Here is a 72,089-nt window from a genome sequence, read left to right as displayed (position 1 = left end):
TTGTTTTCCAGCAATCTGCTGTTCTATAGAAAATTTAGTTTTTATTTTTATTTAAATGAACTTCTATGTGCACTGGGGGCGGAGCTATGACTGCTGCTGCACTTGTTTTCTTCCTTTTGCTATGCTCATCCCTGAAATGCAGAACATTTGAAACTAAAAAAAGAGAAAGAATAAGCAGTTAATACATTTTCTTACAGGCTCACCTTAGATGGCGCCATCATATCCCACAGCACTTGACACCTCTCCTTTAGACTTTGGGTCAGCATGATCATAGGGATACTAAATTTATATAGTTTGTGTCATTAAAACCTAAAAAATAAAAAATAAAAAAAGAATTGCTGTATTACCATATTCTGACTCCCATAACTTTTTTTTCTTGTACAGAGCTGGGTAAGGTTTTTTGTGCGATGAGCTGAAGTTTTCTCTGATGTTATTTTGGGAACTCTATGACGTATTGATCACTTTTTATTCAAATTCTGACATCAGGACTCCTGTGATGTTCCATGTCCTGTTGGCTTCTGGTGGATGGAGGAGGCAATGCAGTCATTACTGTCTGCTTTCCCTATTCCCTATTTTACGTGAAAACTTACCTATAAAAAAAATTCCTCCAAAGTCAGGCAAATATGACTCATCTCATCCCATTTTCACATGAGACGAGTCATTTTAGCAGTTGCAGGAGTAACTTCTGTTCTATAGCACCAAGGAAAAAGCTTTTTGTGTCATATTAAAGATTAGGGTCTTATTTTTCAGATCTCATCAGGATTATGGCTTTGTGAGCTACAGAACCAAAGATACAGGCAGCTAAAGTCCAGTTTTCTGTCGGACTTTTCACATTCTTTATATGTATTTAAGAAGTGTCCGCACCACATTTGTGTCTCACGCAACTCTTTTGTGGTGCGACGGCCCTATTCTTCACGCGACATAAATTTCATCATCGAAATGGAAAATCCAACTTGGCGGAACTTCTTTAAGACCAACATATACAACACCCACTGATTTTGGAAGATGCTTGAAGGAAATCTACCATCAAAATAAACCAGGGCCACTTACTCTCAACTCCAGGCACAGTGACTGTGGTAATCTTCTCAGATATGTTATCCAAAACCTGCTTTTATCAACTTTTATAATTATGCTGATTAGCCAGAAAGGCTCTTAGGGGTGTTACCAGAGCCCCTACATGCTGTAGTTTCGAAGGCTGTTACACTGACTCACCCTACCTCTGCCTGATGTAACCTCACGCAGTGGAGAGGGGGAGACAGTGTAACAGCCTGTGAAGCTACAACATGGGGGAATTGGCAACATCCCTAAGAGCCCTTCTAGTTCATTAGCATATTTTTAAAAGGTCATTTTGAAGAAAGGAGGTCTTTGATAACAAATGATTTGGTGCACAGTGGGCCACATTTATTATGCAAAGTCCAACAGAAATGTGTTGCATGCCCCGTGTTAAAGGGAACCTGTCATCAGGAGCCCTTTTTTGGCTCCCCCATGTTCACATAGAGAATAGTGTGCACATTGCCAAAGAGTTTGTATAGTAAAACTGTGTTTTTCAAAAAAAAAAGTTAGATGAAAGTTTACGGGGGAGGAGATATGGGGGACATGGGAGTGGCCAGTGAGGAGCGGAGCAGACATGTATGACGTCCTGATGGGGGAAGCGACGGGGAGGAGGAGATATGGGGGACATGGGAGTGGCCAGTGAGGAGCGGGGCAGACATGTCTGACGTCCTACTGGGGGAAGCGACGGGGAGGAGATATAGGGGACATGGGAGTGGCCAGTGAGGAGCGGGGCAGACATGTATGAAGTCCTGGGGAGGGGGCGGGGGGAGATATGGGGGACATGGGAGTGGCCAGTGAGGAGCGGGGCAGACATGTATGACGTCCTGATGGGGGAAGCGACGGGGAGGAGGAGATATGGGGGACATGGGAGTGGCCAGTGAGGAGCGGGGCAGACATGTCTGACGTCCTACTGGGGGAAGCGACGGGGGAGGAGATATAGGGGACATGGGAGTGGCCAGTGAGGAGCGGGGCAGACATGTATGAAGTCCTGGGGAGGGGGTGGGGGGAGATATGGGGGACATGGGAGTTTTTCAAATTTGAAATCGATGCATGATGGTGCTGTTTCCCAAGGGTAAGGAGGTGGACCACTCCTCACTGGCCACTCCCATGTGACAATGGCCACAGCTCTGTATACAGAAAGGTAAACTTTCATCTAACATAGTTTGCACTGTTTTTAGTAAATGTGCCCCATAGTCAGAAATGCAAACAGCATGTTTGTAGTGAATCTGCAACTACTAAACTTGACTCATCTGAAAACTACTAAATCTGACTCATCTGAAAATGGGATGAAAAGAGTCATTTTTTACCTGACTTTGGAGACATTTTTTTTTATAGGTAAACGAGTGAGATTTCACATAAAAGAGGGAGTTTTATCCCCCGAGGAGGCTGGTAGTTTAGTGGGGTAAAACCTGGTGACAAATTCACTTTGGTGGACATTTTAGATGACGGTAAGTAGAGTTGATGGTTCTTGGCATTCTCCCACTTCCCGTTCTGTTACATTGTGTCAGCGCCCCTGATAATGTCACACATCTGAGAGGGAGGCGTTTTTTTTTTTATTCCAACGCCGACAGGGTTAGAGAGATATTGCGAGCAGCTGTCCCCGCGAGCGGCAATGTTATCAGCGCGCAGCAGCGTCTCGCCTCTGCTTGACTTGCATTAGCGTTTTCTAGGAGGGTGGCGCCATGAAGACTATTGCAATTTAATGAATAATCCTACGTGTATTTTCCCAGCGTTGAAAATGGAATTCCACTCCCGGCACACAATCATCCGGCAGCACGGCGAGAGCAAGAACGTGACAGCTGTCAGTGACCACTGCACTTGACGCAGCCAATGATTTACTGTAAGAAGCTTATTTCAAGAATTGTCTTTTTTTCCCCAAATACCCGGCTTGTGTCCTGGTCTTACAGCGCGGAGCGAGCCATTTCCCCTCCTTCATGTGATTGTCAATGCTGCCATACAGTTAACAAATCCAATCTATGCTTCACTCCGATCTGCCAAGTGCAGATGCTACAGAGCAGAGAACCTGTCACCAGCATTGTCAGATCATGAAATATTCCTTTTAGTTCTCCTTTTATTATTTTCAAAATCCCCAATTTACCTTAAAAAAAAAAACACTCACTATCATAAGCATATCAACTTAGAAGACGACAGACGTCGCTAACGTATGCTCCATACTATGGTTCTGGTGTCATCTTAAAGAAAATCTACCCTTAAAATCCAACATGACAAGTCAGAGACACTAACTCATAGATCCAGGCGCTGCGATGGTAGTAATCTTCTTATATGTATTATGCATGGCTTCCTTCCTTGTAGAATCAACTTTTAAATTTATGCTAATGAGTCAGAAGCACTCTGGGGCCCCTCCGTGCTGCAGTTTCACAGGTTGTTACACTGCACAGGAGCACTTCCCCCTCCCATTGTGTGAGATTACAGCAGACATAGGAAGGGAAAAACTGCTGAGGGAGTGGGTTGGGGAGACAGTGTCACAGCCTGTGAAGCTACAGCACAGAACTGATGTGTTTACACCCCCCCCCAGAAGAACTTCACAGGCTGTTACACTGTACAGGAGCACTTCCCACTCCCATTGTGTGAGATTACAGCAGGCATAGGGAGGGAGATGTGCTGAGGGAATGGGGGGGGGGGGAGACAGTGTCACAGCTTGTGAAGCTACAGCACAGAGAGGATCTGTTAACATTCCCAGAATCCCTTCACAGGCTGTTACACTGTGCAGGAGCTGGCTTCACTCCCCCCTAACCCTGCCTCCTTGGAGTAGTATTTTACAAGATTTATTCTGTAAGAAATACCGTAATTTAGATTCGATTTGGTGCCTGAAGAATGGAAGATTTGTATAGAATCTACAAAGCGGAAGGAGCAGATACTGAGCCTCAGAATGTACAATCTCTGGTAAAGGAGTCCAGGAACAAGGAGGCTTTATAGCAGGATGATGAGGAAAACAGATACATGGTGAGAATCACTAAAACCTTAAAGGGGTTGGCCACTTTTTTAAATGTTTTTTTTGTAATGTGTGTAAGTGTGTGGGGGGCAGGATATTAGGTAATGTACCAATATACATCTATTAATAGTTCTTCTCCGCTTTCTTGATATGTAAAGTGAAGCCTCCTGTCTTTTACCTCATCAGCCGGACATTCCTGACCATAAAATGGCCGCAGATGGAAGGTCAGGTGATCTCTAACTGTCCATGAACAATCGCCCTTCCAGGACCTTATGATAACATTCATCAATATAAGATCAAGGTTATAACAGCGCCATTGTACCAGATAGAGATCACATGACCCTCCATCGGCGGCCATTTTATGTTCAGGAATATCTGGCTGATGAGGTAAAAGAAAGTTTTTTACTTCCTGCCTTCCAAAAGCTATAACTTAGAATTCTAGCAGTATCCAGTGGTGTCATGGAAACAGGAGGGGGGGGGGGGGGGAATAAAGATTTGGTGGTAATAATGCACCAACAACTGACTTACAGACGACCCCTAGTTACAAACGAACCTCTCTGCCCACTGTGACCCCTGATCAAGCTTTCTGGAAGCTGGTAATTTGCTAAACATTGGCCCCAGACTACAGTGGACAATATAAGAGTTCTGAAAGGTGTCTGCAATGATCTCAAGAATGGTGGGGTCCAATGGGGTCTGAGGTTAATCCGTCGGACCCCAAGGTGAGCAGAGCAGACGGCTGTTCATGACCCTTCCGCTCCATTCCTCTCTATGAAGCTGACAGCGGTGTGGGGAGTAACGAGGGACACCTCGGACCCCATCAGACCACCGATTCTCGTGATCATCACTGAGACGCCCACCAAACAGCAAGTTAGGCCCTCTCAATGATATGATATGATATTTTCACCAATTATGATCCACACCGGCTTTTAGATTCAAAAACTGCATCTGAAAAACTGAACATGTGAACACACGCTCAGAACGAAGCTACAGGGCCTATCTTGTACGTAACCCAGGGACTGTCTGTAGTTCCCTTGGTTGTCGGATACAACCGCAGCTACTAACGTTTAACACCGGTAATCATTGCCAGCAACTATTACCCCTGTTATCGCTGTGAATAAAAAGGGTCAGTTATTGGCCTTAACATAATAGTAAATCTCACGTGGTGTAAGGAAATCTACCATCAAAGACAAACATGACAAACCAGGGACACTTACTCATAGATCCAGGCACTGTGACTGTGGTAATCTTCTTATATTTGTTATCCATGGCCTCCTTCCTTCTAAAATCAACTTTTAAAGTTATGCTAATGAGTCAGGAGTGCTTGCGGGGCGTTACCAGAGCCCATCCCTGTTGTAGCTTCACACGCTGTTACACAGTGCAAGGAGCACTTCCCACTCCCATTGGGTGGGAGCAAACAAAGGGAGGGGGAAGCTGCAGAGAAGCAGGCGGGGGAGACAGTAACATCCTGTGCAGCTACAGCACAGAGGAGCTTTGGTAACGGCTCCCCGAGCCCTTCTGGATTATTAGCATTATTTTAGAAGCATGGAAGCCATTGGATGGTAGATTTTCTTAAAAGCACATCTACCACCAGAATGAAGGAATGTATTCAAATGAGCCTGCGGGGCTCCACGCTCCATAGGTGTTAATGGAGCCTGGAGCCCCTCAGGCTCATTTGCATACAGTCTTTCATCCAGTTGGTAGATGCCCTTTAAGTCTATAGAGCGGCACAGTGTAGAGAGATTAGAGCACAGCAGTGTTATGACCCCTCTAAGTGCATGTAGTCCAGTTACAATTCAATATTTCACAGTTCTGCTGCCACTAACAACTCGTACATATTTACAAAAAAACTCCCCTTAAATGATTCTCTCAGCTCAGCTTTACCTCCTATCCAAACCATTATCAACATTAGCTCTATTTTAGTTCCAGCTTCTCAGACCCATCCGACAACGTAGGAATAAAATTCCCTAGGAACGTAAAGCTAGATGAAACGGAGAGAATGGGTAACAGGATTCTAATTATCCTAAATGAATCGTCAAACCTCTAAATTGGATAAAGTGAATTCCCATTGTCCTCCGTGACAGCGAGACTTCCGCACGCGGTTTTCAATGACTGGATAGCATTTAGCATGTTATCGTATTTCGGTATTCTCCCCCACCCCGCACCCCCCCTCTATCTCAGGAGAAACAAATCAGAATTGGCAGCGCGCGGATGAATGTGAAGGTAATTCTAACGCCGCCGTAATAGTTTCTCCAGTGAATGACAGAGAAATGGAAATAATTTTTCCTTGTACTTAATAGAAAAAAAATGCATTTTCCCTGCGCCATTCACCGGACGGAAATAATGAAGTTGAGGCGTGTTTTTTCGGCATATCTATCTTTTGCACTATGTTCCCGCCGATGCAGGACATGAATAATTCATCATCCGTCAATGTAATTTGGAAGATGTTTCTCTATGAACGCGGAGTGTAAATTTGTGGATGGAGTAAAAAAAAATTCACAATTTTTGCATAATCCGTATTATTGGATTAATTCACGTTAACCGCGTCGAGATTGGCTGAACCATTGCTAATACTCTATATTAGGGAATTAGGATAGGTCGTTATTGGTATTGCACCCAACCCCCTTGTCCGATTAGCTACTTTGCTGCTTAACAAGCACAGTGCCATTTATTGTATAGTGGCTGTACTTGGTATTGCAGCTCAGCCAATTCACTTGAGTGGGACTGAGATGCAAACAAGCCACGTGACTAGTGTTAAACGCACCTGAAACAAAAATTTAATTAGAAGTTTTCCGGTGGTGTGTAAAGAGTTAACGCCAGCACGTTAGGTAGGGGGTGGGGGTTGAGCTGAATCCAGATACGGATCCCAACCCGGGGCACCTGAACTTTAAATACGGTTCTATCCTGAACTTTGTGGATTCGGGTCCTCTTAACACAAGTGGCTGTCACTTTGGGTAGGATTGGCGCTCTCCAACCCACTCGTGGCCACTACCATTTTAATGCCACTGTTGACTTTGGCAGCAGCATTTAAACAGTTAATATCCGCAATCAGTGCTCACAGGGGTGTTACTGGTAGGGGTTCGGGTCTGGGTTTGGTAATCAGAACAGATTTTAAAAATTTGGCTTTAGGAAGAAGGGTTGACCTCATTGTGGAGCTGGAGCTGCTTTAAAGAGTTGATGAGTAAGGGCACTGGTCCTTAAAGGGGTTGTACCAAATTTTATAGTAATTGCCTATTCACAGGATGGCGGATAACAATCCGATCAGCTGGGATCCAACTGCTGGGAGAAAAGGGGTCCCATTCTCACTAAGGATTGGAGAGACAGGTTGACCATGCATCCTTCCACCCCAATCACTGGTTCCTATCCTGTGTAGGGGGGATAAAAATTAACCATGACACAATCCCTTTAAAGAAAATCTACCATCAAAATCCATCATGATAAACCAGGGACACTTACTCATAGATCCAGGCACCATGACTGTGGTAATCTTCTTACATTTGTTATCCATGGCCTCCTTCCTTCTACAATCAACTTTTAAATATATGATAATGAGCCAGACGGGCTCTCAGAGCCCATCACTGCTGCAGATTCATAGGCTGTTACAATGGGCAGAACACTTCTCACCAATCCCTCTTCTCTCTCCCTCCTCCCTCTGACTTTGTAATCTGGCAGCAACAGGATTTGCATGAGGAGGGGACACCTGTTCTGCTCATTGTATCCGCCTGTGAAGCTACAGCACTGAGGGGCTTTGGAAACACCCACCAGACCCCATTTAGGCTCATTAAAGTTATTATAAGGCCATGGATGACAAATATAAGAAGTCACGGTGCCTGGATCTATGAGTAATGTCCCTGGTTTATAACAATGGGTTTTGATGGTGGATTTTCTTTCAGGATTGATAGTTTGGTGTACCAAATAGACACGTACTATCTGTCTGTATGCAATTAAAAAGAAAAGGCATTGTATAAAGATGAATTTTATGAGTTGGATTGGGCTCATCCCTGGTAGGCCCAAAATCTCAGGCCTGACCACTGAGGCTAAGATGTACCACCCTGTGCTATACTAAAGAACTGCACAGGTGAGGAGCGCACCTGGCTACTGCTAATCCCAACTGATAATACTACCAGATCTTACTACTACTTCAGCTTCAGTCACTCTTGGATTATAACATAGGGCGGTAGTCTAGGGCCCATGCCTTCTAGAGGGCCAACCAAACCACCAACCAAATTTTATACTGAGAAGGACCTTCACCCATGAAATCCTTGCACATCTGTTACTGCTCTCAATACACATGTACACAAGAGCCATTGCAGGACCTGTGAAGGTCCTCCAAAGGTCCTGGAACCACAGATTGAAAGCAACAGAAGGGACACATCCTCCATTCCCCAACAAGCTGATTCTAGTACCAGACGTAGGAAGTGATTCCAGACTTATAGGGTTTATAATATTCATACGGCCCAGGGTAGTGTTAATCCACCCCTGGCTTCATTGGTATCTCTTCCAATCATTATTAAAAACTTATGAATTGGACTTCTCTCTATGCAAGTACAGGCAGTCCCCGGGTTATGTACAAGATAGGTTCCATAGGTTTGTTCTTAAGTTGAATTTGTATGTAAGCCGAAACTGTATATTTTATAACTGTAGATCCAGACAAAATTTTTTTTTGTCCCAGTGACAATTGGAGTTTCACATTTTTTTGCTGTAATTGCACCAATGGAGCTTCATTACAGACACCTTACAGCTGATCATTGCAGCCTGAGACTATAGTAACATCCAGAGAGCTTCACCAGAGGTCACAGTGGGCAGAGGGGTCCGTCTGTAACTAGGGGTCGTCTGTAAGTCAGGTCTCCTTAAGTCAGGGACTGTCTGTATATTATACTCTTCAGGAACAGGGTTAGTCAGGTCCATAAGGACATGGCTTTAATTCCCAAACGCCACTGATAGATTCCCTTTAATACAAAAACCATGGGGGTCATGTATGGAGTCCAAAATGACCTTTAAATTTTAAGTATAGATTTATTCTTCAGTTTATTGTTTTTTTTTAACATTGCATCGTCCCCTTAAAAAAAAAACAAAATGCATAACACATGATTAATGGCGCCATTTGCAACGATCATCTTAGGTCTGGTACAGATAATCTTGGACGTGTCATCATCCTTCAGGTCTGATGGTAATAAATGATAGCACGGTGAGCACAAGGTTACTCTACCCCTAGTATCCATTATCCTGTTTATCTCATTAATGCATCTTTTCCTGGCACAATTAATCTGTCCTTTTAGTTTTCTCGCTGACTTTGCATATTGCTGCATTAGTACACAATGGCGTCGACATAAATGCATATTATTACCGGGACATCACATATTGATTATTTTACTTTTACGTCAAAAACACTAAGCCAAGAAAATACTGAAGGGCCTATGGGCTCACTTTCTACGTTTCAGAATTGGGAACATCAAAACTTCCAGGTAAACACTTTAGAAGATCTATCACGAGTGACTGATGGATTTTAGGGGACATTAACTAGTATTTTTACCTGTACGTACTGTAAAATGTAAGCTTTCCTAGAGCATCAAACTTAAAAATACAGTGAACGTGTACTAGTAAAATGATTGGCAACAGTGACCGACCAATAGGAGCTTCACATTGTTAGAGAGTTGATCCAAGCAGTGGTCGGTGTCATGCATACATTGGGAGGCTTTCTCTCAACGTTTTCTACATGTACTGTACTGCCCCCTACCTGTACTACATGTCCTGTACTGCCCTCTACCTGTACTACATGTACTGTACTGCCCCCTACCTGTACTACATGTCCTGTACTGCCCTCTACCTGTACTACATGTACTGTACTGCCCCCTACCTGTACTAAATGTACTGTACTGCCCTCTACCTTTACTACATGTACTGTACTGCCCCCTACCTGTACTACATGTCCTGTACTGCCCTCTACCTGTACTACATGTACTGTACTGCCCCCTACCTGTACTACATGCATTGTACTGCCCTCTACCTGTACTACATGTACTGTACTGCCCTCTACCTGTACTACATGCCATGTTCTGCTCTCTACCTGTACTACATGTACTGTACTGCCCTCTACCTGTACTACATGTACTGTACTGCTCTCTACCTTTACTACATGCCATGTTCTGCTCTCTACCTGTACTACATGTACTGTACTGCCCTCTACCTGTACTACATGTCCTGTACTGCCCTCTACCTGTACTACATGTACTGTACTGCCCTCTACCTGTACTACATGCCATGTTCTGCTCTCTACCTGTACTACATGTACTGTACTGCTCTTTACCTGTACTACATGTCATGTACTGCCCTCTACCTGTACTACATGTACTGTACTGCCCCCTACCTGTACTACATGCATTGTACTGCCCTCTACCTGTACTACATGTACTGTACTGCCCTCTACCTGTACTACATGCCATGTTCTGCTCTCTACCTGTACTACATGTACTGTACTGCCCTCTACCTGTACTACATGTACTGTACTGCTCTCTACCTTTACTACATGCCATGTTCTGCTCTCTACCTGTACTACATGTACTGTACTGCCCTCTACCTGTACTACATGTCCTGTACTGCCCTCTACCTGTACTACATGTACTGTACTGCCCTCTACCTGTACTACATGCCATGTTCTGCTCTCTACCTGTACTACATGTACTGTACTGCTCTTTACCTGTACTACATGTCATGTACTGCTCTCTACCTGTACTACACGTCCTGTACTGCCCTCTCCCTGTACTATATGTACTGTACTGCCCTCTACTTGTACTACATGTCCTGTACTGCCCTCTACCTGTACTACATGTACTGTCCTGCCCTCTACCTTTACTACATGTACTGTACTGCCCTCTACCTGTACTACATGTACTGTACTGCTCTCTACCTGTACTACATGTACTGTACTGCTCTCAACATGTACTACATGTACTGTACTGCCCCCTACCTGTACTACATGTACTTTACTGCTCTCTACCTGTACTACACATCCTGTACTGCCCTCTCCCTGTACTATATGTACTGTACTGCCCTCTACTTGTACTACATGTCCTGTACTGCCCTCTAACTTTACTACATGTACTGTACTGCCATCTACCTGTACTACATGTACTGTACTGCCCTCTACCTGTACTACATGTACTGTACTGCTCTCTTTGTGTACTACATGTACTGTACTGCCCCCTACCTGTACTACATGTACTGAACTGCTCTCTACCTGTACTACATGTCCTGTACTGCTCTCTACCTTTACTACATGTACTGTACTGCCCCTACCTGTACTACATGTACTGTACTGCACTCTACCTGTACTACATGTCCTGTACTGCTCTCCACCTGTACTACATGTACTGTACTGTCTTCTACCTGTACTACGTGTACTGTACTGCTCTCTACCTGTACTACATCTCCTGCACTGCTCTTTACCTGTACTGCATGTTCTGTACTACTCTCTACCTGTACTACATGTACTGTACTGCCCTCTACCTATACTACATGTACTGTACTGCCCTCTACCTGTACTGCATGTCCTGTACTGCCCTCTACCTTTACTACATGTACTGTACTGCCCTCTACCTGTACTACATATCCTGTACTGCCCTCTACCTTTACTACATTTACTGTAGAGGGCCCTCTACCCTCTACCTGTACTACATGAACTGTACTGCCCTCTACCTGTACTACATGTCCTGTACTGCCCTCTACCTTTACTACATGTACTGTACTGCCCTCTAACTGTACTACACGTCCCGTACTGACCTCTACCTGTACTACATGTACTGTACTACCCCCTACCTGTACTACATGTCCCGTACTGCCCCCTACCTGTACTACATGTCATGTACTGCTCGCTACCTGTACTCCATGTACTGTACTGCCCTCTACCTGTACTACATGTACTGTATTGCTCTCTACCTGTACTACATGTCCTGTGCTGCCCTCTACCTTTACTACATGAACTGCACTGCTCTCTACCTGAACTACATGTCCTGTAATGCCCTCTACCTGTACTACATGTACTGTACTGCTCTCTACCTGTACTACATGTCCTGTACTGCCCTCTACCTGTACTACATGTACTGTACTACTCTCTACCTGTACTACATGTACTGTTTTACTCTCTACTTATACTACATGTCCTGTACTGCCCTCTCCCTGTACTACATGTACTGTATTACTCTCTACCTGTACTACATGTACTGTTTTACTCTCTACTTATACTACATGTACTGTACTGCTCTCTACCTGTACTACATGTACTGTAGAGCCCTCTACCTTTACTACATGTACTGTACTGCTCTCTACCTGTACTACTTGTCCTGTACTGCTCTCTGCCTTTACTACATGTCCTGTACTTCCCTCTACCTTTACTACATGTCCTGTACTGCCCTCTACCTGTACTACATGTACTGTACTGCTCTCTACCTGTACTACATGTCCTGTACTGCACTCTACCTGTACTACATGTACTGTATTGCTCTCTACCTGTACTACATGTACTGTACTGCCCTCTACCTGTACTACATGTATTGTACTACTCTCTACCTGTACTACATGTACTGTACTGCTCTCTACCTTTACTACATGCCATGTTCTGCTCTCTACCTGTACTACATGTAATGTACTGCCCTCTACCTGTACTACATGTCCTGTACTGCCCTCTACCTGTACTACATGTACTGTACTGCCCTCTACCTGTACTACATGCCATGTTCTGCTGTCTACCTGTACTACATGTACTGTACTGCTCTTTACCTGTACTACATGTCATGTACTGCTCTCTACCTGTACTACACGTCCTGTACTGCTCTCTACCTGTACTACACATCCTGTACTGCCCTCTCCCTGTACTATATGTACTGTACTGCCCTCTACTTGTACTACATGTCCTGTACAGCCCTCTACCTCTAATACATGTACTGTCCTGCCCTCTACCTTTACTACATGTACTGTACTGCCCTCTACCTGTACTACATGTACTGTACTGCCCTCTACCTGTACTACATGTACTGTACTGCTCTCTACATGTACTACATGTACTGTACTGCCCCCTACCTGTACTACATGTACTTTACTGCTCTCTACCTGTACTACATGTCCTGTACTGCCCTCTAACTTTACTACATGTACTGTACTGCCATCTACCTGTACTACATGTACTGTACTGCCCTCTACCTGTACTACATGTACTGTACTGCTCTCTTTGTGTACTACATGTACTGTACTGCCCCCTACCTGTACTACATGTACTGTACTGCTCTCTACCTGTACTACATGTCCTGTACTGCCCTCTACCTTTACTACATGTACTGTACTGCCCCTACCTGTACTACATGTACTGTACTGCACTCTACCTGTACTACATGTCCTGTACTGCTCTCCACCTGTACTACATGTACTGTACTGTCTTCTACCTGTACTACATGTCCTGCACTGCTCTTTACCTGTACTACATGTTCTGTACTACTCTCTACCTGTACTACATGTACTGTACTGCCCTCTACCTATACTACATGTACTGTACTGCCCTCTACCTGTACTACATGTCCTGTACTGCCCTCTACCTTTACTACATGTACTGTACTGCCCTCTACCTGTACTACATATCCTGTACTGCCCTCTACCTTTACTACATTTACTGTAGAGGGCCCTCTACCCTCTACCTGTACTACATGTACTGTACTGCCCTCTACCTGTACTACATATCCTGTACTGCCCTCTACCTTTACTACATGTACTGTACTGCCCTCTACCTGTATTACACATCCAGTACTGCCCTCTACCTGTACTACATGTACTGTACTGCCCTCTACCTGTACTACACGTCCCGTACTGACCTCTACCTGTACTACATGTACTGTACTGCCCCCTACCTGTACTACATGTCCCTTACTGCCCCCTACCTGACTACATGTCATGTACTGCTCGCTACCTGTACTCCATGTACTGTACTGCCCTCTACCTGTACTACATGTACTGTACTGCGCTTCACCTGTACTACATGTCCTGTACTGCCCTCTACCTTTACTACATGAACTGTACTGCTCTCTACCTGTACTACATGTCCTGTACTGCTCTCTACCTGTACTACATGTCCTGTACTGCACTCTACCTGTACTACATGTCCTGTACTGCCCTCTACCTGTACTACATGTACTGTACTGCTCTTTACCGGTACTACATGTCCTGTACTGCCCTCTACCTTTACTACATGTACTGTACTGCTCTCTACCTGTACTACATGTCCTGTACTGCCCTCTACCTGTTCTACATGTTCTGTACTGCCCTCTACCTGTACTACATGTACTGTACTACTCTCTACCTGTACTACATGTACTGTTTTACTCTCTACTTATACTACATGTACTGTACTGCTCTCTACCTGTACTACATGTACTGTAGAGCCCTTTACCTTTACTACATGTCCTGTACTGCTCTCTACCTGTACTACTTGTCCTGTACTGCTCTCTACCTGTACTACATGTCCTGTACTGCACTCTACCTGTACTACATGTCCTGTACTGCCCTCTACCTGTACTACATGTACTGTACTGCTCTTTACCGGTACTACATGTCCTGTACTGCCCTCTACCTTTACTACATGTACTGTACTGCTCTCTACCTGTACTACATGTCCTGTACTGCCCTCTACCTGTTCTACATGTTCTGTACTGCCCTCTACCTGTACTACATGTCCTGTACTGCCCTCTACCTGTACTACATGTACTGTATTGCTCTCTACCTGTACTACATGTACTGTACTTCCCTCTACCTGTACTACATGTCATGCAGGGGCGTCAATAGGTCAAGAGATCCGGGGCCCGTGCCCCGGATCTTTTGACCTGTGCCCCGAATGTCCCAGGCAATTTTCCTCACTATCATCGCTATCTATGTCCTCAGGACGTAGATAGCGATGAGGAGTGAAGAGCGGATGAATGGAGCCGACGGCACTGATTAGCACTGTAGTGGTGAAGGAGCCGTCGGCTCCGTTCTCCACTACAGGGAGCAGGAGACGCAGTCACACAGCGTCTCCTGCTTCAAGCAGCTCACTATAGCTGCCGGGAGCAGGAGACGCCGGGTGATGACGTCACTGCGCCTCATCGCTGCAGTAAAAGGTGAGAAGCCGGAAGTGAGACTGAGGTGAGAATAAGTGTTTTTTTTTTTTTTTAAATTATGCAAGGGGGAGGGGGCACATTTAGGGGACTTGTCATTACAGATGGCTATTGGAAACATAACATTACAGGGGGCTTTGTTGGATATTACTGGGGGCTGTGGAGACATTACTGGGGTCTGTGGGGAATATTACAGGGGGTTGTGGGCACATTACTTGGAGCAGTAAAAACATTGGGGGTGTGCAGTAGAGGACATTACAGGGGGCTATAAAGACATTGGAGGGAGCTGTGGGGGACATTACTACAGGGGACTCTAGGGGACATTACTGGGGGCTGTGAAGACATTGAGGGGGGCTGTTGGAGACCATTACTGGGGGCTGTGGGGGATTTCTTAGTGGGGCGTTGAGGACGTTGGGGGTCTGTGAGGGACATTACTGGGGCTGTAGGGGACTTCTAGGTGGGGCTGTGACAACATTGGGGGGCTGTAGGGGATATTACTGGGGCTGTAGGGGACTTTTTTTTAGTGTGGCTGTGGGGGACATTTGGGGGCTGTGGGGGATATTACTGGGGCTAGAGGGGACTTTTCAGTGTGGCTGTGGGGGACATTGGGGGCTGTGACAACATTGGGGGGCTGTGGGGGATTTTGCTGGGGCTGTTGGGGACTTTTCAATGTGGCTGTGGGGGACATTGGGGGTTTTGGGGGACATTACTGGGGCTGTAGGGGACTTCTCAGTGGGGCTGTGGGGGGCATTAGGGGCTGCGACAACTATTAGGTGAGTTGATTCTTTATGTTGGCACGATTAGGCTCGGCATTATTTAGTTTAGGGTCACCTTGAGAGCTTATTAGTGAGGGGCCACAGTAATTAAGTGTAGATTGCATTCTTACTTGTTAGTTCACGATTAGGGAACATTATTAGGTGGGTGGCACAATGAGGAGGTGTAATGTAAATTATGGGGCATTATTATAAAACCAGATTGTATGTATGTGTATATATATCTATTTATATATGATTTATAGGTAATATAGGTTTTAATATGTTATGTTAGGAAGCGTTTATTATTTTTGTATTAACAGTATTTTCAGGAGGACTTTCTGTGTATCTTTATTAGGGTCCCTTTCACATGGTCGTCCATATGCTATCTGTACAAACAGCGGCTAGCATACGGAACGGCCCCGCTGCAGGACTTCTTATGAAGGGGTGAAGAGCTGTCACCCTTCTAACTCCCCAGTCAAGCAGTCCTGGCCTGCAAAAGGAGCCTTACAGTACAGGAGGCAGAGTGTTAGGGGTAACAGCAGGATAACACTGCTAGGGGACCAAGATGATGGGGACAATAAAGAACATAAGATGTCTGTGTGGTGAACTCCACAGGGAGGACTCGTGGCTGAAGAGGAAACGTGGTGATGCTGGGCCTAACAGAGAAGATAGAGGACAACTACACTTCACCTCCTGACACTGGATGTAACAGGTAGGGATTTCTCTTGTGTTTTCTGTATCTGTATGTGTCGTGTATAGGTTGTGGTCATTAATAAAAGTCTGATACATATGCATTGGGGCCCGTGCCCCGGATCTTTTTCCACCCTAGCAACGCCCCTGATGTCATGTACTGCTCTGTACCTGTGCATGTACCATACTGTAGTTTCACTTTATTATCACTGTGCACAGTTGATGACCACACAAATTTCCTGCCCTAAATACACTTCTTGTATTTTGTTACCTTCATTTTTTCTACCGTTTTTTGTTCAACTCTTCCAGCCTACTGGTCCTGGCCCGGTTTAGGGCTGTCCGGAAACCTAACAGCTAGATGATGCCTGTACTTGTATAGAAAGTGTGTGTTCATGTTCCTATTATTGAGTATATTTAAGAAGTTCCTCGCTGGACTGCTCTGGATTTTAAATAGCCCCAGCATTGCATTTACAATAATAATGATCTGGAGGATTTATAGCGCAATAATACAGCCATAATATCTTAGTTTTTGTGAGGTCATTCCAGTCTTTATTTTATGGATATTCTAGGGAATAATTCTTTATGGCATTAGAATCTCCTCTCTCCATCAAATCTACATTAATAACTCTCCGAGGTGCATCTGCCGCTGATAACATTGGTAAATGGCTCTGACAAAAGTGCACCTCCAGTTACTTTATTTCCTAAATTATCCTGTCACATATCATATTAAGTCCTTTTATCTTCAAGCATGGTTACAAGTTGCAGAGCCGGATCTCGTGCAATTATACCGTAGCATATAGTGCAGCTGTATAACACCGCTACATACTCCTGGAGACAGTCACGGAGCTGGGAGAAGATACCTACAGAACATCTACACAGGTTATATCAGGTGACTTGATAGACTCGCAGAACATAGTTAGAGAACTGCATGGGAGGAATTCTGTATCTGAGTCCATACAAGTCCAAAAACTGCTGACTAGTGCCCTGGAGGGTCTAAAATGTAATCTACGTCAAGGTCAAAATCCCACCAACTATATTGGGTGGGTCTTACACTCGTATCCACTTCTTACTTACTGATTAGTTCGGTGACTAATGCTGGATCGGTGGACTCGAACCACGGAAACTCTATAGATAACCAGAATTTCTTCCAGAAACAAGACAAAGGTCCGAAGGAGTCCACTGCTTAACCACTGCTACAGTCAGACTTCTCCGCACCGCTGGGATATAGAATGGGAATTACAACCTACTATTTGGATGAAGAGTGGGGTGAAAAAAGTCTGTGGCTCTGCTGATCCATATAATAAAATACAGTGAGTGTCCACTCTTCTATTATATACTGTACTCACCCATATATTATACACAGGACGCTTCATTTTTATTAAATCTAGTGTGAGAAACATGTGCTTCTTGTGTAATACACCATTATAAGAGACCCCATTTATATGTCCCAATAGCATACAACCCTAGGGATGATTATTTGATTTCATCTATTACATATGACAGTCCAGAGTCTTTCTATAATCTCACATTCCCCTGGTGAAGTCCAATAGAGCGTTTCATTTTGGTCTCCATCAGGTTAAAATGTATTATAAGAAGTGACTCCTTCTTCATTTTGGGTGATGCCTAATGTGGTCCTATGTATTATCTCTGAAGGACCTGCTGTCAGGTGGTTTGGTCTTCTAGAAAAAGCCATAAGGGCAAAAAATGATATGGTGCACCACCCGCTCCAAATTTCTCTGCCTCTATAGTTTTATCCTGATGTCACACACCCTTCCCCCAACCCAGAGGAATACAGATATTTAATAAGGTTTGTACATAAAGAGTAGATTCAAAACTTTTATAGATGTTTTTATATTTTATTTGTGCAAGAAAGTTGTGATTTTCTGCACAGTAATTGATAATAGAGAAGAGCAGATGGGATTCTTCTCTGGAGGCCTTGGCTTGTACTTTGGTGAGGTTTGGGAAATCCAGGTCTAGATCACACATGAAGGAGAGGAGAAGAGCAGGAATCTTAAGTGTGACTTGTCTAGGTGGAGATGTCCGTGGATTCTTTCTTCAACACCATGTAGATCCATGTGGCCTTCTGTCTGTCTATCCATGGCCAGTAGATGAAGGAGCAGCCGCATCCTTCTGTGGGTCCATGAATATTTGGTGAATTAGCGGAATAGCCGCATCTTTAAGTCTGCTCATGGCCAGTATGTGAAGTAGCAGCCGCATCCTTCACTTGGTCCATGGCCGGTATGTGAAGGGGGATTGCCCCCTTCGTTGTGTCTGCTATGGCCAGTAGTTGAAGGAGCATCTGCATCCTTCTCTTGGTCCATAACTGGTAGGTGAGGATGGGAGTGACCCCATCTTGGTGTCTGCACATGGCCGGCAGCAGAAGGAGCAGATGCTACCTTCTTTCGGTCCATGGCCGGTAGGTAAAGGAGGGAATTGAACCCTTCCATTGTGTCTGTCATGGCTGTTGGATGAAGGTGCTGATGCAACCTTCTGTCAGTCCATGACCGTCAGGTGAAGAAGGGGATTGAACCCTTCCTTGTGTCTGCCATGGCTGCTGGATGAAGGTGCTGATGCAACCTTCTGTCAGTCCATGACCGTCAGGTGAAGAAGGGGATTGAACCCTTCCATTGTGTCTGCCATGGCTGCTGGATGAAGGTGCTGATGCAACCTTCTGTCAGTCCATGACCGCTAGGTGAAGAAGGGGATTGAACCCTTCCTTGTGTCTGCCATGGCTGTTGGATGAAGATGCTGATGCAATCTTCTGTCAGTCCATGACCGCTAGGTGAAGAAGGGGAGAGAACCCTTCCTTGTGTCTATCATGGCCACTAAGTGAAGGAACAGCTGATTCCTCCAGTCGGTCCATGACCGGTGGTTGAAGTAGTAGACGCTTCTTTCTATCAGTCCATATTTGGTAGATGAATTAGCATCCACTTTCTTCTTTAAGTCCATATCCGGTAAGTGAAGTAGCCGTAGCTTCCTTCTGTCACAATCGGTAGATAAAGTCATTGCCACCATGTTCATAGATGAGCTGTCTAGATGGTTACATAGCAAGTATGGTTAAAATAAGTTCTTCGCTTTTAACCTAATAATGACTTGCTATGTTGATCCAGAGGAAGGCGAAAAAAACCTCTGAGGACATTTGGTTGGCATGTACTCACATCAGAGGAAAAAATTCCTTCCTGACCCCATATATGGCGATCGGATTATATCCCTGGAATATTGGTGCTCGAATCTATGTGGATGTTATGTGGTGGAAGACTGGTCACATCGACTTTGTTCTTCAAGTCCATATTCGGTAAGTGAAGTAGCCGTAGCTTCCTTCTGTCACAATCGGTAGGTAAAGTCATTGCCACCATGTTCATAGATGAGCTGTCTAGATGGTTACATAGCAAGTATGGTTAAAAGAAGTTCTTGGCTTTTAACCTAATAATGACTTGCTATGTCGATCCAGAGGAAGGCGAAAAAAACCTCTGAGGACATTTGGTTGGCATGTACTCACATCAGAGGAAAAAATTCCTTCCTGACCCCATATATGGCGATCGGATTATATCCCTGGAATATTGGTGCTCGAATCTATGTGGATGTTATGTGGTGGCAGTCACAATCGGTAGAAATGTCACAATCGGTAGAGAAGCCATAAATTAAATTCTTCCAAGATGTTACTGGAGCGGGCTGGATTTTATCAGCCATTTACTCCTATAAAACACAAAACAAATAATATCTAAGTATCTCCTTATTATCTGTATAACTGTGTATATGGTGGAGGGGGTAATAATGGTTTGAATAATGGAAAACATGTGTCTATATATAACTGCAATGATCACACTTTGATGTGTCTGATACTTACAGTCCCATTGGAATGGTGGGCGGCCTTTGCCGGACTCCACGTCGTCCCAGTCAATTGTGTTAAAGAACGGGTGGGATCTGGTGGACGATGTCATTGCTATACGGTCACGTGGAGATTTGCACAATAGCTGGAAAATGAGAGAAATAATTAGATATGATATAATGTATGATTTCTATATAATCCACCCAATGTTATCCTTCTTACTACTCACCCCTAGGATGAAATCGATGGCATGAGGGCATGTTCCCGGGAGAAAATCAGGGACATCTTCCTGCAGTGACCAATAGTAATCCTCCAGTGAGCCTTCGCCATAGAACGGCTGATCTCCTACGCTCATCATATAGAGGATGACGCCAAATGCAAACGAGTCCACAAGATGATTATACGGCTCCTCGTCCAGCACCTGTAAGACATCAGTCAGGAGATAAGGCAGGGTCTACACACACAGCGCTATGAGGACCGGCCTGTGATAGCACATGGCTTAGTAGTTATATGACGTTCCTTACCTCTGGGGCTATATATCCAGTGCTGCCTGCAATGCCTGTGGTGGTGTCTTCTCTAAACACATTTATTGCCGAGATGCCAAAGTCAGCAATTTTAATGTGTCCGATGTCATCAAGGAGAATATTTTCAGGCTTCAGGTCACTGCGGAAAGAAAGAATTTATAAAGATAAACATCTCCCATAATGTATGTAATATAAGGAATCACAGGAGACAGATTTATGTCTGACTTACCGGTGTATCACGCCGTGGTCATGAAGATATCGGAGTCCGCAGTACATCTCTGCCGCAAAGGGTCTGGGGAGAAGAAAGTAGATGATAGATCAGCGGTGACGTCCGTGATCAGTGACAGAACATACAATAACACGTGTCCTACTCATGTCTCTATATTCCTCCCTAGGCCCCGTTCTCTAGGACCACAGAGGCTCCAGATTTTTAGGATCTTTTCCTCAATGATTCAATCACAATATAAGAAATGTACCTTGTTGTCTGCATGTCAAAGGGCATCCATTCCATCATCAGGCCGAACAGGTCTCCTCCGGCCATATAGTCCATGGCTATGATGTATTTGGTGGTTGTCTCCATAGATCCCCGCAATGATATCAGGAAGCGGCATTCAGCTCCAATTCTAAGGACTTCCAGTTCTGTGGAGATTGTGTCCTTTATTTTACTCTTGGACATGATCTTTACGGCCAGCAGTTCATCAGTGATGGAATCTGATGCCAGGACAACCTGAAGGAGAATGATAACAGATCAGATTGAGAATTATAAGGAAAAATACTTGATTTTTGATAAAGATTTGTGTGAAGAATAAAAGTGGATTCATGTTTTGGCCACTTACCTTTCCATATGCCCCCTTTCCAAGGTCTTTCTGAAACTCAAGATTGTTAACATCGAAAGGTCTTATGCTGTTAACAAGTTGTGTTGGTGTCTGGGGTCGGGCACTGGGAAGGTCTTCCGCTGGCATGGCCGCTATGTCAGAGTCTGGCTGAGCGCTTCCATCTGCTGAGATAAAATAGGAGATTCCTTATTACACTGAAGTCACCTTCTATTTTATTTTTGTATAAAAAGCTTGAAAATGTGTTATTACTTATAGTCTTCTTATAGTGAAACTACATTAATAATAACTTTAACCCCTTCCCAATTGATGTAGTATTACTGCATGGCGGGAGGTGCGTTCCCGCAATATGCAGTAAAATTCTACGTCATGCTCCTGGCGCCGGCTCCTTAACGGAGCCAGAAACTCGCCTCTAGCACCACTATCATGCCGAGGTTGCGCTGACTGCGGCATGTCAGGGACATTTAACGTGAATCGGACCCTATCGCGGCGCTTACCGGGGGTTGTTCCGTGGCTCCGATCGCAGCCCCGGGATCTGCCAGTGTCTTCCAGAAGTACCCCGCTGTAACACACTGAGCATGCGCAACATCCCTTCACAAAAATGTTCCAAAAAGTGATCAAAAAAAGTTCTGTGCGCCAAAATGGTACCAGATGGCGATGCAAAAACAAATGAGATATTAGTTTTTTTCCATTAAAATTGTAAAAATATATTTAGAAAACTATATAAATGAGGTATCACCGTAATCGTAGTGATCTATAAAATAAAGATAATATAGTATTTAGTGTACGACCCCAAAAAGATGCAAAAAAAGAAAACCAAAATTTTCTATTTTCTTTTCCTCCTTACAGTAAAGAGTTAATAAAATCTCATCAAAAAGCTACAGACCCACTAAAATGAAGTATTTGTAAAGTGCATCTCATATCGCAAAAAATAAGCCCTTATATGTCCAAATTGCCAAAAAATAAAGATTGTATAGTAAAAAAAATTAAATTTCGAAATTGCACCTGGTTTTGTTTTAACCCTGTAAAACAATTAAAGGGTTAACAAACTTCATAAAAGTTGTTTTACGTACGTTGAGGGTTGTAGTTCCTACAATGGGGTAATTTATGGGGGTTTACTTTTATTTAGGCCTCTCAAAGTGACTTGAAAGCTGAGCAGGTCCCTCAATAGCAGGATTTTGTGTTTTTTATGAAAATGTGAAAAATTGCACCGGACGTTCGGTGAATGTTAGTCATTACGTTTTTTGCTGTTATGACCATGTGTAGAAAAAGAAGAACATTTTGAAGTTCGAAAATTGAAAATTCTTCCAAATTTTCACCAAATATCTGATTTTCTCATAAATAAATGCAAAACATACCACCAAAATTTTTTAAGTAACATGAAATACAATGTGTCACGAGAAATCAATATCAAAATCACTTGGATATGTTAAAGCGTTTCAAAGTTATAACCACTTATAGTGACACAGGGCAGATTTGAAAAAAAATGGGACATGTCATGAAGGTGAAAAGTGGCTTCGGTGTTAAGGGGTTAAAACAAAACCTTGTTGCCCCCAGCAACTAGCATAAGAATCAGACCTCAGATTCCATTTTAGAATTTAGAACTCTCTGGAATAATGGAATCTGATTTGTGAGCGGTTGCTATTGGAAACAAGGCAATTTTTAATAGATCTCTAGAATTTAATTTAGGCCTAATACATAATATAAAACCAACTACCCCCCTCTGTCCCCCAGTTTTATATTACTCAGTGATTTCCATCTTACCTGGTTCCAGGGATGCGTTGGGTGCAGAGACAATCTCTGAGCCGTTCTTGCTCTCTGTGAAGGACGTGTTGATGGCTGGTGACCCGGATCTTCTTAACGCTCCATTTCCATTAATTATGGCTTTGGCATAGATGAGACCTCTCAAACCTTGGACAACCCAATCTCTGTTGTTCCTGATTCTCCTCTTGGCTGCCTCTTTCTGTCGGTTTGGAGTCTCTGGACTGTGGGATCTGGTGAAAGAGACATGTTGTGGTCTTACTTGGAGAACCTCTTCCATCTCTAACTCTGAGCTGATATTTCGGAGTTTCTTGAGGATTGAGTATTTGTTCCTCCTCCTGGAAGCAGGGACCAATTCTCCAAGTTTTTTCATGCTGTTGAGAATGGCCCTGTTAAGGTCTTCATCGGCAGAGTGAGATTCCGTCAGATTCTCCATTTTCCTTTTCTGTGTAAGGATTTCATGTCTCTTGATCTTTCGGGTCTTCTCCAGATCCAGTCTTTTGTATGCCATGTTTGAGTCATCAATGTCCACATCAGTTGGTGGACAGTCCATTACCCATAAGTTGAATAATGGTTCCTGCTCTTCATCAATTCCTCTCCTCTGTAATAGAACCCGATCTCTTTGGGCTCTTCTCCGTATTTCGGATTTTGCTGCAGAATGCATTGTGATTACCTCACCCTTGGGAGTCTGTAAGGTAATGATTTACTACAAGGGGTGACAATGGGATATAGAAGGTGGTGATGTCATCAAATCATCTATGACATCAGATATTTCAATTGTGATGACCAGAGCTAAGGTTCCATGCCATGGGTTACCATGACAGACCATGGGGTCATAGTATTGGTGTTCTAGAATGTTCATTACATGTGTTACTATGGTGTGCAGATGGAGATATGATAGATAGATACCTTTATAGATACATTATGGGCCACAATTATCATGGCTTGTATGCCAGAAAACAGACAAAGAAGCCATAATTTAGTTGCCATTCCAAGTGCAGAGCCTGAAATTGTGACTTCTCCACCAAATTTGCCGGTTGGCCAGAGAGGTGACACGCCATGCAGTGGGCCGGCGTGGGGTGTCCCATGCCTGCCAATGGCCTATATCCTGCGGTCATTCAGGTGCAGGTTATAGTGCATTTCCACACCAGATAAGACCTGGCATAGAAGAGCCCCGGTGGCGGTGGAGCATTGTTGCGATGCTTGTTCTGCCGGCCCCGGGATTCATCAGGAGACCGGAGTATCCGATGCATGCCAGGGGCGTGGCTGCATCCTGGCGCAAATAAGTGGCAGCGTATGATAAGTCAGCCCCTGTGCCCCTATATGTGTTTTAAATATATCTTCAAAGGCCAATATTAACTGCTCCTCATATACAGTGCAGTCCCTCATCAATATATATGTATATGTTATACATCACCATCTCTGAGCATTATATACAGAGCCAAATAGTAATTATTAATAGTTATCGCATATACTCAAGTATAAGCCGAGTTTTTCAGCACAATTTTCGTGCTAAAACCCCACTTTGCTTATATTTGGATGTATAAAAACAACATTTGTATACACCTCCGGCATCCTCTTCTCCTTGGCCTCATCTTCTCGACTCAACTCTAACTTCCAAGCAGTGCGGCCAGAGGCACGTCCATGCTCTCTGCCCGCATGGGCGACACATGGCGTGACGTCACCCTTACCATGGGGGGCACTGCTGGACATTTTGTTCCTTAAAGGACACCTGTCACCACCAATTAGTGCCCCCATCCAAACATACCTACTAAATCTACTCCCCAACCCCTTTCTATAGCAGTCCATTTCATAACCCTGGCTTTAATGTAACTTCACTAATTGTCCCTTAAAGGGGTATTCCCATCTGGGCATTTACATTTAATTAAGTTCATTTGCCTTATGTAAACATTTCTTCAACTGGATGTTAATTAAAAAAATGTTCCTGTGTGAAGATAATTTCTCAAAAATGTAGCCATGTTGTCCCTTAGAAACGAGATGGCTTCCTCGGATACGACCACCCCGCACTCTGGCAGCGGTGGCCAGACTTGCGCTATTGAGTCCTGCCGGACCACCAGAATTCAGCGTTCATTACCACAGGACGGCTGTGCGACATGTAGTAACTCCCGGACATTTTATATACAAAAAGATTTTGTTTCTTTGTGCAATCACTCCAGCAGAGGTGGTCGTATCCAAGGAAGCTATCTCGTTTCTAAGGGACAACACGGCTACATTTTTGAGAAATTATCTTCACACAGGAACATTTTTTTTAAAACAACATCGAATTGAAGAAATGTATATATATGGCAGATTAATGAAACTGAATGTGAATGCCCAGACGAGAATACCCCTTTAAGGATTTGACCCACACTTATAGAGCTGGTCAACCGGCCAGGGGTTCTGCTTATTCATTAGGGGGTCATCCAGGCACTCCTCTTTCTTCAGAGGCCGCCATTCCCCTGGGCACCAATTCTCGTGATTGTGCAATAGATGCCGGCTTCGATGACAGGAGACGTCAATGGGGCGGCGCATCTGCAGTAAATCTCCATGAGCGACTAGAGCAGAAAGCAGGCAGCGCTTGCACACTGGATGCCATCATCACCAGCATCTAGTGCACAAGGGCGGCAATTGGAACCCAGGGGAATTGTGGCCAGTGAAGAAATAGGAGTGCCTAGACGGCCCCTTATTGAGTTGATCAGGTGTAGCATTGCTGAGTTGGTCTGGTGTAGCGGGGATGAGTTGGTTGTGTGTAGCAGGGCTGAGTAGGTCGTCTGTAGCATGGCTTATTTGAGCAGGTATAGCAGTGGTGAGATGGTGAGATGGTCAGGTGTAGCATAGCTGAGTTGGTCGGATGTAGCAGGGCTGAGTTGGTCGGATGTAGCAGGGCTGAGTTGGTCGGATGTAGCAGGGCTGAGTTGGTCGGATGTAGCAGGGCTGAGTTGGTCGGATGTAGCAGGGCTGAGTTGGTCAGGTGTAAGCTTCCTTCACATGTTACATTGCATTTACAAATACAATACAAATGTCCAGAGGCAATGGGAAGGCAGCCTCAGGGTGCATTCAAGCCTGGCATCCGGACACATGCATTTTCATGTTACTATGCGTTTTCCAGTCTTTAATGTGTTTTTCCAGCCTCTAAGGTCTGTTCATGCATATTTTACAGTGACACATGTCCAGGCTGCTTCTGCAGTAGCAACCTTGAAAATGCCGCCCTAAACTGGCAAGCAGGGACCCCCGTCCAAGGCTAGATTATTAACTCGTCTCATGGCAGGTGCGCCCCTGCGCATAGGAATGGGACAACTTGTACACCTTTGTGGCAAATCTAAAAGAATACAGTTTTACAATAGAGGTTTTGGAAGAAACGTATCAGTATAATGTCACAGATCTTTATGGCGCAAAACATACGTTTTTATTATATACGTTAATTATACGTTAATTAGCCAGTATATTTGGCACTGCACCCTGCCCGTTCTCCACCCTGATAGTGGCAGCTTTGCTTGTCTGCCTTGGGCATTAAAATGCTTTGTCTCGGCCCTGCTGAAGCCACTAAGTAACACTATTGACCTTTTATAAAAGCATCTCAGGACGTATGCTCTGAGCGCTCCTAGCAGGCGGCAGGTCCTAGGCTGAAGCAGAAGAACGCTGTGTGTGCGCTGGGAGCTCAGTCACTCAGCACAGGCGATGGGCGAGACACAATGACGCTGTGAAAAGGCCAGAGTTCATAGCACACACAGCTTTCTTCTGCTTCAGCCCAGGACCTGCCAACTTCTAGCGGCACTCAATTAGTAGTATGTGACTTTGCAGTTAAAGGAAACCTTCCTCTATGGATCTACTTATTAAGGTCCATCCGGTGGTAGGTGCATCTAATGTATGTAAGGATAACCCTTTTTAGGGCTAATCCTTTTTTCCCCTCAATCTTTTTAAATCTTGAATCAAATGCAAATTTTCTAAAGAGGCTACTGGGGCGTGGAATAGCTGGAGCTGAGGCTATACGGTGTGGCTATTCAATGCCCCAGTAGCTTCTTTGATCCTCCGGAATTCTGCTCATGCGCAGAAAGCAGGTCGACGGCTACACACTCACTCTTGGCTCCGAAGCCGGAGCTTCTGCGCATGCGCAGAATTCCAGCTTTGCAAACGAGTCTGCGCAGCTCTGCGTAGCTGCACGCTGAAGATGTCTGGGTAGGAGGATCAAAGAGGCTACTGGGGCGTGGAGTAGCCGCGTTGTGTAGCCTCAGTTCCGGCTACTCCTTGCCCCAGTAGCCTCCTTAGAAAATGTGCATATTACCCTAATTAAAGATTAAAAAAGATAGAGGGGAGTCAAGTATTAGTCCGAAAAATTAGCCCTTACATACATTAGATGCACCTACTACCGGATCTACCTTAATAGGTAGATCCGTAGTGGTAGGTGTCCTTTAAAAACATTTGGTTAGTGGCCCACTGAGATCTGTTTGCCGTCCTGTGCTGAAACCCTAGCTACGCCACTGGCTCTGTCGAAAGCAGACAAGTGCCTTCCACCATATCTTCCTGTGGTGTTGGTTCAGTGCCCACATCGGGGGAGGCCCTAAAGCTATGCTGGGTCCACCAGGCACCATTGAGGAGTCACCACGAGTTGCTTCTCTTGGGAAGGGATGATAAGGTGTGGTGCACCCAAATGGGAAATAAGTCCAGAGAGTCAGGATCTGCAGTGAACTGTTTCCTTCTTTACTGAGGAAATTCAGGTGCAAAGCAAAACAGCAAATCAAAGGACTGACTTTTTCAATCTCCTCCCTGGCAGAAAAAGGGTTAATGCTGCGGAGAGGCCTGAGCTAGCTGTCCATCTCTTTCTCCAAAGGCTGGTACCCTGGTCACAGTCCAAGGTCTATGGCAGAGTATCCCCATCTCAGCTTCTTCTTCTGGTTGCTCCGGTAGACTGGCAGTCTTCTCTTCTCCTCCAAACTCTGTTCCTAAACTGCAAGACACTATGGACTGGGACTGTTCTCCTTCTATACTTTCTACAAGGAGAGGAGTGGTTACATTTTAGCACAAAAACAATGAGAGAGCATTCTCCCATTGACTTACATTGAGTCCCCATAATATTCTAGGGTTCTAAAGTGTAAACAAGTTTCCAGACACCACCTGTCATTCTAAAGGCCAGGCTCTCGGCTTGTCTGGTAAACACTCTGTTTTACTTCTGCAAAACAACTTCTGCTATAGGTGGAAAATGACCGGCTTCTCTGAGTTTGAGATACATAGACAGAAATGTCTCTCAATGTTCATTAACCCTTTCTACTAGTCTATACAGTAATAGTAAATAGAATGGGGCAGATTTACTTACCCGGTCCTGTCACGATCCCGCGGTGCGTTGTCCGACTAGGATTCGGGTCTGCCGTGATTCACTAAGCTTGTGCGCCCAATATCCTGCATCCGCTGGATTTCACCTTCTTATTCCCGGTGCTTGTAAGTGCGTGTCTTGCGATACAATTCTATATGTTAAATCCTGTGTGTTGTGCAAATTTGCCGGGTTGTGCGACGGCCCGTCCCCCCCATTTCCGATGTGTAAGCCGGCACCGATGCGCCAAAATCCGATCGCTTGCGCCAAAATCCCGGGGCAACTCGGCACAAAACGGAAATGTGTCCGACGGACCCTTAGTAAATGAGCCCCAATGTATTATTAAACTCAACAGCGACTAGTAGGTGGCTCTTTGGCATGTGGACAGGACACAAGTGTTTGTAGCTTTCAAACTGGTCATCAGTGGTCTCTACTGTGGTCAACAAGTTGGAAGCTGTTGGACTTAAGCAATGTCAGATGAATGGTCATCACAGGGGCAGAACAGAATACCAGGTTGCTGTTCTAAGACTTGTAGGGCTTGGCGCTCCTCTACTTTTTTCATTTGGCTCTCCCACCAGTATCTGCTGCAAAAATATTGAGAAGCACATAGTCATTGGACATAGTCATTGGACATGCTTGGGCTGCCCTGCTCATCTCTATAGCAAAGCGATGTATTTGTTAATCTCCATCAGCTCCATAGAGGGGGTTGGATGGTGGTACATCGGATTCCCACCGAATAGAAAGTTGCTACGATGGGACAACCCCTTTAAACTTTTTTTTTTTCAGGCAGTACCCAGGTTATGTACAAGATAGTTTTTTTAGGTTTCCTAAATTTGAAAACAAGAGTTTTATTAGTACAAATTAGTCCTATTTTGGCATAAAAATCACTGACATTGAAAAATTTTCACAAAAAGCCTTCATGGAAATTATATGGTCAGCATCATAGTTACTTTGAGACTTGTGTGATTTGTATCCCCTGAAATAGGATCTATATTCCCTTTATCTTCTAATGGCCTAGTTTTGCAGAAAATTTACTTTTAACATTATGCAAATGAGCCTCATGGGCTCCTGTTTATGTCACTGAAACCCCTTCTGGCTCCGTCAGATATCACTGGCTCTTTGGGTGGGGAGGGGTAGGAGGAGTTGGGCAGTAATGCCATACAGAGGTGTGCATAAATAGCAAAAGACAGGTCCGGAAGGGGCTTCTGTGATGCTGTTATGAGCCCATGAAGCTCATTTGCATCATTTTAAAAGATGATTTTCTCCTAAACCAGGCCATTAGAAGATAAAGGGAGAAATGATCCTGTTTCAGTAGGCACATGCTAGTATGTGTGTGGTGTACAGTGCTGCATCCACATGGTAGATTTTCTTTAAAAGACCACCAGGATGAAGGATTGTAAACCAAGCACACTGACATACTGGTGTGTGCCCCCTCTGGCAGGATCTGCTCTTCTCTTAGCTTCTTATGCCCTGGTTTTTAAGACAAAAAATACTTTAACAATTATGCAAATGCATCTAAGGAGCTCCAGGCACCATTAACAGCTATGGAGAATGGAGCCCCTCAGGCTCCTTTGCATAATTTTAAAAAATTTGTAAAAAAGAAGCTAAAAAAGAGCAGATCCTGCCAGAGGAGACACACACCAGTATGTCAGTGTGCTTGGTTTACAATCCTTCATCCTGGTGGTAGATGTCTTTTAAGGTCTACCCCATAAGCCTACCTCCAGTCCAATTGGTTAAGATTGAGGACGGTGTTTGCCAGGACTGTCTCTGAACACTGTCCCAGCAAATTAAAGCTAATTTCTGTACGTATAAACCATTCACATGGATATTTGTAAGGGATTTAACTTTTTTTTTTACAATTTTTATTAATTTATTTCCAACCCTACTGTCCAGGATAACAATAAATAACTATAAATTCTCAATTCCCAGTATTTCTCATATTATGAAGATGTTCTCGTGTCTTCTAGCCCTTTTCCCAAGTAATCGGTGGTCAGTTACGCCGGCTTAACTGCAAATTACCATTACTCCCATCACTTTCCTCCACTACACAAAAATAAGACTGTCTGGGTTTCCATGGCAACTTTCCATATCGTGAGGCCTCGGCTCTATTCTATCACGTTTGCTGTCTGACCAGTTGTGGCCGGCAATGTCCTCATTTGGACTGATTATGGAACCACCAAGCTGATTGCGCTACGCTGTTTCCATAACTACTACAGAAGTGACTTCTTACTATTGGGAATTTCATTACCTACAACCAGACAAGGTAATTTTGTGCTATAATATGGTCTGCATAGCTATTATTATCATTGTATAAGGGGGGATTGTGTATTCTTACCGCAGTGTCTGATGTACAGTGTTTAGGTCGTAAGCAGTTGTCACCTATGATAACTTCTAGTGGTTGCGAATGGCTATTAAGACCCGTACAGTTGCGTAAGTCCAAGTCCTGTGTTCCAAATTCCATGAAATTCACTCCCGAAGTGTACGGGACTGATGAAAAATAATTCTCAGTTGAGTAGAGTTTGGCCAACAGATATCTAATGGATAGGCCTACCTTGTCCGACACAACAAAGATGTTCCACACTGGGGCACATTTACTTACCCGTCCCGCTGCGTCCGCCGATACGGAATGTTCGACGAGGGTTCGGAGCTGCCGCGATTCACTAAGATCGTGCGCCCGATCTCCTGTATGTGTCGCTTCCCCTGCTGAGGTCCGCCGGAGTTCACCTTCTTTTTCCCGGTGCATATAAGTGCGTGTCTTGCGACACAATTTTGAAAGTTAAATTCCACGGTTTGTCCGAATCAGTTGGATTGTCCGACGGCCATGCCCCCGATTTGTGTCGCATGAAAGCCGGCGCCGAGGTTTGGAGGATCTGCCTGGTGACTTAGAGGCCAAAGGTTAATTTTGGAAACCCATGAGAAACTGCAATGCCTTAAAAACATCACAAATGTGGAAGAACTTCTTCGAACTTCTGAAGTATTCATTTTTCTGCCATAAGGCTTCATTAGTAGATCATTAGTAGTCTGAAAGGAGTTAATGAGCCTCAGAATGTATCTGATCTCAATTTTTAGATCAGTACATGATATGACAAAACATAGGTTTTAAAGGGAACCTGTCACCAGGGACCTCAGACAGATTGTAAAAGCCCATGACACCTGCAGTGCAATAATGTCTCTCTGCCTTTTCAAAGCATTTGTATTTCTATATAATTGTGTGTTATAACTTACTCTTGCACCCTGACCAAAATCCTGGGGTAGTCACAGGGGCTGGACTTTGGTTTGGATGAATTTCAAAAAACAACATGTGACTTGTCTGAGCTGCAGGCTGTCTCCATCTTTGTGCTCCTGTTCAGCTTGTCCCTCCCCCACTGATGTCATCTCACCAGGCTGTGACCTCTGAGAAGAAGCAGAAGGAGGAGCTGTACAGGAGCACAAAAGTGGGGGGCTGAGAGCTGAGGAGTGAGTAACACAGACAAGTCACATGTTGTTTTTTGAAATGCATCCAAACCAAAGTCCAGCCCCTGTGACTACTCCAGGATTTTGTCAGGGTGCAAGGTAAGTTATAACACACAATTATATTGTAATGCAAATGATTATAAAAGGCAGAAAGGCAGATTTACACTCCAGGTGTAATAAGCGTCTGCAACCTGACTTTAGTGAAAAATGAGGTCCCTGGTGAGAGGTTCCCTTTAAGGAAAAATGTCAGTAAGCTTTTCATCAATTAGCCTGGTGAGTCAAGTGCTACGATACTCCATATGTAGGCCTTCTAAAGCGGTGTCTTGGTACGCTTCACATACTGTACATTTAACTCAACAATATGGGAGGACCCCAAGACCCAGGTGCGGTCGTAATCATGCCCAGGCTCTTTAGGAGGCCCAGGTGCTTTAGAAGGCCAAAACCAAGGGGAAGGGTGTCTCTTCCCCATAAGAGCCCAATTATATTATTGGATGCATAAAATGGGTCATAGATTCTCATGGACACAGTTTTGCCCTATGCAAATCACTAGTCACACCACAGATAGAATATTGTGTCAAATTTTGGACACCAATGTATAAGAAGGACATTGTTTAGTGTGACCAAAGTAAAAAGAGGATAAGTGGATGGGTGGATACCGTTTTAAAGACAAGTAATCCGACTTGGGTTATTTATGTTATATATTGATTCATGGAAACTTTTTGACTGCCCGACAAGAAACAAAATGGCCTCGGTCAAGGGGTTCTGTGCCTTTCACTGGATCAACACTGTAAGATTATAGGATGACGTGATTGACTTGAGACTTCATTCACCCGAAACCCATATGATATTATAGTAGGGGGCATAAGCATATTTTACCGGATAGTCACACCTTTCTTGGTGTCTAAGGGGGCCTAAAGTGTCCTCTGCCAAGATAAGATCAATGTTACCGATACATGATGATACATACAGAGAAAAAATTACAGGCAGTCCCTGGGTTATGTACAAGATAATTGCTGTAGGTTTGTTCTTAAGTTGAATTTGTATGTAAGTCAAGACTATGGGGGTCATTTACTAAGGGCCCGAATCGCGTTTTCCCGACGTGTTACCCGAATATTTCCGATTTGCGCCGATTGTACCTGAATTGCCCCGGGATTGTGTCGCACGCGATCGGATTGTGGCGCATCGGCGCCGGCATGCGCGCGACGGAAATCGGGGGGCGTGGCCGAACGAAAACCCGACGTATTCGGAAAAACCGCCGCATTTAAAAACCGAAAAAGTGTCGCTTGGGGACCGCTTACCTTCACCTGGTCCGAGGTGGTGCATTCCGGCGCGTGGAGATGATTTTCAGCGCAGCAGCGCCACCTGGTGGACGGTGGAGGAACTGCCTTCATGAATCCCGGCCGGACCCGAATCCAGAGCAGAGAACGCGCCGCTGGATCGCGAATGGGCCGGGTAAGTAAATTTGCCCCTATATATATTTTATAAATGTAACCCCTCCCAAAAATTTTTTTCATCTCTGTGACAATTGGATTTTACACCTTTTGGGTTGTCATAAGAACCAGGCTCAACAATAAATCTAAGTTACAGACACCTTTGATAACTCTTAGAGCTGATCATTGTAGCCTGGGACTAAAGTACAGTAAAGTACCAACATCGAGAGGTCCGTTTGTAACTAGGGGGTTGTATGTAAGTTGGGTGTTCTTAAGTAGGGGACCGCGTGTACATGAAAATTGGATTTGACAATGTACAATGTAAAATATTGCTGCCAGCTAGTGATGTGTTGTCGGAAAGTTAAGACTACGAGGGCCATGTCGTATACCTCCAGGGCATTGCAGTAGAAGAAATTGACGTGAGCACAAGTGACCTTGCAATCAACTTGTCCAATTGTCTCACAATCTTTGGAATGTGTCACTCAGAAGAGCCCCTATCCCTGATACTGTAAAATTACCCTTGCCCTCACCTATGCCACCCACATCAATCATTGACTGATCACTAGCACCCTAATAGGCATCACATTAAAGACTTGTAACCCTATCTCTATGGAGCAGGATATAGGCAAATATTCACTCGCAAATGAGCTTTGTAACACCGGCAAAGCTAATTAGATAACATGTCCCTTACAGTATGAAGTATTTATATATCAGGACGAGGGAACTAAAACTTACTAATATAAGACTTCCTGTATGCAAAGTGGTGTAGTAACAGAAAACACCCAAGAATTCTCAGCACTCATCTGGAATGGTATGTATCTCGGCCAATCCCATTCTACACATTCACGCTCATATATATGTATGTATATATATATATATATATACAGGCGGTCCCCTACTTAAGGACACCCAACTTACAGATGACCCCTAGTTACAGCCTGACCCCTCTGCTCACTGTGACCTCTGGTGACCTCTCTGGATGTTACTATGGTCCCAGACTGCAATGATCAGCTGTATAGTGTCTGTAATGAAGCTTTATACATAATCCTTGGTCCCATTACAGCAAAAAATTTTGAAACTTTAATTGTCGCTGGGGCAAAAAAAAAAAATTGTCTCGACTTAATTCAACTTAAGAACAAACCTACATACCCTATCTTGTATTTAACCCTGGGACTGCCTGTGTATATGGTGATAAATGTATAATTTCCGGGGACCAGACCAGTGGTACCCTCACCAATCATGAGAATGGGGAACCCTAATGTCGTCCTTCATAACCTGCTGCTTGCACCCTTTTAAAGAAATCAGAAATATAGAGGATGGGGCAGATTTACTTACTGTCGCAATCCAGTGGTGCGTTCTCCGTCGGGTCTTCCGGTGATTCAGTAAGGTAGTGCGCCCGATGTCCACCAGGTGCCGCTGCTGCGCTAAAGTCCACCGGAGTGTGTCGGAGTTCACCATCCTATCCTGGGTGCAGGTAAGCGCGTGTCAAGCGACACATTTTTAAAAAAAAAAATACTGCGGTTTTTCCAAATCCGTTGGGTTTTCCAACGGCCACGCCCCCGATTTCCGTTGCATGCATGCCGGCGCCGATGCACCACAATCCGATCGCGTGCGCCAAAAACCTGGGGCAATTCGGTGCAAACCGGTGAGCGGGTCCTTAGTAAATGACCCCCGATATTTTTTAAACAGATACTTACCTTGTCCAGTACTGGATATCTGTTCCATTTTGTTTGCAATAGGGAACCTATGTCCCGACTTGTTTAGTGGTGCTAATGTGTGCACGCTAAATCAACATCCAGTCTTCATTCGATCCATGTAGCCAAGTAGAGTGATCAATTATTTCTGTTTTTTTGGTGATCTCTTGATTCTTCCAGGTATACGTGATGTATTCCACAGATTTCGCAGTACGCTCAGGAAAGAAAAATTAAAGGGGTATTCCGGGAATGTGAGGTCTAATACAAAAACCCATAATGCTATAAATAAATGAATACAACAAAACTCAATGGGGCAGATTTACTTACCCGGTCCATTTCTCTGCGGTGGATTCGGGTCTTCTGGCGATTCACTAAGGCAGTTCCTCCGAGGTCCAGCGGAGTGCACGATCCTATACTTGGTGAAGGTAAGCGCGTGCCCCGCGACACTTTTTTAAAAAAATGCGGCGGTTTTTCCGAATCCGTCGGGTTTTCATTCGGCCACGCCCCCGATTTCCGTCGTGTGCGCCGATGCGCCACAATCCGATCGCATGCGCCAAAATCCCGGGGCAATACAGGGAAAATCGGCACAAAACAGAAAAATTTGCCTAACCCGCCGGTAAAACGACCAATGTCATTAATCATAAAATGGAGCTTAAGTAGTTTGCCTTTATGATTACCGTTTATGAGCTTTGTAAAGTAGGCAGAGTTATCTCCAAGATGGTCACCACAACTACAACTCCCATGATCCTTCAGTTATCAGTCACAGATCCTCCCTCTTATGCTCTGCTCCCAGTGATGATGTAACAGACTGTCCTGCTCTGTTACCATAGTAATGATATGTAATTGCCATCAGTGCACATTACATCACTGAGATGATGTCTCCCCACAACACCAAAACTGGATGCACTGCAACCAACTGACCACAGCTAAATTAGTAATGATCACATGACCTGCCTAGGCAGGTGCAGGAAATGTGATGTGGACATGTGACCAGCGGCCATCTTCTGTCCTGTGTCTCCTCCACAAGGGCAAAATCAATGGACTGGTTAAAGAGCAAGAAGCATTTTAATTCTTCATTACATTGTATGTCCACAGCAATTTTCTGCTAAGGGGAACAAAACTTTAAATGACAACTAATTACATATTTGCTTATATTTTAAGGACCCAATTGAATATGCATTACGCTTATTGCTGCAATATCCCTTTAAGAATAGAGCTGTTCTACACAAGCGCCAAACTATGGATTCAGGATTTGGATGAACAGGTGGTTGGAGAAAGGCAGCAATGAGCAGAATAAATTTAGGAGGGAGGGTGTGTTTGTCCCAGCAGTAAAGCCCACTGTGCGCCTAGCCCCTTAAATTGTATAACCAATAAAATTAAGTTTGTATAAGCCTCAATAAGTAAATTATATGATTTGATTGGTAGAAGCCTTGTTGAATATATTTCGAAAGATTGGTTTGAACCAATGTTGTTCCAATTGTCCTGGAAATTGGTGCCACCACCTCGAGTCACATATTTTCCATAAAAAGCTCATATGTAATTTTACATTCACCCAGTACCTCTCCCTTAGCTTTGGAATGAGTGACAGTAACCGTAACAGTAGACCGATCCTTTTACGACTTTGACTCATAAGTTCAAAAAGTTGATGAGAATTTATGATTTTTTAGCACAGAGATCGGAGTACGCGGCCTCGCTAGATTGTTTGTCAAGTAGCGTCAACCAACTCTTCTATATGTCTTCGGTCACGACTCCTTCGAGGGCTTCCATTCTATAAAAGAGAAGTAATAAAGGAAACCTGTGATGTGTAACCAAGTCCAAAAGGTTCCATTGACTTTAATGGCATGTGTTAGACTTCCATTTTGATGTTGTCTTGACAGATGGAAAAGTCTGCACTCAGCATGAGTTCTGATGAAGCCTCAGATTGAGATGTGAACTTATCCTTAGAAATATAATACAGTTATGATGTCTACAGTCAACAGGTTGACATTGATCAAAGCAAGTAATGCTTTACCCGAGGCCCTTACATCGTGTCCTACCAGTTCAACCTAAAGGATCGTTATTTATCTATCCTACAAATATCATATCTTTTTTTAACAAAAAAATAAAATTAGGGTTAAAATAACTCAATGGGGCAGATTTACTTACCCGGTCCGTTTGCGATCCAGCGGCACGTTCTCTGCGGTGGATTCGGGTCCGGCTGGGATTCATCAAGGCAGTTCCTCCGACGTCCACCAGGTGGCGCTGCTGCGCTGAAGTTCCCTGAAATGCACCGAAGTTCACGATCCTATCCTGGATGAAGGTGAGTGCAAGCTCCGCGACACAATTTCCTTTCTTAAATGCGGTGGTTTTTCCGAATCCGTTTGCGTTTTCGTTCGGCCACGCCCCCCGATTTCCATCGCGTGCATGCCGGTGCCGATGCGTCACAATCCAATCGCGTGCGCCAAAATCCCGGGGCAATTCAGGTACAATCGGCTCAAATCGGAAATATTCGGGTAACACGTCGATAAAATGTGAATCGAGCCCTTAGTAAATGACCCCCAATAACTTTTGTTGATTTTTGAAATATTAGTAGTAGAGATGAGTGGACCCAAACTTTAAAGTTTTCTACAAGTGGATGGCACTCCAACATTGTAAACGCTTACCTCGTGCTCGTGGATCCTCAAATGATATGTAGAAAAAGATTAGTCCAGGCACCTCAAGAAGATTTCGATTTGATGATATTGGTGATCGCAGTCTCGTTCGCGGGGTAAGTCACTAAGAAACAAGAGCCTGATACCCGATGATCCAGCAGTTATTCATACATCACCGGAAATGAAGACAAGTTTGAACTATATAGTGTCAGAGATTTTTTATATATTTAGCTGTTGAAAAAAGCTCAGGTGACCCAAAACGCGTCTGGAATATGGGATGCTAATATGTTATTGTTATAATACAAATTTAGACCTAAACTTTAAGTTTGGGCCCGGGGTTTGGGTCACTTCCACAACCTAGATGTATATTGGCTGCATAGCCACCAATCGGGCAAATTGACACCCCTAGCTACTCGCCATGACTGTGATTGGTCAAGGGAATACCCTGTGAAATCCCCATAGAGGTGAATGGAAACCAGGAATGGAGTACACATGGGAGCTTCATTCCATTCGGAGTCTGATTCTGTCCAATGAGTATTGCTAGTCTCCAATTTATTGACGAAGTTTATTCACAACTCTCTAAAAGTAATCTGTAACATTAGAAAACAAAGAGATTCTACAAGATTATTTAATTGGGAATTTCAGTATTTACCTATTTAGATATGTTCGAAAAGTTGACAGGGTCCTAGTTCTCATGGTCCCCCATTGAATATTTCTTGCACTATGTATCTAATTTTCATTGGTCATTGGCCCATTGCTCTTACTTGGGCATGCTTCTCTCAGACTACTCTATGAGCACTTTGACATCTCACATATCCTCCATTTAGGAGCCGGGGGACTGGTTCAGACTCCAAAGCACAGTGTATATAGAGTAGTCTGAGAAGATGGTGGCCATTACCCTGTAATTGTGGTTTCTCTTTTGGAGCAGACATTGCGGCATCTAAGTCTATGTCATTTTTATGGTGACCCCCATGTTACAGTGAAACAATTGTTGCTTCACAGATTTTTAGTAAATGAGAGTGATGAGAGAAAAGTACTAGTCATACACAATGGAAAAGTCCTACCGGATTACCAAAGGTCCATTAACAATTTTGTATGAGTCAATCACAGCTGTCACCATGTAATGTGGCCTTTGGATAAGGGAGTGTGAGAAAAGTTAATGGCAGAAGAATGTAGCATTACTGGTCCTACAGCGTGATGAGAGACTACAGACCTTAGGTATTTTGACCAAGGGCTATGGTACTAGCATTATGTATTTTGGAAGTAGTATAAGTATAAGAAGCCTTTGTGTACACCGCCCAATGGTTACGTGACTAACTCCTATCTTCACGTGATGAGAGAGAACTGTGAACTGTCCACTTTCTTTGTAGCGCTGGCTAGTGTTTCTACATTTTTGTGGAATTACTGGCAGAATAACATTCATAAAGTTTTTTTTTCAAGTCTTATCCCTTCGTTGTATTTCAAAAAGTTATATTCAGTGCAAGCTGAGGCAACTAACTTCTGGCTTCATCTGAGGCATGATGGAGCAGATGAAGCCGCAAGAGGTGAAACCTAGGTCTGGGTGTTTGGCATCTGGAAGACATGTGTTTTTTCATTTGCACGCTCTTTGTGAGTAGATAAATACACTGTTTCTGCTCTTTTCTCAAAAGATTTGCACTGTCTTTGTCCGATTATTAATAGGATCCACTGTGGGAGTTCGGATATGGAAGTGAATCGGCCTCAGCGGTGGTACCACCAATATGATATCAGAATTTGTGTGTCGGACTATCAAGTGCAAATTCCGGCAGGGCCGATGCCAGCACAGGCCATGCCCGGGCAAATGCTAGGGCCCAAGGCTGCTGGGGGGGCCCACATAAGGCTGTACATAAGGAAGGGGGTAAGGAGACTTTTTTTTTTAAAATAACCATGAGGGGGCTGTTTGGGATGATAAACTATGGAATATTTGAGGGAACAGGAGACTGTTTTAGGTTATGAATTTTTAATGCCGCCATGTGATTTCACTTCAAAGGAGCCCACTGAGGCTCTGTTACCCAGGGACCTACTGAGGCTCTGTCACCCAGGTGCCTACTGAGGCTCTGTCACCCAGGTGCCTACTGAGGCTCTGTCACCCAGGGGCCTACTGAGGCTCTGTCACCCAGGGACCTACTGAGGTTCTGTCACCCAGGCGCCTACTGAGGCTCTGTCATCCAGGGGTCTACTGAGGTTCTGTCATCCAGGGGTCTACTGAGGCTCTGTCACCCAGGGGCCTACTGAGGCTCTGTCACCCAGGGGCCTACTGAGGCTCTGTTACCCAGGGACCTACTGAGGCTCTGTCACCCAGGTGCCTACTGAGGCTCTGTCATCCAGGGGCCTACTGAGGATCTGTCATCCAGGGGTCTACTGAGGTTCTGTCGTCCACGGGCCTACTGAGGCTCTGTCATCCAGGGGCCTACTGAGGCTCTGTCGTCCACGGGCCTACTGAGGCTCTGTCGTCCAGGGGTCTACTGAGGCTCTGTCGTCCAGGGGTCTACTGAGGCTCTGTCATCCAGGGGTCTACTGAGGTTCTGTTGTCCACGGGCCTACTGAGGCTCTGTCATCCAGGGGTCTACTGAGGCTCTGTCGTCCACGGGCCTACTGAGGCTCTGTCGTCCAGGGGTCTACTGAGGCTCTATCGTCCAGGGATCTACTGAGGCTCTGTTGTCCGAAGGCTTACTGAGGCTCTGTCGTCCAGGGGCCTGCTGAAACCTGGAGCCAACTCTGGAATACTATTCCAGTGCAAATACGATCTTTTGGAGTACAAGCCTATTTTTCTAATGAAAAAAACAGGAGTGGTGAAATTGACTACATTAAGTCTGAATTGCTTGGAGATTGCTTGTAGGAGTGAGTACAAACATATTTTAGTCCTCTCTAGGCCATGTGCCCAATTTATGTTAAGGTACTGGCTACACCGGGGCAAAGGGCATCAAGACTGGCATGAGAAATGTCTTTCATGATACATGCCACCCAATTACTTTTGTGGTATAGGTTTCTCTTTTTTAGAGAGCCAAGCAGGACTAGAGTCTTTTTTGATGTTCAACTCTAGACATAACACGTAGAAACAGTAGTGACCGCACACCATGTAGGGGTGGTGCTCAATGTAGGATTCTCAGTCCTTCCATAATCCACATAGAAAACATGGCACACACCAAACTGGATTTCTTTGATTTTTCTTTTATTCTTTTATTTTTAGTGAATATTTCACACAGTGGAGCCTTCACCGTAAAAAATGAACATAGATTATGTATTACTATACAGATCAGAAGTAATTTACGACGTTTCGGTCATCTCGACCTTTGAGGTGAGGCCACCTTTCTCCTACCTACTACTGCAGACATTGCCAGATCATACTTGACAAAGGTCGAGATGGGGCAATAATATTCCTACAGCCCTTTGCTCTTGGCCGTTTTAATCTGCACCTGATATTGACATAAAGGGTCAATAGGGAGCATGAAAGGACTATAAAATATGTAGTCTAGGAAATTTTTGGTTAGAAGTTTCCAAATGTCAACGCCCTTACTTTAAAACATCATTTCCACTCCTGAATTCTTCTTTTCAAATACCGTATTTTTTGGACTATAAGACGCACATTTTTTTCCCAGAAGATGGGGAAAAAACTGTGGTGCGTCTTATAGTCCGAATGTACAGAGTGCCGGTGTCTCAGCCCTCCACTGCAGGAGAGGACGGAGGACGGCACATGGCAGTAAGCGCAGGGGCAGTGCTGAGCTCGGCTCCACACACAGCTGCTGCCTCTTAGTTTCTATGAGCAGCGGAGCTCATGCAGGGCACACAGACTGTGACACCACTTCCAGGTTATCAGATGAAGGGAAGCACACGGAGCACTCACTGTGACTGATGCCGGACAGGTCACTGTCTTCTACCAGAGTCCCAGCTGCTCCTGCTGTAGGGGCATCAAATACCACTAAAGAGGGGACAGGACCTGTGACCAGTACTGGAGTCTCTGCTCCTGTGCCTGCTGTGCTGTGCTCACAGGTGTGTGAAACTGAACAATTCCCAAACAGTGCTTGTACAAAATCACAGGAGCTTACAGTCTATGTCACCCCCTGTGTCCCCTCCTACTCATAGATTGTAAGCTCTTGTGTTCATTGTACAAGCATTGTCACCTCCTGTGTCTCCTCCTCCTCATAGATTGTAAGCTCTTGTTACCATTGTACAAGCGCTGTCATCTCCTGTGTCCCCTCCTCATAGAGTGTAAGCTCCTGTGACTATTGAACAAGCATTGTCACCTCCTGTGTCTCCTCCTCCTCATAGATTGTAAGCTCTTGTTACCATTGTACAAGCGCTGTCATCTCCTGTGTCCTCCTCCTCATAGATTGTAAGCTCTTGTGACCATTGTACAAGCGCTGTCATCTCCTGTGTCCCCTCCTCATAGATTGTAAGCTCCTGTGACTATTGAACAAGCATTGTCACCTCCTGTGTCTCCTCCTCCTCATAGATTGTAAGCTCTTGTGACCATTGTACAAGCATTGTCACCGCCAGTGCCCTCTCCTTCTCATAGATTGCAAGCTCTTGGGACCATTGTACAAGCATTGTCACCGCCAGTGCCCCTCCTCCTCATAGATTGTAAGCTCTTGTGACCATTGTCACATATACAGCCCTGGCAACTCTTGAGACCCCCTGACTACGTGCCAGCATAAATCTATCTAAAGAGCCATAATTCCCATTGCTAATTCTGCCCCCAACACTGGTTGGCTGAGCTTGGTGCTAGCCCATCAGTGTTGGGTCAAAGGAACCACAACCCCCCCCCCCCCCCCCCCTACCACCAAGTGTTCTGTGTAGTGCTGAATCTGACAGAACACTTGTACTGTCAGCACGGGAGTCATCCTTCAGCATCAGGTAACAGTGTCCCATAAAATGTCCCCTAATAAAGTCTCCCCATTAATTCTCCCCGAACACAGTACACTATTAAAACTTCACCAAATGTCACACAATGGCCCCTAATAAAAGTATCCCATACACAGTCCCCTTAGTCTACATTCACATGAACGTGTGCCCGCCGTACGTAGAACGGCGGGCACACGTTGATGCCCGGGAGAGGAGGAGGGGGTGAGGGCTGCTCGCCCCTACCCCTTTCCAAAGAGAAACATGGCTGCACCGCCCCGTAAGACGCTGCTACTTTACTGTTACTTTATTAAATATTTTCGCACACTATTTGGGGAAAAACAAATTTTTTCTTATTTTTCCACCTCTAAAACCTAGGTGCGTCTTATGGTCCAGTGCGTCTTATAGTCAAAAAAATACGGTAAATTATCCTATCAATACCGATTCCTATTTGCATTTCAGTGGCTGGCGATATGATGCCACTCATTCTGATAGGAGGCACAATACACCAGACAGCGGACGCATCATTTGTGGGCTGAAGATAAGGAACGTCAGGATCCTGCTTTCCCTTGGTGACCCAAACTCCTTCTTTTAGACCGACTTTTCTTACCAGACATGTCACAGAATTGGCCGGAATTGTGTGTGGTGTGGAGTCCGTTTGGAGAATGATCCATTTCCATTCTGATTAGATGCTAATAAATGAGAGATGTCATTGTAGAGTTTGTGGGAGGCGAGGCCAGGCCGGACTGAGTGATACATCAACATTCCTTGCCTCGGGCTGAGCGAATTTTAATGACTTTAGATTGTCTCGGGAAGGACATTTACCAACCTTGTCCATCTTGGAGATAGCTGTTTACTGTTAGCAGCTGCTGCAGAGCCTCTTGAGATTCCTAGCTGTCAATTTCGTATTGAAGGGATCAAGAACATAGACATTTAATTTTTCTTCTGTAGGGTCCCATGAGATATAAGACATCCTGAAGAAACTTGCATGATCCCAAAAACCAAAAATACTAGTTTTACTACTGCACCGGTTTTAGACCCAATTATAAGAGATATTACTTTTAAAGTTCTGAAGATAATGTCCTCCTACTTTATTCCCAATTTAATATATTCTGGAGTGTTATGGATTATTTTTATGACAGCAGAATGTAGCAATAAGTGAATTAAAAAAATCTCTCTCCTTGTTCCACCCCAAGTCCTCCAGCAATGGCTGGTGCAGCTCAGCCGGGTCCATTGGTGACTGCTCCGATTGTTCAGTGAAGACCAGGGATTGCCTGGCGGTCATTGATGAGGACTATGAATGGTCCATTGGTGACCCCCCCCCTCAGACACTGCAAGGTTCCACAATGGTGGTGCGGGATATGTTATGATAATCAGGGCCGATTCTAGCCTTTTTGCTGCCTGAGGCGAAATTTGAAAATGCTGCCCCCCCCCCTCCCGCCACACGCGTACGCGCGCACGTGCGTGCCCCTGCTGATGCTACCGTACACACTAGTAGTCATTAGACACAGATATTAGTGACCTCTAGTACCTTACAGGTGACCATTTACTCCATCCGGAAGGGTACTTCTTTACGCTTTCTTCTGGCCTTGGTTTTCCTCTGAATTCATGCAGCACAACTCACCATGGCGCCCCTAAAAATACCACAGTCACTTACAGTATAATGGATTGTGATTCTAAAATATATTATCCTCACAACATGACTGAACAAACTATTCCCAACATGGAACATCCTTTAGTCACCCAAATTAGAGCATATATAGTAATTCAATTAGGTGCCCTAATTTAGCCTCCCCCTATATTGAACAGCCACCCCCCTGTATACACAGCCTCGTCCCCAGCCCCCCCACTAAGTAATGTGCCTCACACACAGCCCCCCACTAAGTAATGTGCTTCACACAGCCCCCCAGTAAGTAATGTGCCTCACACACAGCCCCCCACTAAGTAATGTGCCTCACACACAGCCCCCCACTAAGTAATGTGCCTCACACAGCCCCCACCACTAAGTAATGTGCCTCACACACAGCCCCCCAGTAAGTAATGTGCCTCACACAGCCCCCCCAGTAAGTAATGTGCCTCACACACAGCCCCCAGTAAGTAATGTGCCTCACACAGCCCCCCCAGTAAGAAATGTGCCTCACACAGCCCCCCACTAAGTAATGTGCCTCACACAGCCCCCCACTAAGTAATGTGCCTCACACAGCCCCCCCAGTAAGTAATGTGCTCACACAGTCCCACATGTTCTCCCCCCCCCCCCCCTGTCATGTCTCCCCCCTCACCTCACAGATGCAGCTCTCGCTGTGTGGTCACTGCTTTCCCCGGCAGGTCATGTGACCATGACATCACCAAAGGGCCTTCAGCCTCCGGGGGACTTATACTCCCGGAGGGTGAAGCTACTGCTGGGGAAAGCAGTGACTATACATGGTCTCATCACGATCTGTGTCCTGAGGATACACATCGTGATGAGAGGATGTTCTACCGATCTCCCTACTGCACTCACCATTCAGTGCTCCCACGCAGCTCCCTCGTCTTCTCCAGCCAGCAGCCTCTCTGTGAAGGGACACAGGTCGGCACATGGTGACGTCATCACGCCGAGCTGTGTCCTGCAGAGCGGTGCGCACAGGCGGGATGTGCTGCACCGCTCTGCCTATAAATTATGTCGCCGCCTTAAAGGCGGCGATGTAATTTATTTTACAGGTGGCACGGACCTGCCAGCCATTGGCAAGTCCGTGCTACCAGCGGCAAAATGCCGCTCTTAAATGCGGTCCGTTATCTGCCGCCTGAGGCGGGGACTTCACCTCGCCTCATGGCAGAAGCGGCCCTGATGATAATTCCTGAAGGACCTTAAAAGTAAGGAGAAGGTAAAGAATATTTGTGTTATAGGTTGACCCAGGATCAGTTCCAGGTTTCAATAGGCCCCTGGGTGACAGAGCCTTGGTAGGCCCCTTTATAGTGAACTCACATAGCGGCATAAAAATTCAGAAATAAAAATAGTCTCCAGTTCCCTAAAATATTCCCTAGTTTATCATCCCAAACATCCCCTCATGGTTATTTTATATAAGCCCCCCCCCCTAACGCCCTATGGATTCATTATGTATTCCTTATGTACAGCTTTATGTGGGCCCCCACAGCAGCTCTGGGCCCCGGCACTTGCCCTGGTGGTCCTGGGTTGACCACCTCTTTAACTCCAAAGTCTATGGTTCCAAGACTACCTATATGGAACCCAACAATTTCGACACTATGTGACCTGATGCTGCTTCACCATCTTGGCGATTTCCTGCTTTCTCTGTGTCTCTAATAAGCTGCCTTTAAATATTCTCCTATAGGAACCTACTCTTATAACCTATTGCATCACACGTTGCTACACTGTCTCTTTTCCCCTTCCCTGCACCTGCTCAGCTGTCCGCTGTAATCTCAAATAGCGGAAGGCAGGAAGTGCTCCTGAACAGTGTAACAACCTGTGAAGCTGCAGCTCTGGTAACATCCCAGAAGTTCTTGAGGCTCATTAGCATAATTTTAAAAATTGATTTTAGAACAAAGGAGGCCATGGATAACAAATATAAGAAGATTATCACAGTCACGGTGTCTGGATCTGTGAGTGCCCCTGGGTTATCTGAAGATTTTCTTTCTATTTTTACAAAGATTCTTTCTTTTCACAGACTGTATATAATATATATATACATATATATATATATATATATATATATATATATATATACATACCCCTAATACTTGTTCAGTATAGTGACAGGATTATTCCATGATAGAAGTAGAGAGGATTGGATAAAAATAATATCCAATACAAAGTCATTTACATAACACGTCCAAACAAAATACTTTCATATCTGGGAACGTTTGCCCGAAACAAAGTAGCAAATAAAACACTCCCGATGTGTCCTCCCACAGACATCAAGCGAAGAAATAAAATTGTACTTTTCATGCAGCAGTTATACCTATAATTATCTAGGAGCCGGCACAAAGCACAATTCAATTTTTTTTAAGACTAAAAGAAAAAAAAAAAATTACATAATAACAACGTTAACATTACATAAATTCCAAAGAGACATCTGCAGAGACTTGGGAAAGCTGCGTTCTCAGATCTCCGAAATGCGCAATTTGTAAACAGATATTTTCTGTAGTGACGATGACACAAAACTTTTCCCACAAAGACAAGGTACGGGGAGAGAGGATATAATTAAGGAAGTGGAGATCTACAAAGAAGTCCCAGAAAAGGTAGTTTATTTTAGGAATCTGCATCCTTAATTATATCCCAGTCAGATAAAGAGTCAGACTCCGCTTCCTGCAATTGATTTCAACCTAAATTGGGGGGGAACAAAAAAAGGAAACAGCACAATTTGGCCTTTTGTTCAAAATTACTATCTGATGGAAACCAATCAGAGCTCAGCTTACAATTTCCCACAGCTGTTTATTAAATGTAAGCTGGGCTATGATTGGTTTCCATGGGTAACTAGAACAGTTTTGCTCTCAGACACTTCTGATAAATCTCCCCCAATGGGTTTTTTGCTGTGCGCAATCCAGATTTTTTTTTAAATTAGGTTAAAGGAATAAAATAATACAGCTCCAAGATATATCACAAGATCACAAAAAGCAGGATGATTCCAGCAATGCTCTTTCAAAACTTTCAAAATCAGAAATGAATCACAAATTAATAGCCTGCACTGACCACATAACAGCCCTAAACATTGAGGGGAATTCACTTTTTTCAGATTTGTCAGTCTAAAATACCTTCCGACATATTTGTGAAGGCTGTTTGCAATTTTTGTTCTACTTTTCCACCAAAGGAGGTGTGGCTTGAAAAGGGGGCGTGGTCAGGCAGAAAATATTGTGATAAAAAATTAAGAAGGGTGCACTACATTATGGCGGACAGTTTGGACCAGCTAAAAGCTAAGTCTAAAAGTTGTAAAACTGGACAGTCTAAAACTGTAACAGTTTTATCTTCACAATGATGGAATTTGTCGTAGCAATAGACTAGTGTTCTCCAGCTCTAAACTGTTGGAGCCCCTGGGGGAGATGTATCAGAAGTGTCTGAGATAGAGCTGTTCTAGTTGCACATGGAAACCAATCAGAGCTCAGGTTTAATTTTATAAACAGATATAAGAAAATCAAAGCTGGGCTCTGATTGGTTGGGCAACTAGAACAGTTTTGCTCTCGCACACTTTTGATAAATCTCCTTTGTCTATGTTTGTCTATTTTGTGAAATGGTGTGAAGATCTACAACTTCGAGCACAGTGCTCACTGCTAGAAATACATGGCAGTGAGAGGGACAATATTCTTGTAAAGACAGGAAGTGGACAGGGAGAGGACTTCCTGTCTGCTCAGGCTGAGTTCTGAAGAGATATTGAGCTGTCAATCAAAAGAAGGAGGCGGGGTTCACTGTCAGCCTGGAGAAAACATGACTCTTCTATCCAGAAATTGACTCCTGTTTGCTTATTTGCATATCTGAAAAATGGCTGTAATTAAGGTAAAGTGCCTCACTGGAAAATAATTTTAGGTGATGTAGGGAGGTTTTTTAATCCTTTACTAGCAGATATTACTGGAGTGAGGTTTAAAATTTTGGAGCCCGATTTTATTTAAATAATACCATTCATTGTAGAGTGCTCACATGAGACACCATATAATACAATAAGCAAGAGATCGGTGCATGTGCTCTGCCTGCGCACACGCTGTGATGTCATCAGGCGGATGCATCATAGTGTGTACGGGGGTAGAGTGCATAGACCCTTCTCTACACGTGCAGCTACACAGCACACTGAAAGAGAAGAGAAGCTGCAGGGAGTGCCAAAAGGTAAGTACTGAGTTAATTTTTTTTATATCCTTGAGCATAGGAGTAAGGCATTTTCAGGCCAAAAATGATGCAGAAAAATTCAGCGTATACTCAATTATATACAGTATTTAAGAAAACCCTTAATCATTTTTTTCTAATAATCATTTCAATTTCATTTAGATAAACCCCCCGACATTCTGCCTAAAAGAGAAGTTTAACTTTGCAACATATGACCAAAAACATTTTCCAATCGTCTCTCCGCCTCCTGCTTATTCGAAATTGTGACTTAGTAATTTCTACCTAAATTGGCTTGAAACCAGAAAAAGTTTCTTACCAATCAAATGAATTGTCATTTTTGAAAGTGTCTCAGCTCTCAAGATGATCCCAGTTTCGTAAAATGACAGCTTTATTTTGAGAAAAAAACTAGATTTGACAATCTGACTTTTATTACGAGAGTTTCCATGGAGATGTACGGGAGCTATTTATTAGGATTCTACATAATAGGTTTGCAATTGGAGCTATGGGATGTCTCTTGTGTACTTAAGGAAGACTGGACATATTTTAAAGCGCGTATTTGCCGAAAAAAAAAAAACACTTTTGGCCTATTTTGTCCTTTGTTATATTACAGTCCCATCCAGTTATGGTTCTGCCCTCTTCTTCCTTTTGTGTAGAGGAAATTACAGTCCTCATTTTTATCAGCTATGGGGTCACCTAGACTTCAGAGATTGATTTCTTTTGTCGCTTCTGTCTTCTGTCGCTTATAAAATTCTAAAGTTATAGTGAACCTCCCCTTTAAGAAAAACTCTGCTGAAACCGGCCGTCTAGAGTGTACATAAAGAGTAACACTGCCAAAAAAAATCCTGATTCATACTGCAGAACATGTTACTATTCCATAAAACTGGATGTCCTCTGCCTTTATAGCATGTGTTGAGTTAATTTAAAGGGGTATTCCTATCTTTTAAGATATCATATGACATTACTTTATGATTGGTGTGAGTTAGAAATGTGGGACCCCGATCGATATTGGGAATGAAACATTGCCGTTAAATCCATTGGCGTTCCTGGCAAAACACTGAGTGTAAAATTATAGAACCCAATAAGATGCTAATGCTCCTCTAAGTATGTGTAAGAGAATCTACAAGCTGGAGCTTCACAGGTTGTTACACTGCCCCCCTCTGCTTCCTCAGCACTTCCCCCCTCCTTTTGCCTGCTGTAATCTCATTGCAGCAGAGGACGTTTCAGCACATGGTAGAAGGCGGAAGCGCTCCTGCCCAGTGTGACAACCGGTTAAATTGCAGCATGGAGGGGCCCTGGTAACACACCCAGAGCCCTTCTACTTCATTAGCATAATTGTAAACATTAGAAGGAGGAAGGAAGGAAAGAGGCCACAGAAAGTAAAAAAAAAAGTAGATTATCACAGTCACAGTGCCCGGATCTATGAGTAGGTGTCCCTGGTTTATCAAGATGGATTTTGATGGTAGGTTTTCTAAAAGTACGTAGATTTTTTTATACCTCCTATGCTGACCTATGTGTCTCTATGGTTACAGTCTACAAACTGTCTCATCCTGGAGTCATACGTTGTTCTCCCAGCCCCCCCCCCCCCATTTTAAAGCCCCCCCTTATTGTGCACCAGCATCTCCCGCTTGGATTGTGCCTCCACCCCCCTCCAGCAGCTCCTCTCTCTTCTTTCCTGTTTTACATAGCCGTAAAGCCTACAAGCTGATGACATCATCACATTGCGTCTGCCGTCTCTGCTACATTGTAGCCCCTCTTACATTGTTCTCCCAGCCCCCTTCATATCAAAACCCCCTCTTATTCCCCCCCCAGCAGTTCCTCCTCACATTGTGCCCCCCCTAGCAGCTCTCACTCATGTTGTGCCCATCCAGCAGCTCCCCCTTATATTGTGGCCCCCCATCAGCTCCCCCTCTTATATTGACCCTGTTAGTAGCTCATTCTCTTATTGTGCCTTCACATTAAAATAATAAACATATGTACTCACGTTTCCCCATTCCCTCGCAGCAGCTCCTCTCCCTTCTCTCCTGCTTTAAGTAGCAGTGAATTTGATGACATCATCACATTGCGCCATCCGGCTCTGTTACAGAAGCAGAGTGAGGCACAGGGATAATACAGAGAATTGTCGGCTCTCTGCATTATCACTGTAATATGCTTTGTGGGCGTCCGGCCGGAACAGTGGGACAGAGCCCAAAATCTAGGACCACCCTGTTGGATCCGGAATGGTTGGGGGCTTCAAATTTCATGGCGTAACCACATTCATGTGAAAGCAGCCTAATTAATCCTATCCACGAAGTTGGTTAATTTTTCATATTCCTCAGAGTTACCTTTTAAGTTCTGCACATTTTTTTTGTAGCAAAGTTTTCATAAAATCAGTCCAAGCAGGAAATACAACACAATTCAGTCCGGCGTTCCTGCTAAGCTTCGCCTTTGAAGATCTTGCTGTGAGTGTGTGTATCTCGTAAATTTGCCGAATCCCGTCCTCAATGCAGCTGTTAGGTCAAGACGAGGAAAAACAAACCTACATTTCTGCTTCCAGAAAAGTACAAAGAGACAACCTTGGCATGAAAGAGGCGCGGTACATGCCAACCACCTGCGCCACAAAGGCGTCTGCAGCAGTGGAAGACGCTGTTATTTTCACAGCATCATATTTCTTTCTTGATTTTTTTTTTTTACGGAACAGACAAAATCTGATGCAAACCGGAATAACTTTGTACTTCCACCAGGTAGAGGATTAAAGGGAATCTGCCACCGCAGGATATGTTATTTTCGAATGAATTGTATCTCTCTATAACTCGGGGATGAAGTTGCTTCCATTCAATCGGGGAATCGGGACCTCATCCACAGTGAGGATCTCAAGGATCAGACCCTCGCCAATGTAGATTTGGTATAAAGGGATTAGCTTTTAACCTGTTTGGACCCCACACTCCTGTGAATGTAGGGGCTGTAGCCGTGATTTTGAGGTTTTCTTGCACACTTGTGCCTCTTTTTTTATTCTGCTGTGTTTGGAACCACCACTGACCCTTTCATTTGTAAGAAGATTCCTTGCGCAGTGGCGCCCACCCTTCCAAACCATTGGGTACTGTGCAGAAACAACATTTCTCTTCAATTTGTGGGAGTCTTGGACATTGGACCCAGTAGTCGATTAAAATACAGGTGGTTTGGGCAGTAGCTTTGGGCACAAGGTGTCTAGGTGGCCTGTGGCCACCCAAACCAGCCACCAGATTTTATATGGAGAAGAACCTTCACTCATGAAATCCTCATACATCTGTTTTTGCTCTCAATAAACAAGAGCCTTTGGAGGTCTTCCAAAGGTCCTGAAACCACATAATGAAAGCACCAGAAGGCAGAAGACGCATCCTCCATTCCCCGTGAAGCTTGATGCTTGTTTCTAGAACCACATGTTTTTAACAAAAGCCGGATAAATTGTTATCCGACTAATAATCACCTCATAGAGTCTAAAGTGATTAAAACATAACTTCAACTACATATTGGGATTTCATTCTGACTATGACTGCGGTGACCCAACCAGGGTGATAGGCCAATAACAGGTCCAGTCATCACAGGGTCAGGTCAGGGTTATAGCCATTTAGGGCTGTAGCTCCGAGTTGAGGCATTTTGGTAGAATCTTGTGGTCATTGGGCTTAATTGGACATTTAAGGTCATTTGGACACCAGTCTGTTTATACAAGTATCCACCCAATTTTTTGGCTTTTGTCTGTGTCTACTGGTGTATTCTATGTGACTTCTTTGATGACCCCATATATGACATTCCTACATGCAGAAGTTTGGGAGAATTGACTCATGAGTGGACTACGATTTTTTGAGTCGCACATATAACAGACGGCCGTATTTGAAACTACAAGGTGAGATCTCCTTTACATGACTATGGTTTATACAAATAATATACAGGAGGTCATCACACAGAGATTTCCTTAAGTTTATCACCACCTCTTCCCCTCTTTGCCTTTATTGGTATACATTCAGCTTTTTGTATTATTTGTCGTTGTCATACTACCTTGTTGGATTTTGTAATATTGAACTGAAAGTTATATTTTAATCACTGGGTATCCTTCTGCTTTAGTCCCATATGTAGGAAGTGATTCCAGACTTGTAGGGGCTATAATATTCATACAGCCCAAGGCCCATGGCAGGCTTTATCCCCCCCATGTTTGGACCCCTATCAATTATAAAGTAATGTCATGTTCTCAGGGCCAGTTTTAGACAAAGTGGGCAGAACATATTTCAATCCATATCAATACTATAAGATCAGCCCCAATCTTGGACCACGGTGCAAAAGTTTCTGGTATTGTGGGTGAGGGGGGAGATCCGTAACTTGCTGATGAATGAGGGTTAAGAAGTTGGAACCCAACATAGTTTAGAGTAGGGAAGGCTTGTCTGCTGTACCCCAAATTAATGTAGTGGTAGGTAAAGCATGCTGCCCCTCAACTCACTGGGGCACATTCACTTACCCGGTCCTGTCACAATCCCCGCTGTGCGATCATGGACTCATTAAGATTCACTAAGATTGTGTACCCTGATCGTGTTGGTGCATGTAAGTGCATGGCTTGCGACACAAATGTAATCTTAAATCCCGCGCTCAGTCCAAATCCGTCAGATCGTCCGATGACCCGCCCCCCTCCTGATAACTGAGGGCTCATGGGAGTTGTAGTTGTAGATGGCACCCATCTTTGAGATAACTTCTCCTAATTTAGAAAGCCCATAACATTTGGTGAATCAGAAAACAAACTAATTAAGCTCCATTTTGTAATTGATGACATTGGGGCTCATTTACTTACCTGGTCCCACCGCGATCCTGTGGCGCGTTGTCCGACGTGGGTTCGGGTTCTGCCGGGATTCACTAAGGTCATGCGCCCGTTATCCAGTAGGTGTCGATGCTGCACCGAGGTCCGCCGGAGTTCACCTTCCGGTGCATGTGAGTGCTTGATCTTGCGACACATTTAGTTTTTTAAATTCCGCGTTTTTCCGAATCCGTCGGGTTGTCCAACGGTCACGCCCCCGATTTCTGACGTGTGAAACCCGGTGCGATTGCACCAAAATCCGATTGCATGCGCCAAATTCCGCCGGGAAAACTGAAAAATTCTGCCGAAAGTGCGGCCGCGTAGCCCTTAGTAAATGAGCCCCATTGAGTTTTGTTGTTTTCATTTATTTATAGCATTATGGTCTTGTGTATCATACGTTCATATTCCCGTAATACCGCTGTAAATCTCCCCCAATGTCTTGCTGTTACATTTCTCCGCCATTACATAAAATGATAAATTCATCTTAAATAGAGCAATTAGTAAAAACCACAATAGACCATAAACTGTGTGTATATGAGTGGTCGTAACTCACCTCAAGTACCATAAAGCCTGTGCAATGTAAACATGGAAGTACGCAGCCATGTATGAGGGATGGCGTGATTAGCCTTGCAAATGGCCCTATAGATTAAGTGTGGTTGTTTTTATAGATTGTGCTGTTCTATTGAAGATAATGAATCCTCGGATGGTTTCACCAAAAGCAGTGAATATATTATAGTACAGACTAGGGAGCCGTGAAGATCTGCAAATTATGATGTGGATTCAGATTACAGGCTTGTGAATCTCCTCGCAAGAAATCCTTTGTAAATAACTGGTGTGTGTTCTAAGCCCAAAATTGCATTTTCTGATTGTTTTTCGTTGGATATTTTTATAGTAGAAAACTAATCTGCATAACTTTTCTGATGCATAGACACATCTGATGTGGATGTACCCAACCTCTATCACCCCCAATGACAGGGCTGGCGACAGGGCTGGGGGCCCAGAGGTGCTGGCGGGGGGGCCCACATAAGGCTGTAAATAAGGAATCCATGGAGGTGTGGGGAGGTGTATCTAATGAATCTATAGGGAGTGAGGGTTTTTTATATAAAATAACCATGAGGGGCTGTATATAGAAGAACCATGAGGCGCCTGTATATAGAATGACCATGAGGGGGCTGTATATAGAATAACCATGGTGGGGCTATATATATATAATAACCATGAGGGGGCTGTATATAGAATGACCATGAGGGGGCTGTATATAGAATGACCATGAGTGGGCTGTATATAGAATAACCATGAGGGGGCTGTATGTAGAATAACCATGAGGGGGCTGTGTATAGAATCACCATGAGGGGGCTGTATATAGAATAACCATGAGAAGGCTGTGTATAGAATTACCATGAGGGGGCTGTATATAGAATAACCATGAGGGGGCTGTATATAGAATAACCATGAGGAGGCTGTATATAGAATGACCATGAGGGGGCTGTATATAGAAAAACCATGAGGGGGCTGTATATAGAATAACCATGAGGGGGCTGTATATATAATAACCATGAGGGGGCTGTATATAGAATGACCATGAGGGGGCTGTATATAGAATGACCATGAGGGGGCTGAATATAGAATGACCATGAGTGGGCTGTATATAGAATAACCATGAGGGGGCTGTATATAAAATAACCATGAGGGGGCTGTATATAGAATAACCAAGGAAACTTGTCACCAGAATCCTCATTTTCACTAAAGACAGATTGTAAAATCCCATGACAGCTGTAGTGCACATCTGCCTCTCTGCCTGTACTAAGCATTTGCATAACAATGTAACTGTGTGTTATAACCTACTCTTGCAGGCTTTGGTTTAGATGCATTTCAAAAAACAACATGTGCCTTGTCTAAGCGGCAGGCTGCCTCCATCTTTGTCCTCCTGTACAACTTGTCCCTCCCCCACTGATGTCAGGCTGACCAGGCTGTGACCTCTGAGAAGGAGCAGAAGGTGGAGCTAGACAGGAGCACTAAGGTGGGGGCCAAGCTCTGAGGAGTGAGTAACACAGACAAGTCACATGTTGTTTTTTGAAATGCATCCAAACCAAAGTCCAGCCCCTGGGACTACCCCAGGATGCAAGAGTAAGGCTACATTCACACTGCCGTATGGGGGGCACGGCTCACGGCGCCCTACCGCTCCGTACCCCGGAAAAAGATAGAACATGTCCTATCTTTCTTCGTAGTACGGCGCCGTGCGCCATAACTTCCTATAAAGAGGGGCGGGGGTGACCTCCTCCTCTCCCCGTGCACTGCCGTTGTCCACTACGGTACGGGCGGGCAACGGCAGTGTGAATGTAGCCTAAGTTATAACTCACAATTAAACTGTAATGCAAATGCTTAGAAAAGGCAAAAAGGGATGTGCATTGCAGGTGTAATAAGCTTCTGCAACCTGTGAAAATGTGAAAATGAGGTCTATGGTGACAGGTTCCCTTTAATGACACCATGTGAGTACACTGCAAAGGGGCCCACTGAGGCTCTGTCGCCCAGGGCCCTACTGAAACCTGGAGCTGACCTGCCCAATGATATCATCCTATGCATAGCCATCCATAGGGTCAAGATGTAGAAGGGTATCAAAAATGTAGAAACTTGCAACTGTTTTTTTTCCAACAACCTTCTACTACTCTTGTTTTTAGCTTATTAGTGGATTATTAGTGGATTATTAGTAGATTAGTGGATCTGATGTTTGTGTTCACGTTCGGCCGCTGAAAATTGAACATATTGCTGGATTGGCGGCCAAACAGTCAATCTGTCCAATTGACTCCCCCATCAACTAGCCATGGCTATGATTGGCCAGGGGTGTCCCCTAATAGCTAGGGGTTTCAATTTGCCAGAATGGGCATCGTGTCGTGAATCAAAAATTACTTAAAGCAGAGAACCGCTTTAGCTTGTTCTTCAAAAGACTATGCAATGAATAAACAACTGAATATTAAAACGTAATACACAAAACTTTGTAAGATATGTAACAGAACAAAATCTTCTGACTCCACTTACTTTGACTCTTCCCGTCCTCCTTTCTTCCCTGCTAATTTTTTTACTTTGAAATGTCTCCTCAATTCTTTCTTGCTAGTTACATGATCAGACGCTCATTGAGGTGTCATATTACATAAAGGTCTATGGAGAGGGGAGGGGGAGCGGTGAGTCACAGCAGTTAGGTCTCTTCCCAAAAACTTTTAGAAACTTATGGAGCTGCTGGAAATTAAAGATTACAAGCGATTGATTACAAAACATTGTTATACATCATAAACATACAGTGGACTCCTGATTTCGGCAACTTTTATTTAAAGGCGAGGTACACTTTAAGAAACTGCTTCATGCCTCATCGCACTTTGTACATTTGCATATGATACGGGTAGTGAGTACTTGTAAGTGGACTAAGCCTTTGGTATTCCAGTGGCATGTTGTTAAGCAATGTGCAATATTTTGGCAGGGGCGACTCTTGTGCACGTTGTATTGTGCCGTGTCGGGGCTTGATTGCAATCAGCGGCTTCCAAGTGCTTATTAGTAGGATATTCCCATGGAGCCATTGCCGTATTTCAATATTTATATCATATAATTAGGAATTTCTTTTATTTCTTGCTTTCTATTAACATTACAACATAAGTGCCCGGGGGCATATGGAAGGCAAACACGACTTCTGTAAATTAATGCGAGATGACAGGGCTTTAAGAAGTGACAGCTCCAAATATAACTGATAAGCAGCAGGATTTCACCCCCGGGGTTGTGCGGATCACACTTCAGTGGCCTTTTTCTCCCAATTTCATTGCTGTTATTGTATAGATTTTGTAATGTGGGGTACGTTGGCAGATTTATCATTTCTTGTTGGTTACTGAAGGCATTGGGGGGTTCAATGACCCCCGAAAACAGACCTATGACTGGGCTGTAAGCTGAGAATATCTAATTTACATATATATAATGCATCGGAAACAGCGCCACTCTTTTCCTTGTTCCGGTATTGCAGCCTGCCTAAAATTAAGGGGAAATAAATTGAGTTGCTATTCCAGATATGGCCAGTAAACAAGGGTGGCGCTAATTTTGGTGTTTATTAATGACTGTCTCACAATGGAATAGAGACGTGAATAACAGAGGCATAACTAGAATGTAAAGTTCCACACACCACACACCACACCCTAAGGGGGTACATGCCGAAGCTCCAAAAGTAACCCAACATGGTTTTCAGCATTTCTGAGGGTTTAAAGGGGTTTTCCCACGAAACAAGTTAACTTGCTGATCGGTCAGGGTCTCAGTGATGAGACCTCCCACAGATTGGGTGTCCAATGTACCCCCTTCAGACCCCTCGTCACTACCCGAGATAAGCAGAGTGCCATACTTGGCAAACTCCATCAGCTCCATAGAGAAGAACAGGGCAGCCTGGCCATGCATGACTGGCTACTCCACTCATCTCCGGGAGTGACAAGGAGGCTGTCGGGGGTACATTGAACCCCTCTTCTCATGATCTGTGGAGGTTTCATCATTGAGACCCCCACCAATCAGCAAGTTAGGCCCTAACCCCTTGAAGTCACAAAGTTATAAGCTATATGTGTCTATGAGCGCCTCTACCTGGTTGTGTTGTGACCAACTGGTTACAGATAGATGGAGGCCAAGTTCTCTGATAGGCCAAGGCAGATCCTGTGATCTCCAACACTTCCAGCCCGTCAAGGCCAAGGTCTCTGATTGGCCAAGGCAGATCCTGTGATCATCAACACTTCCAGCCCGTCAAGGCCAAGGTCTCTGATTGGCCAAGGCAGATCCTGTGATCATCAACACTTCCAGCCCGTCAAGGCCAAGGTCTCTGATTGGCCAAGGCAGATCCTGTGATCATCAACACTTTCATCCCGTCAAAGCCAAGGTCTCTGATTGGCCAAGGCAGATCCTGTGATCATCAACACTTCCAGCCCGTCAAAGCCAAGGTCTATGATTGGCCAAGGCAGATCCTGTGATCATCAACACTTCCAGCCCGTCAAGGCCAAGGTCTCTGATTGGCCAAGGCAGATCCTATGATCCCCAACACTTCCAGCCCGTCAAGGCCAAGGTCTCTGATTGGCCAAGGCAGATCCTGTGATCATCAACACTTCCAGCCCGTCAAAGCCAAGGTCTATGATTGGCCAAGGCAGATCCTGTGATCATCAACACTTCCAGCCCGTCAAGGCCAAGGTCTCTGATTGGCCAAGGCAGATCCTGTGATCATCAACACTTTCAGCCCGTCAAGGCCAAGGTCTCTGATTGGTCAAGGCAGATCCTGCGATCCCCAACACTTCCAGCCCGTCAAGGCCAAGGTCTCTGATTGGTCAAGGCAGATCCTGCGATCCCCCAACACTTCCAGCCCGTCACGGCCAAGGTCTCTGATTGGCCAAGGCAGATCCTGTGATCTCCAACACTTCCAGCCCGTCAAGGCCAAGGTCTCTGATTGGCCAAGGCAGATCCTGTGATCATCAACACTTCCAGCCCGTCAAGGCCAAGGTCTCTGATTGGCCAAGGCAGATCCTGTGATCATCAACACTTTCAGCCCGTCAAAGCCAAGGTCTCTGATTGGCCAAGGCAGATCCTGTGATCATCAACACTTCCAGCCCGTCAAAGCCAAGGTCTATGATTGGCCAAGGCAGATCCTGTGATCATCAACACTTCCAGCCCGTCAAGGCCAAGGTCTCTGATTGGCCAAGGCAGATCCTATGATCCCCAACACTTCCAGCCCGTCAAGGCCAAGGTCTCTGATTGGCCAAGGCAGATCCTGTGATCATCAACACTTCCAGCCCGTCAAAGCCAAGGTCTATGATTGGCCAAGGCAGATCCTGTGATCATCAACACTTCCAGCCCGTCAAGGCCAAGGTCTCTGATTGGCCAAGGCAGATCCTGTGATCATCAACACTTTCAGCCCGTCAAGGCCAAGGTCTCTGATTGGTCAAGGCAGATCCTGCGATCCCCAACACTTCCAGCCCGTCACGGCCAAGGTCTCTGATTGGCCAAGGCAGATCCTGTGATCTCCAACACTTCCAGCCCGTTGCTACTGCCAAAGATGACCTGGAGCTCGGTAAGGTCACTTAATTTCTTTAGTCATTGCTGCCGCTGCCCTTAGCATTCCTGGAAAACCCCTTGAAGTCCCAAAGTTATAAGCTGTATGTGCCTATGAGCGCCCCTCACTGGTTGTGTTATGGATTGCAGCCATTATCATTGCATTACATTGGCTTTTTACTGAACCAAACTAGAAATTTGGACCTGGATTTTCTATCCAACTCACTAAAAGAAGCCAAACTGTACCGAAATCTATGGGTATGGCTTGGCCCCAGCACATGTCTCTCCACTTCCAGCTAATAGGATGGGATTTCTATGAGATGGGGGCTGGGTACATGCATATATCACCCATATGTGATGTGCATTGTAATCTTTACTCGAGGCTCTATATAAATGCTTAATTCCAGTAATTATTCCCCGTTAATTTATGCGGCGGGAGCGTCGTGCAGGGAATACTCAACAGGTTAATACACAAGAGGAGCATCGATTCAGGGAGTCAATGAATGGATTAAGGAAGTTTATTTGTCCCCAGTGAAATGTAATTGTCGTTTCTTTCTTGTTCCTCTTTGGCCTTTCCGATCGATAGAAATACAATAAGAAATGTCAGGGGGATTTTCACGAGAGGAGAGATGTTTACTATTGTTATACCGCCATACACTGTATCCTTTATGTACACACCGAGCACCCATGTAATGAGCATAATTATCCAATACAAATACATGCAAGTAATTATATGCGTAGAATTAGGACCAAACTAATACTGTAGCCAATCAAATACAAATACATACTGTATATATCATTAGTATAGTAGTAAAGGGAACCTGTCACCAGGAGACCCATTTTTATCACTCCCCCAGTCCCCACAGAGCATAGTACATACACTGCCAAAGAGTTTTTGTATAAAAAATTGGTTTTACAGGAAAAAAAGATATGTTATATTGTACCTTTCATTAGCATCTGCTGTGTGACTAGGCAGTTGCCAAATGGGAGTGGCTGGAAAGGAGCAGTTTCCCCCCCACCCTTGGGAACAGCTTCTCTATGTGACCTTCTCAAATATATGAAAACACCCATCACTGGGCTTAGCGACGCCCCCTGCTCCTCTACAGCCAATTCCGAGTGAGGGGAGTTATTCATATATTTGAAAAGGTCACATGCTTCCCAAGGGTGGGGGGGGGGGAAACTGCTCCTTCCCAGCCCCTCCCAGCTGCAGTACAAAGCACACCCACTATAAAATGTATGCCGCTGTCCTTGGTGACCAATGAGCATAGCACAGCCAGGGTCATATCTACAAATGTAATATCCATACCGGTTCACCACAGAAGTCCTGAATTCTTATGGGGTATCCTCTGCACCCTTTGGAGGTCATGGATAACACATATAAGTAGATTAACACAGTCACGGTGCCTGGATCTTTGGTGTCCCTGGTTTATCCAGAAAGATTTTGATGGTAGATTCCTTTAAAATTTCCTACCAGGCCCTACATTGTATAGTGGCTGTACTTGGAACTGCAGCTTATCCCTTTTCTCCTCGAATGGGACTTATCTGCGCACAGGCCATGTATCCTGAGGTCCAGAAGTGGCACTCACCGAAAGCCTCACCTGAACGAGTGTCGGACCCCTTCCAATCTGAAGTTCATTTCCCGTCCTGAGGAACCCCCCTTTAAGAACTGGATCAGCATTTCCATTATGATCTAATTTGGTGTCATAGTCATTGGAAAGGACTTTTACAACTCTGTTATCTTCAGTGAGAAGTGAGCTGCAATTACCTGACTTGGCCACTACACATAGAATGGCGCTGTTCTTCCAAAGTCAGTCGGAAACAGTGGATTGGTGGGAGTCCTAAGTGTTATTGATATTGATGATCCATCCTATGGAAAACCTTAAAGACTCAAGATCTTGATCTTAAAGGCTCCCCCTCCCCCCCGATCTCACCCGCAGAAGGGCTTCTCTTCGTAATGCACCATAATAACCATATTACGTATAATAGTACACAATAGTGTTCTATAATGATCGGGCTAAATGTGTGTATTACTGCGGGAAAATCCTCAGCGTCCAGAAGAAAATGATTGTGTATTTACAGAGTTTTCTTCCCATTTCATTTCACGGAGGCAGAACTAATGAGATGTCGTCGCTTTCAGCAAAGAAAACTCAGCAGCAGCGAAATGTACAGGGAAGGAAAGGACATCGGGTCCTGCAAATCTCTCAATGTGATTTTTATTTTGAGCTTTGATGAAAAAACAATTAATTGGATTTTTTTTCACCCTCAATAATGATGATCTCAGCCCAATATAAACATATGTATTTGGGTAGAAGGGCAGCAATGTGCAATAGTCTGCAGCATCATACATGGTCTGAATATTCAGTATATAGAGATCTGCCGTAACACATGATCATGGAGAGGTATACAAGATTTCTGTGATGGGAAAAGAAAAACTATGGGGCTTATTTACTAAGGGTCCGGGGATGCACTTTCGTAGGATTTTCCACCATTTTCGGGATTTGCGCCGCTGTGACAGGTATTTAACTGGGGATTGTGTTGCACACGATCGGATTGTGGATTTCATGCAACAGAAATCGGGGGGCGGGGGCGTGGCCGTCGGACGATCCAACTGGTTCGGACTGAGCGCGGGATTTAACTTTCAAAGTGTATCGCAAGACAATGCACTTACATACACCGGGAAGAAGAAGGTGAACTCCGTCGGACCTGATCTTAGTGAATCGCGGCACAGTGCATTCCGGTCGGACAATGCACTTTTGTGGAATGCGTCAGGATGGGTTAGTAATGACATGAGATAATAACCAGACCTGTAAGTCTCTTTCAGAAGGAAAAAAAATACCCAACTACAGACAGCACTGATTTGATTAGCACAGCAGCTCATTTGCATATTCATTTCCCAGAATTGTTTGCGCCGTTGTTCTAAAATTTAAAGGGCCAGCGCGCCAGCCATTCCTGTTTAAATCTCAGCCCTTTCCTGTGTCCCCTGTCGGATCTTTGTGCCTCATGCCTCATAAAAAGCTTGTCAATTATGCATAGTGTTCGTTTTGTGAATTCCCGTTGTGACCCCGGTTCCGTCCCTGACTATGCTCCTTTGCTGACCTACTGTTCTGCCTTTGACGTTGATTCTGTGCTGTCTGTCTCGACCTCCTGCCTGTCCCCAACCACGAGTTTTCCTGACGACTCTGTACCTCACCTTGGCCGCTACAGCAGACAAAGTCATGCCTGTGGAACAACCTGGTGGCACCACACCGCACCAAGTCCAACCTGCTTTGCGGCGGGCACTGGGGAAAACCTGGGGCCACTTAGACTTCGCTCCCAGATGTCGGCTTACTTCATCGTCCGCCGTCACCACCCCAGAACCCTGACACAGCTCATTATCTTCCTGGTTATGTGATGTCACACAGGTACATGGCTTGTTATATCCCTGGTCATTTGATGTACCACAGGTGCAAGGCTCATTGGAGTTGCTTGACATAATGAGCCCTGCACCTGTGTGACATCAAATGACCATGAAGAATAAACGGATAGCATCCAGGAAGGGTGCGTTGCTCTCCTATTTGGAACGTTTGTAAAGGAATCGGCGCTGGATTGCTCAAAAAGTTTCTTTTATTTAAGCCAATTATGGCAATAAAATATAAAAGAATTAAAACAATAAAAGGAATGACGCGTTTCGCGCTGGTGCCGAGCGCTTCATCAGATTCACTGCTCATTTATTTACCCGGTCCAGTCGCGATCCCGTGCCGCGTTGTCCGACGAGGATTCGGATCTGCCAGGATTCACTAAGATCGCGCGCCCGATATCCCGCATGTGTCGCTGCTGAGCCGAGGTCCGCCGGAGTTCACCTTCTTCTTCCTGGTGCATGTAAGTGCTGATCTTGTGTTAAAAATGTGTCAAAAATATTGTATTGAATATTAACAAATTTTTTTTTTAATTCTGCGGTTTTCCCAAATCCGTCGGGTTGTCTGACGGCCACGCCCCATGATTTCTGTCGCGTGAAAGCTGGCGCCGGTGCACTACAATCCGATCGCGTGCGCCAAAATCCCAGGGCAATTCGGTGCAAATTGGAGATATTCGGGAAACCCAACGAAAGTACGGCGTTCAGACCCTTACTAAATGAGCCCCAAAGTGTGTAAATCCCGACAGGGCAAGGTTTAGCATTTGTCAAATTGCTCAATTTTACCATCTATGTAGATTATACAGGCCACCAGGGAGAAGACATCCAATCTTCAGGAAATCCCATTAGTTAAAAAGTAAGAGGGGTAATATTAGGAAATGCTTCCCTCTGCTTTTGATCTAAACTAAAGCCCTAGGGGGTTGCATCTCCTTAATGTGATGTACAGACTTGGTCGTAGGGGTCAAAAAACAAATTGAGGTCAGCACAAGTTTCTACCAATTACCAAACTATGCAGAGCCTCACCACACCCCTCTGATGTGATCTTCTGAGATATCTGGGATTATTTTAACTATCAACGAAACATCTACTGTCTATGTGGGCGCTATTGACCCATTAGCTGAGGTGGCCCTGAAGAAGATGTCCTTAGATGGGGTAATCTGGTAGGAAGAGTCTAGATCGGGATACAACTGGTGTGACCTATAGAGCATATGAATGAGTATTTTGGATCCTCATTTGGATAAAAAGCTTTATAACCAACATCTCCATGTAGTAGTTACCATGCCATTCCTCCTCTCTATCTCAAGAGGAGACCATAGACCCCCATTTTTAGGATTCGGTATGCTACAATAATTGGCCAACATTGTATCTCTCTCACACACCTTGGTAGGGGGGAAGAGTTCATGCACAGTGTAACAGCTTGTGAAGCTAAAGCACAGACAGGCTCTGATAACCCCTCCCTGCTCTCTCAGAATTTCCCCTCTCCCTCTGCCTACTGTAGTCTCACACACAGCGGGAGGGGGAAATGCTCCTGCACAGTGTAACAGCTTGTGAAGCTAAAACACAGACGGGCTCTGGTAACCCCTTACAGAACCCAGGATCATAAGCATCATTTTAATGGTTGACTTTAGAAGGAAAGAAGCCATGGATAACAAATATAAGAAGATTCCCCCGTCACAGGTACTGGATCTATGAGTATGTGTTCCTAGTTCATCAAGCTTGATTTTGCGGGTGGATTCCTTTAATGGTTCAACCCTTTAAAAGAGTTAGAATATGGCAATACAGATTTTTTTCAAAAGTTAAAAAAAAGTTATTAAAACACAATACAGGCAGTCCCCTACTTAAGAACACCCGACTTACAGACGACCCCTAGTTACAAACGGACCTCTGGATTTTGGTAATTTACTGTACTTTAGCCCTAGGATACAATAATCAGCTGTAACAGTTATCACCGGTGTCTGTAATTAGATATGTACTATAGAGGTGGGGGGAGTGTCTAAGTATACAAAAATAATCAAAAAAGTATGCCTGCATACAGAAAAAGCAATATATAACAAAAAAGAGAAAGGCTAGTATGCACTGGCATGAGAGAAAGTACAAATTTTATTGAAGCATGAATCACATAACATACATTAAGGTAAACCTTAAAAACAATTAAAAAGTGTGAAAACACACATGCACAACAACAAGTGGATCAAAACCAGATAAGTTGATCCACACACAGCCGTAAATGTCAATGATCAAAGCCCCCCAATAGGAAAATAAACAATCTAATTCTGTATGCCCTAGAGAACCAGAGACTTCTGCAGTAGTCCCTGTGAGAGTCACCCAAAGAAAGGCCCTAAGTAAAGTGCCAAAGGGAACGGTAATATGGTCAGAGCCAAATATATGAGTAGCAACCTAAGTAGGTGTGTGGGCAAGCAAAAGTAGACGACAAAAGTCTAGGGAAAAGGGGGAGATACGGTTACCAAATGAAAGAAAGGGCCTCTCACAGGGACTACTGCAGAAGTCTCTGGTTCTCTAGGGCATACAGAATTAGATTGTTTATTTTCCTATTGGGGGGCTTTGATCATTGACATTTACGGCTGTGTGTGGATCAACTTATCTGGTTTTGATCCACTTGTTGTTGTGCATGTGTGTTTTCACACTTTTTAATTGTTTTTAAGGTTTACCTTAATGTATGTTATGTGATTCATGCTTCAATAAAATTTGTACTTTCTCTCATGCCAGTGCATACTAGCCTTTCTCTTTTTTGTTATAAGGTGCCTGTAATTAAGCTTTAGTGTTAATCCTGTTTTTTATGACAACCCAACATTTTTTAAATCCAATTGTCACAGAGACCAAAAAAGTGGAGCTACAGTTATAAAATATACAGTTCTGACTTACATACAAATTCAACTTAAGAACAAACCTGCAGAACCTATTTTGTACGTAACCCTGGGACTGCCTGTATGTATACACTCACCGGCCACTTTATTTGGTACACCTGTCCAACTGCTCGTTAATAGAGATGAGCGAACATGCTCGTCCGAGCTTGATGCTCGGTCGAGCATTAGGGTACTCGAAACTGCTCGTTGCTCGGACGAATACTTCGCCCGCTCGAGAAAATGGCAGCTCCCGCCGTTTTGCTTTTTGGCGGCCAGAAACAGAGCCAATCACAAGCCAGGAGACTCTGCACTCCACCCAGCATGACGTGGTACCCTTACACGTCGATAGCAGTGGTTGGCTGGCCAGATCAGGTGACCCTGGGATAGACTAGCCGCTGGCCGCGCTGCTCGGATCATTCTGTGTCTGGATGCCGCTAGGGAGAGAGCTGCTGCTGGTCAGGGAAAGCGTTAGGGTGTTCTATTAGCTTACTGTTAGGCAGGAGTGATTCTCCAAGAACCCAACAGCCCTTCTTAGGGCTACAATAACGTTCTACTTTTTTTTTTTTTTATTTGCATCTAGTACCATTTTGTGAGGAATTAGCAGGGGGACTTGCTACCGTTGTGTTTAGCTCTTAGTGGCACACATATCCACCTCAAACACCAAAGTGGGAAAATTTAGTAGGGGTTGGATTTCAATTAGGCACAGTCTGCCATTTGTCCTTTTTTATTTTACGTTTATTTTGTTTAATAACTCAGTGTCATCTCATCTGGCATAGTAGTGTGCTTTCATACTTGGCTAGAAAATAGCCATAGGAGAATCCAAACGGCTTACTTGCGCCTACAGTAGCGTTATATATTTGATTTCTGGTTGATCTGCTGGTGGCTGTACTTGCTGCAGTGCATCTACTAGCCAATTGTGAGCAATTTGTAGTGAGACTTGCGACCGCTGTGTTTTGCGCTTAGTGACGCACATATCCATTGCAAAGACCGAAGTGGGAAAATTTTGTAGGGGTTGGATTTCAATTCGGCACAGTCTGCCATTTTTCCTTTTTTATTTTACGTTTATTTTGTTTAATAACTCAGTGTCATCTCATCTGGCATAGTAGTGTGCTTTCATACTTGGCTAGAAAATAGCCATAGCTATAGGATAGCATCGTTTGTTTTTAAAAACTCAAAAACACAAAAAAAAGTTAAAAAAAAATTAAAGTTATAACTCTCATTTTAAAAATGTTTAACCCGAGGGCTAGGGGTAGAGGACGAGGGCGGGGACGTGGGCGTCCAACTACTGCAGGGGTCAGAGGCCGTGGTCCTGGGCGGGGTGAGACACCACCTGCTTATGAGGGAGCAGGGGAACGCCGCAGAGCTACACTCCCTAGGTTCATGTCTGAAGTTAGAGCACTGTTGAGGCCAGAACAGTGCGAACAGGTGATGTCGTGGATTGCTGACAATGCTTCGAGCAATTTGTCCACCAGTCAGTCTTCCACGCAGTCCACCCATGTCACCGAAATCGCCACTCCTCCAGCTCCTGCACCTCAGCCTCCTCCCCCCCAGTCTGCCCCCTCCCAGGAAAATTTGGCATTTGAACCGGCATACTCTGAGGAACTGTTTTCTGGACCCTTCCCACAGTCACAAACCACTTGTCCGGTTGCTGCTGAGCAATTTTCCGATGCCCAGGTTTTCCACCAGTCACAGTCTGTGGGTGATGATGACCTTCTTGACGTAGTGGAAGTGTGTAAAGAGGTGTCCGACGATGAGGAGACACGGTTGTCAGACAGTGGGGAAGTTGTTGTCAGGGCAGGAAGTCCGAGGGGGGAGCAGACTGAGGGATCGGAGGATGATGAGGTGACAGACCCAAGCTGGGTTGAGAGGCCGGGTGAACACAGTGCTTCTGAGACGGAGGAGAGTCCTCGACCAGAACAGGTTGGAAGAGGCAGTGGTGGGGCCAGACGGAGAGGCAGGGCCAGAGCTGGTGCATCAGCGCCAAATGTGTCAACTAGTGAAGCTCCCGTGGCGAGGGCTCTTGCGGCGAGGGCTAGATCTTCAGAAGTCTGGAGGTTCTTTAAGGAAACACCGGATGACCGACGGACTGTGGTGTGCAACATTTGCCAAACCAGGCTCAGCAGGGGTTCCACCACTACTAGCTTAACTACCACCAGTATGCGCAGGCATATGAATGCTAAACACCCCACTCAGTGGCAACAAGCCCGTTCACCTCCGGCCGTGCACACCACTGCTCCTTTCCCTGTGTCAGCTGCTAGTCAGCCCCCTGCCCAGGCCCTGCCACAAAAACCCCATCGTCGCCTCCACGATCCTCCACAGCATCCACCAGCGTTCAGCTCTCCATACCCCAGACGCTGGAGCGGAAACGCAAATATAGTGCAACCCACCCGCACGCCCAAGCCCTTAATGTGCACATCTCCAGATTGCTTAGCCTGGAGATGCTGCCCTATAGGCTAGTAGAGACCGAGGCCTTTCGCAACCTCATGGCGGCGGCCGCCCCTCGGTATTCGGTCCCCAGCCGCCACTACTTTTCCCGATGTGCCGTCCCAGCCCTGCACCAGCACGTGTCAGACAACATCATCCGTGCCCTGACCAACGCCGTTTCTGACAAGGTCCACCTGACCACGGACACGTGGACGAGTGCTGCCGGGCAGGGCCACTATATATCGCTGACGGCACATTGGGTTAACTTGGTGGAGGCTGGGAGCGAGTCTGACCCTGCGGCTGGTCATATACTGCCGACGCCGAGGATTGCGGGGCCTACCTCGGTCCAGGTGTTTCAGGCCTACTATGCCTCCTCCTCCTCCCACCCCTCCTCCACCTCCTCCTCCGAACTACCATCCGTGGGCACGGCGCCATCAGTCGGTAGCTCTAGGCACAGCAGCAGTGCCGTCGCTAAGCGACAGCAGGCGGTGCTCAAACTGCTGAGCCTAGGCGATAAAAGGCACACCGCCCAAGAGCTATTACAGGGCATCACGGCGCAAACTGATCTGTGGCTGGCACCGCTGAACCTGAAGCCAGGCATGGTTGTGTGTGACAACGGCCGTAACCTGGTGGCGGCTCTGCAACTCGGCAGACTGACACATGTGCCATGCCTGGCCCATGTGTTAAATCTGATAGTTCAGCGTTTCCTCAAGACATACCCCAATCTGTCTGATTTGCTCACGAAGGTGCGCCGCATCTGTGCGCATTTCAGGAAGTCCAGCACAGATGCTGCCACTCTCAGGGCAGCGCAGCACCGCCTCCAACTGCCCGCTCACCGACTGTTGTGCGACGTGCCCACGAGGTGGAATTCAACACTGACCATGTTATCCAGAGTTTACCAGCAGCGCCGAGCGATTGTAGACTGCCAGATGTCAACTTCCACCAGAACTGGTAGTCAGGTCAGTCAGCTTCCTCAAGTCTACAATGAGGAGTGGACGTGGATGTCTGATATCTGTCAGGTGCTGAGTAACTTTGAGGAGTCAACACAGATGGTCAGTGGCGATGCCGCCATCATCAGCCTCACCATCCCGCTGCTTGGCCTGTTGAAAAACTCTCTGATCAGCATGAAGTCGGAAGCTTTGCGCTCGTCACAAGAGACGGGGGAAGAAGATTCCCTTGTTGATAGCCAAAGCACCCTCAGGTCTGTTTCTCAGCGCATATCGGAGGAGGTGGAGGTGGAGGAGGATGAGGAGGAAGAGGAGGAGAATGTTGGCGAGACACAAGAGGGGACCATTGTTGAGTCCTTCACTGTTCAGCGTGTATGGGCAGAAGAAGAGGAGTTGGAGGAGTTGGAGGAGGAGGAAATGGACAGTCAGGCCAGTGAGGGGAGTGAATTCTTACGCGTTGGTACTCTGGCGCATATGGCAGATTTCATGCTAGGCTGCCTATCCCGTGACCCTCGCGTTCAAAGAATTTATTCCAGCACCGATTACTGGGTGTTCACTCTCCTGGACCCACGGTACAAGCAAAATCTTGCCACTCTCATCCCTGCAGAGGAAAGGAGTGTGAGAATGCATGAATACCAGCAGGCCCTGGTGCACAAGCTGAAACAGTATTTCCCTTCTGACAGCGCTAGCGGCAGAGTGCGTAGTTCTGCGGGACAAGTAGCGAGGGAGAGTAGGCGAGCAGGCAGCTTGTCCAGCACTGGCAAAGGTACGCTTTACAAGGCTTTTGCCAGCTTTATGTCACCCCAGCAAGACACTGTCACCTGTCCCCAGTCTCGGCAGAGTAGGGCTGATCTTTACAGAAAGATGGTGAGGGAGTACGTAGCTGACCATACCATCGTCCTAAATGATCACACAGCTCCCTACAACTACTGGGTTTCAAAGCTGGACATGTGGCACGAACTGGCGCTGTACGCCTTGGAGGTTCTTGCCTGCCCTGCCGCTAGCGTCTTGTCCGAGCGGGTTTTCAGTGCAGCTGGTGGCATCATCACCGATAAGCGTACACGCCTGTCGACTGACAGCGCTGACAGGCTGACGCTTATTAAGATGAATAAAGCCTGGATTTCTCATAATTTCCAATCTCCACCGGGTGAAGGAAGCTCAACCTGAATAATTGATCCACTCCTCCTCCTCCTCATTTTCCTCCTTCTCCTCCACTTTGTACAGTAAAGCAGAGGAAACTGGCTATTTTTTGACAGGGCCCACTGGCTCTTGCTATAGTACTTTATGCATTTAATTTTTCTGGAGGGCCACCGACCCGGTCCTCTGTTTTAAACAATTTTTGGGAGTGCCACATACAGGCACTCAATCTATTCCATTTTTCTGGAGGGCCACCTACCTGCTCCTCTGGTTTGAAAACTTTTTGGGACTGCCACATACAGGCACTCAATCTATTCCATTTTTCTGGAGGGCCACCTACCTGCTCCTCTGGTTTGAAAACTTTTTGGGACTGCCACATACAGGCACTCAATCTATTCCATTTTTCTGGAGGGCCACCTACCTGCTCCTCTGGTTTGAAAACTTTTTGGGACTGCCACATACAGGCACTCAATCTATTCCATTTTTCTGGAGGGCCACCTACCTGCTCCTCTGGTTTGAAAACTTTTTGGGACTGCCACATACAGGCACTCAATCTATTCCATTTTTCTGGAGGGCCACCTACCTGCTCCTCTGGTTTGAAAACTTTTTGGGACTGCCACATACAGGCACTCAATCTATTCCATTTTTCTGGAGGGCCACCTACCTGCTCCTCTGGTTTGAAAACTTTTTGGGACTGCCACATACAGGCACTCAATCTATTCCATTTTTCTGGAGGGCCACCTACCTGCTCCTCTGGTTTGAAAAATTTTTGGGACTGCCACATACAGGCACTATCCAAATTAAATTGTCTCCATAGCAGCCTCCACACGTTGTCTCCATTGCTACCTCCAAAAGTCGTCCATATAGCTGCCTCCATACATCGTCCCTTTATCAAACGAGGTGTGTCAGGCAGAAATTTGGGTTGTTTTCATGGATTCCACATCAAAGTTGTTAACTTTGTCGCCACCCTGCTGTGTTATCCACAAAATATACTGGCAAACTTTTATCATTTACCAATATTATTTCAGCGCTTCTTGCGCATCTGTTTACATTCCCCTCACCCGGCATATCCTAAACTTATAAGAACGCTACTACACTTGATCTTATACAAAAGGTTCTTAGAAGTGCTGTTTGGGGAGTAGCCTAGAGACAGGGGCTTGGATTGGCGAAAGCTCGCCTGGCAGCGGAGCGCCAGCTCCATGCCAAGATCCAACTAACATAGTTTTAACTGCAGCACCTTTAATCTACTACTAGTTCACTGCCTCCATACATGGTTCCCTTATCAAACGAGCTGTGTCAGGCAGAATTTTGGGTTGTTTTCATGGATTCCATGTTAACTTTGTCGCCACCCTGCTGTGTAATCCACAAAATATACTGGCAAACTTTTATCATGTACCGATATTATTTGAGCGCTTCTTGCTCACCTCCTTTGGTTCCTCTCTGCCACCCATTGGTTTGAAGCCTGAGTCCATTTAGGGTAAGTCGCCATGCCTCTCTCTAGCCTGCCGCTGCTGCCGCTCCCTATACTGTCAGGGTCAATTATTGGATGTTTTAGATGCTATCTAGCTTCATTCTGTCACTCTGTCATGGCCATGCTGTTGCCCATAATTTTGGCATAATGGTGCGATTAAGCAGCCTCAGAGGCATCCATGCATGCTGCCCCTGCTGTTTCCTGTCCATTTCCGTGGTGTTTCCATCCTTTTCTGAGGTTCCCAGGTGTTTGGCCAAGCTTCCCTGTGCAGAGCCTTGGTCCCCTTGAAAAATGCTCGAGTCTCCCATTG

At 45.0% G+C, this 72,089-nt stretch overlaps 2 protein-coding genes across 2 annotated transcripts; both read right to left on the bottom strand.

Moving 5' to 3' along the window:
• Positions 1-19,408: 19,408 nt before the first annotated feature.
• On the bottom strand, positions 19,409-21,067 carry LOC140069037 (protein kinase C delta type-like). The gene is made up of 4 exons (XM_072114373.1): positions 20,934-21,067; positions 20,639-20,830; positions 20,428-20,554; positions 19,409-20,276 (listed from the first exon to the last, which is right to left on the bottom strand). Coding segments are annotated over exons 2-4 (258 nt in total). The 5' UTR covers positions 20,768-20,830; positions 20,934-21,067; the 3' UTR covers positions 19,409-20,274.
• Positions 21,068-21,150: 83 nt separating this feature from the next.
• On the bottom strand, positions 21,151-23,856 carry LOC140069036 (RAC serine/threonine-protein kinase-like). The gene is made up of 4 exons (XM_072114371.1): positions 23,531-23,856; positions 21,770-21,933; positions 21,410-21,660; positions 21,151-21,225 (listed from the first exon to the last, which is right to left on the bottom strand). The coding sequence occupies exons 1-4, from the start codon at positions 23,805-23,807 to the stop codon at positions 21,159-21,161; spliced, it is 759 nt and encodes a 252-aa protein (XP_071970472.1). The 5' UTR covers positions 23,808-23,856; the 3' UTR covers positions 21,151-21,158.
• Positions 23,857-72,089: the final 48,233 nt, after the last annotated feature.

Source organism: Engystomops pustulosus, chromosome 7 (genome assembly GCF_040894005.1).
Source record: "Engystomops pustulosus chromosome 7, aEngPut4.maternal, whole genome shotgun sequence".
NCBI lineage: Eukaryota > Metazoa > Chordata > Amphibia > Anura > Leptodactylidae > Engystomops > Engystomops pustulosus.
The sequence above is the reverse complement of the archived record's forward strand: the minus strand, read 5'-3'. Positions and strand labels throughout refer to the sequence as shown.

What these genes read in the sequence shown, in the direction of transcription:
- LOC140069037 (XM_072114373.1), bottom strand. Translation starts at nt 20,767, where the DNA reads ATGATGAGCGTAGGAGATCAGCCGTTCTATGGCGAAGGCTCACTGGAG. An exon ending in CCATCGATTTCATCCTAGGG is followed by an intron (nt 20,555 to 20,638) that starts GTGAGTAGTAAG and finishes CTCATTTTCCAG; the next exon opens with CTATTGTGCAAATCTCCACG.
- LOC140069036 (XM_072114371.1), bottom strand. Translation starts at nt 23,807, where the DNA reads ATGGAAGAGGTTCTCCAAGTAAGACCACAACATGTCTCTTTCACCAGA. An exon ending in CAACGCATCCCTGGAACCAG is followed by an intron (nt 21,934 to 23,530) that starts GTAAGATGGAAA and finishes ATTTTATCTCAG; the next exon opens with CAGATGGAAGCGCTCAGCCA. An exon ending in TTTGACATGCAGACAACAAG is followed by an intron (nt 21,226 to 21,409) that starts GTACATTTCTTA and finishes TCTTCTCCCCAG; the next exon opens with ACCCTTTGCGGCAGAGATGT.